We start from the raw sequence: 72089 nt of genomic DNA on the forward strand, positions 1-72089 counted from the left end.
GTAGATACGTAGGCGCGTTTCCTCATCAGCGAATTTTTCGCAGAAAAATGACTTAACTTTGGAGACATCATTAATAAAAATATAATTTTTATGGCCGTTGAATAATGAATGTTTTTTAGTAGGTCCAGTGCTCGTTTAAACTCAACGGTTTGTACAATGCCCACTATTGGTCCAATTCGACCAATCCTGTCGCGACACGAGTCGGCGATGACGTTTTACCGTGTTATACGAACACGATCGCAATTTTTTCGCCGTGTTATATGAACCCGTGTTATAAGGGAATCTACTGTATTTATTGTTCATTGTATAAAAAATGTTTATGATCAATTTATTGTATTATTAATTATTCAAGTGTATTAGCAAAAGGGAAATATTTCCCTGTTACAGGGGGTGATACATAGAAATGAAATTAATTATCAATTTTAGTTTACGAAGGTATTATATTAATAAAAAACGATCATAATTTAAGAAAACCGTACAGTCATTTTGCCTTATATCTTATAGACATGAATATAAGTAAAAGATTCGGTATTAGGACATTGAAGTTTTATAATAGTTTTTATTTACTATTAATAACATTTATTTAATTTTTTAAAATTGTTTTCGTGATTCTAACAAAGTAATTATACATTTTATATAGATCTTTTTTATTGAGAAAGTTTAAGTTTATTTTGAGTTCAAGAGGTGAACTACAGTTAGCCTACGTATTCGTATATTGTTCACGCAAAGTTGTAAGTTCTTGACAATTTTTTAGAAGGTGGAATGCTGAGAAGTCTTCAGATTGACATAAGCAACAATGGGTATTTGAAAAATTTATGTAGGTATTATTAACAAAGAGAGAGTATTTGTTAAGGCGTAGCTGGATTATTAGTCGTTTCACGTTCAAATCATTTGGTTGCCACATGTATGGCTGGGAAGATGGAATTTCGAATAAGTTGGTGTACCAGGGATGATAATTACTATGGTTTAAAGAGAGTTGATCTTTATTTATAGATTGAGATATGGCAGAGTTTAATAGAAGAGTATAACGGTATTTCCAGTCCTGAATGATATCTTTAAATAATAGTTCTGATATGCTAAATGAATTCAGAATTTTACATAATTTGTATTGTCATAACTGCTTGTAATTTACGTTTTTGCTTTGCTTGACTATTTCTAGATATAGAAAAGTTATATTATTGTCACTTTTGAATTTGAGTTTATAGTAAAATTTAATTATGCGTTTTAACAGCAAAGGAAAGGACCAGATACGATTTGTTTCATGTTGGAGAGCATAACCGGGAATTGTTCTTTCTAAATGAAATAATTTACGTAGAAAATAGATATGAAAGGTCTCAAATTTATATAAGTAATCCAGACTCCAGATAGAGCTTGCATAATAAATGATTGGGTTAATTATAGAATTGTAAAGTTCCCTGTGAATATTTAAATTAGAGGTTTTCAGGGTTGAGCATAGAAATAAAAGGTTGTCGATAGTCTGCTTTACTTTGATGTTAATTCTTGAGATTTGAGCTTTGAAGGTTACGTTCCAATCAAAGACGACACCCAGATAGTTTACTTCATTAACTGTTTATAGTAGAGTATTGTCATAGTATATTTTAGTTTCTTTTTCAGATATTTTGCTATTATTGCGAAAAATAATAATGTTGGTTTTAGTCGGATTTATTACTAAATTAATTGATTTAAAATAAAGATTTAGCTGGTTAATTTTTCTTTGTAATGAAATTTTGGTGGGTGCTAGTATTGCTAGATCATCTGCGAATAATATGTAGTGAAAGATTCTGTTGTTTATTTCAATGTCATCGGTTGAATTATGGAAAAGTTTATCAATGCCGAGCAGATAGAAGTTTAATAAATATGGCGAAAGAGGATCACCTTGAAGAACACCTCGGGAAAGAGTTAATGAGGGAGAAAGAGTCTTGCCTTGTTTGATCTTTATGTTATAATTTGAGAGCTTTTTTATAGTAGTTGAGATTGTAGAGTAGTAGAGAAGAGTAGTTGAGAGCACCGAAGGCTTTTGAGTTATTTACTAGTAGTGGGATATAGATTGAATCAAAAGCTTTTTGTATATCGATGAAAGCAGCATATACTTTTCTATGTTTTTTTAGTAGATGAAGTTGTATTATCATTAGTAATATGAATATTGCTGATTCAGTTCCTTTATTTTTAGTAAAAGCATATTGAAATTTGGCTTCCAGATCAGTATTTTTAGTCCATTGTTGAAATTTTTTTGCCAGTATTGAGGTGAAGCATTTTCTTAAAGTTGATAGTAATGCTATTGGTCTGTAATTACTAGGGAAAAGCTGATCATCCTTTTTATGGATCGTGGTAAGGATAACTGAATTCCAAGAGTTTGGGTAAGAGGTGGCTTTGTACTGTACATGGTGTTAAAGAGATTTATTCTGCAGGATTATCAGGTTTGATGCATCCATTTTTAGAAATTTGTAGGATCTTCATTATTTCCTGCGGTTGAGTTACTTTTTGTTTTCTGTATTGCTTCATTCAGTTCATTCAATGGTAAAATCGGAGTGTAAGTATTATAAGCATCAGTGTTTATTATTGGTAGTAAATTTGAATGAATTTTTGGGAATTTTTGATAGAAATTTTTCGAAGTATCGAAGTCTATGATTGGTGATTTTTCAGTTAGGTTTGATTTAAAACGGAATCTTATTGTAGACCAGAATAATTTACTGTCTTACTGTTCTTTACTAAGTTTGATTCGAATTTCCTGAAGTAGTTTTTTTTTTGTTTTTTTTTTTTGAGTAAGTTGTAATTATCAAAGTTAATATCATTAGAGTTGTCTGAAAATTTTTAGTTTAGATTGCTTTTCCATTTCCATTTTATGACAATCAAAATCATTCCAGATTTGTCCGAATCTATTATGAAAGTTTCTTTTTTCATTATTATTGTATATATAATCATTCGTTATATTTGTCATTAATTTATAAATTTCTTCACTATTGTTTTCTGTTATTATTGGAATGTCAATAAATCGATTTTCAAATTCTGTTGAATATCTTGAGGTTTTGTACTTTATTCTTTGACTTTTGATTGATAAGTTGTCTGATTTCTCTAGGCGAAAATAGTAAAAAATTTTGCTATTGTAGATAGGTGATCAGAGATGTCAAAAGTAGTTGTGGTGAAGTCCAGACAGCAATACAGTGGTAAGTCTGAGCAGATTGTATAATCAATATTGGATTTTCCGGCATATGTTAAACAGATGTATTCTGCAGGAATATCAGGTTTGATGCATCCATTTATTATATACATTTTAAGATCCTTCATTATTTCTATTAGTTTTTTACCCAGTCTATTAAGCTGTTTGTCTTTCGACTGACGAGTATTTCGTATTAAAGAATTAGGTCCATCATATCTTGAGTCCAATGTTTCACCAATTCTTGAATTAAAGTCTCCTAGTATAATAGAGTATGGAGTCGTACGTTGCCAAATATCAATTAGTTTGGAGGTTTCATTTATATTTGTTAAATCATCAAGAGGGATGCAAACGAGCATTAAGGCCATTAATTTATTAGTTATATTTGTAAGAATAAGTTTGCAGATTGAAATAAGAAGCAAGATGTAGTTGTCGGATATTTTTGTTTGTATTATTTTACAAAAATCGTTTTTTATTAATATAAAGAGACCACCGCTCGGACGACCTGGACCTTTGGTTTATGTGCCATTACTGTTTCAATTGTAAATTTATAAAAGAAATTTGACTTATAAGTAAGTCAGTTCAAAAGTTATCCAAGTTTCTGTTATAGCGAAGATATCGGGTTCATGCTTGGAGTAAAAAGAGTTGATTAGTGGAATTTTAATTTTAAGCCCTTGGCTATTCAAGTTGACAATAGTAAATAATTGGTTGTTCAAGTAAGTTTTATTGTATTGAATTTTACTTTGCTTCTTAGTATATCAGCTTGTTGTATTTGTTAATCTAGAAGACGGAAGAGAGGCATCCACATGGACTAATTTCTCAGTATTTAGACTGTAAGTTAATTTTTCACGTTCAATTATTATAGTGTCATTATGTAGTTTGACCAAGGTATTATGTTTGCGTAATTCGTCTAAGTCTTGAATTTTTTGTTAAGCCCATTGATATTTGCATATTCTTTCATTCTTCTAGAAAATTCTGTTGTTTCTTCGGTATAAAGATAGAAAAGATGCGATCACGAATATAATTATTGCCAAGAGTTAGTCTTATAGTTGAGTTTGGTGATTTAGTTAATTGGACTATTTCCAGAATGTCTTCTTCAGCTATATTTTGCAAGTTTAATGAGGTAGTGATGAAATTATGAATTTCTAGTCTAGAAATAGTTTTAGAATTGGAATAATTATATATAATTATATTATTGTGGTGATGATCATTAATTAAAGAGTCCATTCTAAATTGAATACAGTCCTTTTCTGCTTGTAATTTGTCGACCTGTTGTTTTAGGTTATTTATTTGTTTTTCCATTTTTTTTTCTGCTGTTCTTTAGTTTCACGGATGTTTTCATGTATAAGGTCAAGATCTTTTATAATAATCATTTAGCTAAAAAGTTTATCGTTAGAAGTGTTAATCAAGTTGGAGATTTTGTTCCATAGGACTGTTGTAGAGGTGTCTGGTGGATTGTCCGGATTATTAAGTAAAGTAGAAACGAAGTTAGCACTCATAGTCTTTCAGGTGAGTCAACTAAGTTGTGACAAATTCAGGTTAGGATTCTCGTCCTCTGTAAAGTCTTCGTGAGAGTTTTTTTCCGAAGTTAAGTTAAAATTCGTTATTAGCCTGCAGTTCGACGAGATTGGTTGATTTCTTTTGGCTTCCGGTTTAGAACGATTCTCCCCGCTTTGGTGGCGAACGTTGCATTTTTACTGATATTATTATTACCTCTAGTGATATTAGTTAAAATAAATATAAATTTTTTGAACAATTTGAGTTAGTCAGAAGCAATCAACACTTAAACTTTATCAAATAACGAGGTGCTTAGAAAAATCACCAGCAGCCTTGACTGTTGAAACACGCCCCCCATTGACATGGAAATATCTTCTTTCAAATTTTGAAAATTCCTTACAATAATTTTAATCCAATCATATTAAATTTAAATCGTTCAAAATTATGTAAATATAAAAGTAATGTTTAATTAAACATAACGGAGATACCTTCTTGTGAGTAGTCAAACTTCTGCTCTTAAATCAGTGCAACAGAAAGTGTCAAAACGAGCCAAAACAGCAACTGATCACAGATAGGTTCTAGTTGTAATGAAACTAACTTTAATGGAGTTCGCGATATAAGGGAGAACGAAACATTACTATCAACTTCAACACTAAATCTATAATTAATTAACTACTTAATAAGAACTAGTAAGATAGTTTACTCATTTCTCATCATTTGTACAAGGTTATAACAAAAATATACGACTACGTTAAACCGGTAACGTAACTTTAGGACGAGGGAAACTAGGCTAAGCAAGTTATCCTCAAACATCTTGTAAACAATTGTATATATAGAAATAAATCTAATAATAATTTATTAGAAAGTTAAAATTTAATTGAAATTTTTTTTTTGTTCATAATTGACTTGATTATGTCTCTCCAACATGAAATATTCTAATAAGTGTTTTGTGACTTCATAATTTTCAACTTCCTTATGTCATGTATTGCACAGCTATTGTCATCTCCACCCACATAAAAGTATGACGTAATAAACATTAGTAAAATTTGCACGTAGACCAAAAAAAGTGCATATGCGTTTCAATCTATAAATTTTGGTCTATATTACTGACGCTTTTAATATACATAAGACATATTTTAGGCATTTTTACCTGCATATGTATTTACATATATTGTGATTTTAAACGCGTATAAATCCGGTTCTTAGTTATAACAAATGCTGAAACTGCACTATGGTGCATTTCGCACAAATCTACACGATGAATCCTGTTTGTAAACACTTTCTCCAGTGTTTCAGTCAGTATAGCTTTAATACAGTTTTGAGTGTTGGCCTGCAGCTATTGAATCGTAAAAGTAAACAGACACTTTTCTATAGAGTTGTGTTACTTTCTGAACACCCTATTTTCTTGCACAGTAGTTATTTTGAATAATATCAACAAATACATCCTGTTATTAATATGTGTTAGCTTTTAGTTTAAATTCGAAGATTATGTCAATTTGTTCTTTATTTTAATAAAAGTTTTTTTATTTTTAAATAACCTGACCGACATTTTCCGAATTTAGCAAATTCAAAACAAGAATATTGTCTATTGAAGAAAATGTAAATTTCAAATTTTAAATAATATGAAAGTACAGTACATTCCATGTAAAGTAGATAAAAAATATTGTATAATGTAAAAAGTCATTTTGAAAATTTACATTTTTGTTTATTTATTAATGAAATTACACTAATTGTAACTTATAAAATTAGTCATTGGCCAATTCATTCTTATGTCAAGAAGAGTAATTAAATAAATTATTTCTGATAATTTGAGGAACAATTAAAAAAATATATCTAATCTCAGTCCACTGTCATTCTATACCATTTGTGTGTGTATTTGTGTGTTTAAATACAATAAAGCAAAATAAAATAAAAAAATAGATCTCGATTTATGTAATCTAAAACATAAAATTTTATAAAGTAAAACAATAATATAATAAATTTAAGTAGCTTTACTATGTATTTAAATATAATTATCCATTTATAAATTAAACATATCATTGAACTATGAGAAAATGAAAATATTGGCACTTCTTAACTCTATGTATGCTAATACAATTTTATGATGTATTTTATTTATTTATTATTTTTTTTTTATTGTTTACAATGGAAAAATAGAAAAGATTTTCTCATATTTTGTTGAGAAAATTCTAAAAGACTTTAAGAGAAATATTTATTTCGAGATGTTTTAAACGAGATTGTTTTGATTATGTTACTGGAGTAGCATTTGTGTATGAATGTGTGTCTATGACTAATGATTAATTTTAAAAACAATATAATAAAAACTGGAAACAAGAATTAGGGTTTGTTTAAATATGTTTCATAATTTTCCGTTATTCACGAAAGTTTGTTAGATGCCGGGCAACACTGCCTATCATTGCGAAGAATAAAGTGATCTTTGATAAGTTGTACTTGCATTAAGAGGACGGAAATCAAAATCAAATCTGTATGTAGTATGTTTACACTGACTTAGGAAAATAACAAAATAATGCTTTGTGACTTATAAAATAGTCATAAACTGTCAGCCAGAATATTGACAAACTAACTAATTGAAAAATTAATATATTCATATATATATTAATCAATAATTTCTTGCAGCTTACTTGAATTGACGTCGCCGATGTTTAAATTTCAAATTTCATTCATTTTTATGATAAATTTATAAATAAATTTAAATTTACTTCATCAAATATAATCGATTAATCTCTTAATATAAATTCTTTAAAATATATAAAATTCTGGTTTTTTGACACAGTTTACTTTTTTAATAAATTTTATTCGTGATTTCTATCAATAAATTTGGATAGAAGAGTTTTAAAATTGTTAATTAAATAATAAATTATTAGTTTCTTTAATTATTCTTAAACATCTCAACTCATAAGCTAATTAGTAATAGGCATTTAACATATAACATAGGTCAACGAAAGATGAAAAGTATGACAAATGTTTAATCTGACAGATCAAAACTGCGGAGCAGAAAGAGTATCTCAGCATTACAGATCTTGTTTCACTGTATCGAAAATGGGAGAGATATAATAAACCTTGACAGGGGTTTCCTGTTGATATTTCTCCCAAGTTTAATTGTTCACCTTTCCCGGATGGTCGAACAATAACATGTGACAGGAAGAGCTACTTATTGAATTGTAAACAATGTAATTTCTGTTCGAATCATTACTACTATATAAAAGGTTCAGAAACCTGCAAAAGTTGAATGGCACTCGATAAAGTCAATCAACTTTAATTAAAGTGAATTTCCAGAAAAGATATAAATACGTGTATATATACGAGTAAAATTAAATTTTCAAATAAAATATAGTACAAAAAATTGCAATAAAATTATACTTTATTTTAATTTTTTTAAGAGAACAGTAAAGATGCAGTAATTTATGTTCTTGAGAATATAATTACTAGTTACATCTGAAAGTTACAAGTGTTTTTTATTTTTATTTTTATTGCTTTAATTTTTAAACAATTTATTGTTAAACTTCTTTAACGTCACGGTGGTTCTGTTTTCACGAGTCGTTTCTCACACATCCTTACTTAAAGTCGTTTATTAAATGCCGTCTTTCTGGGGATCTTGCTGGCTAACATCAAAAGAACCGGCATTTTTGATGGGAAATACTTGTCTGGTCATAAGGCGTGAAAAAGGTCAGTGATACAGGTTGTCGCACGTTTTTTCCCCTCCTTCTACTCGTCGAGAGGAAACGAATTCGCCCTTTAAAATCAAGATTTGTATACGATTCTAATATCATTACAGAATTTATTATTGATATGTTAATTATCTCATGTGTTCTATCCTTTCCTTTAGAAACCACTAAAAGATGAATCCGTAATTAGCATTACTAATTAAAAATCATATTATGATTCTAACTTATTCATAAAATTAAGTCACAGAAATTACTTATATTAAAAATAAATTATGAGCATGAAAGAAGAGTCAGCGCACAAATATTATAATTAATAAATAATACAGTAATTTCGTAGGTGGCGCTTCGAATATCTTTGTGGAGTCGTGTCTTATAATTCTACTAGTAGCGACATCTGAAAAAAGTTCGCAGCGACACCTAAAAAATTCCAATTGACTGAATAAGTTGAGAAAGTAATCAAATAGCTTTCATACGAATATTTCTAATAGATAACTGCAACTTTATCTAAAAATTTTGAAATGTTTTCTTGCAAGTGATTTGTACACCGAAGTTGAAGAGCTAATCCTTACGCTAATCAATATTTTCATCCTTATTATTATTATTTTTTAATCCTGACGTTTATCTACGTGCAAAGTAACTTATTATATTAATTATTTTATTTTGTATCATTTCCGTTGGACGAACATAATTTCTTATTAATAACAAAGAATCATGAAGTATGAATGAAATGCGACACAAAAACTTTTTATACTTGAATACTAGATAAATTAGAAAAGCGTTTCATTCTTCTGAATGGTCGCTTTAGTTTTCATTCTTAATAATTTTTCACATAAATACAAAGAACAATATTTGAAAATTTAAGGATTTATATATGTTGTCGTATTCGTCAATAGATGGCGATAGATGTCGATAATCATTAATTTCATATTCAATAACGTGATTTACATCTTAATAATCTAATTATTGTTTATTTTAAACATTATTTAAACATTTTATACTGTTTTTTCAGATTTATTATTATTGTTAACGGATATAATTTGCATAAAAATAATATAACTTAGAACTATAAATTTCTTCCGTTAATTTTAAAATATGACTTGGCTTCAGGCAAAACCCTTTTTTTTAACAGCAATTTTTGTTTTGTCTTCCGTTAAGTTTAACTAATTGGAAATTTAATACAGTCAACTTATGTATATAAATATGAATAGATTCTATTTAAAGAGTTATTACTGTTTTAAAATTCTTTAACGTTTACATTAAAATGTAATTCGAGAAGTTTTAAAAATTTTTCTCAGTTTATTCGAATTTAGCCGTAAATACTTGGCTTGGTTTGGAGTTATAGAAAAAAAATTCAGTATATTAATAGGGTTTTCTGCATTTTATCATAATGGGGCGGTAATCTCTTGTGTTTTGTGACATCACTATTGATATATTTAAAATAAATAATTATTCTTATATCTTATTTTCAAATTATATTCGAAAATATAATTAAAATGTAAAGTTTTAATAATAATTCGCCGCGCTTTAATTAAAATGTATTGTAATAAGACAACAAATATTTATTTCTTCTTTCGTGACATAAGCTTATGTTAATTTAGATTATTTGGAACGGAAGGAGATTATTTAAAAAATGAATGCCCTTTGGATGTTTACTGGTACACACACTAATAACAAAATATAGAAATTTTTTATATAGACTTCTGCCCTGTAGGCACGAAGGATTCTTAAATAGAGTCACAACTTAAAAATTATAAGTGTTAGATATCTTTATACTACAGAAAATAATCTTTATAGTTATTCATATAACATACTCATTTATCATAATATAATCATAAATATCTTATGAATGTCTTTTGTATTTTTTTAACAAGGTTTACTCAAATTTTGACTTACAATTAATCTATAATAATAGTAAAACACTAAGCTCTAAAGAAGTCTTTGAGTGTCTGATTATGATCAGAATTGATTAAATTTATCAAGAAAAATTATTACTAAATAAGAATAAACGTACACAATATATTTAAGTTTATTGATTTTTGAAGTTAAGAATTTAAAATTATGTATATTTTAATAAAATAGTTCTAACATAGATCGTATTATTCGAAAATGTATAGAACGTTAAAATAAACAAATATAAGTTATAAATATAAGATGTATTTTATGTTAAATTTTTGTGATAATATTTAACAATGGGGACTCAAACCGGCTATGGTATGATCCTGTCTGCGTGTTAGAAATAAGTTTACCTTCTGTTTCGTATCTAGGCTACTCCCTATTTATTCTCTACTGGTTTATACATCTTGTCGTTCTTTAAAGTACGATCTAATTCGCCAAATACCAAGTAACATGAATCAAAAATATGATACGTAAATTCTGTTGATATTTTCGAAAATAAATTAATATAATAGTTTGAAAATATATCTTACTCTTGCTAGAGATTAGCCTACTTTTTTCTACTCTTGCTGTAAAGCATTACATGATTCAGTAACATTTAGCGAATAGGCCTGTATATGTACTGTATATAGTTAAGTGGATGTTATCTGTAATAGTTTACAATTATGAATGCAATCTACACAATATTCTGATTAAAGTATTAAGCTTAAATCCAGTAATTCACCCTAACTTGGCCTACATATGTGTCATTTCCGTTATAATTCGAAAATATAAAGCGTTATAGATCTTTTACTTATCGTTTCTCTCTTCGTGTAGCGGCCTTACAAATGCATTCATAAGTATGACATTCAATCAAAGCTAACTAAAAATCATTATTAATAAACACAAAGTACGGAACAAAATTAACGAAGTGTGAAGTGTGGGCGTATTGTTTTATACTTTGTAGAATCGGAAATTTGAATATTTAATGAAATTACTGTGCAAATTAAAATTGACGTAACATCTTTTTAAAAATAGAATATTTTCAGTTGAATGATATTAAATTTTTATTAGCTAAACACAGAATACTTTCTAATGTATTTAGCTTATAAAAAGTTTAATAACTTTATGGATTCTCTGTATAATATAATTAAATAGTAACTGTGGAAATAATATAACTGTTGATATTATGCTGTACCAAGTTAGTGCCACATCACACATTCATTTTTATGTATTACTTTCTATTGATATATTGGTGCAATTGTAAGTGTTAAGTTGAAAAGATCGAGATTGATGTCATTTAATAAATTGTTCTGAATAAGTTATAAGGTTCACATGATCTAAAAAACTGACATTGCAGATTACTTAGGTCATAAAATTCATTCGTTTTTTGAATAATATGACCTAAGTAATCTACAGCAATTTCTCAGTTCATGTGAACTATAAAATTTTTATTCATACAGAATTATTGATATGTGACATCGATCATCATTCGCGTAGGATTATCGTAGCATAATCGTAGGAAAAATACATATATTTATATAAAATTATTTACTTTACTATTCATTATCAACAAAGTAACAATTCAAATAAAAAACTTTGGATTCGAGTTTTGTATCACGAATGCTGTTCTTTATCCTCTTGGGCAAAAATTATCTCAATTCGTAATATTAAATCAGTAGACTAAGACAATTTTTTCTTGTTTTTTTTTGTAATGTCACGAATGATATCAACTAAATTTCTCATTTTTTGTAAAATATTGCACACAAAAAAAGCAAAATAATTTTAAAAAACTTTTATTACTGTTGAAACTACAAAAAATATTCATACTTAGACAAACTTGAAGGAAAAAGTATTAAAGTACCATTTTAAATAAAGAAAATTTGGCATATTTACATCAAATGACAGCAAAGAAAAAAAAAATATATATATATAATAATAATAATAATCGCGTATCTATTTACAAAAACAGTAAATGACTTTTACACAGCAAAACATTTTTGAATGCGATCAAAACATAAACATGAATTTCCGAAAAATTAAATAAATTTATAAGCATATGTTGTATGCCTTACATGAGCTCAAAATTTGTCAAATTTACAGTTATTAACACTAATTTTTTATAATATTTTTTGGAAATATTATTACAGATATAAAGTACCGAACCTTTTATTTTGAACATTAGAATTGAGTTTCGCATTGAAAGGTTCGTGAGTAAAAATTAACTTTCGATTTTCCGTGCCTCTGCTTATATCATTTTGTAACAAATTAAATTTGTTGCATTTTTCTACTTGTTTGTCGGTCTCCCAAAATAAATTGGTTAACGATTTTGGTCTTGGTAATTTCCTAGCTGTATTCTGATTGTTCGTCTCCACTCCTCCTCCTCCTCCTCCTGATGATGCTTGACCGCCGGAATTACTCGATTCTAAAGTACTAAAATCTAAAGCTAAATTGTTCAGCGATTTATAACGTATATTAAACAATGGAGAAGTAGTTAAAGATTTATTATTATTATTTTTATAAGTTTTATTTGACCTAGATTGTTTCTGAAAAAGGAAATCTTTTGCGGATCCCTTGTTATGCTTGGATAAACGCGATTTCTGTTGAAATCTGTGTTGAGCTATGTTTTTATTATTGATCGTTTTGTTATTTTGGTATTTCTGAACATAAATTTTACCTATGCTGTTTGATCTAAATGGATTTTTAACTATATCTTGATCACTTTTTCTTCTTATTTTCTCATAAATATGCTCCTGTTTGCCATCTTCGATGCTAGCTTTGTTGATAATGCTTACGGTTATTTTTTGGGTAGAAATTGTGCTATCACTAGTTGACACTTTCCTAGCCGGAATGGTTTCTATTGGAGGTGGTTCGGGTTTATCTGGTACATCCGATGTAGAATTGACTACTGTCGTGAATTCTTCGTCAGGATATTCGTTTTTTATCTTATCTGGAAGGGGACAAAACCCTCGAATGTAATCATATATTTGATCAATCTCCACATAGCGCTGATCTTCGGAATCTAATCCCTCTCTGTTATATAAAATTCCTGGGGATGAGGAACGTCTTTCTGTATTTGTAGGCTTGTTAGTACCTTCAGGATCCGATATGCTACGTTGAATGTAGTGATTATTGTAATGGTTATTTTTGTGCTTTCTATAATATACATATGGATTTGAAGATTTCTCTTTTCGAGAATCTTTACTCGATGGCACATCGAACAACTGAATCCTATCAGACAGTTCGTTAATAATTCTTTCGCATTTTTCAACTAGGCTTGTGTATTCTGGAAGTTTTACTAATCCCTCAACATTTTTGGGTGCTTGAACTTTCAAGTGAGCTGAAGGAGGAAGAGTGATAGCAATCTGTTCTTTCATAAGGGGTAACGCGACAATAGTTTCTTCTTCAAATAGGGAATAAAGACGCATTTCAGGTAGAAAATGCGAAGTATTTCTTAAACCAACGGGTGGTTTGCCGCTCACAAGCCTCACCATAATAGGGAACCTTTTAGAAATTAACGTTTTGACACTATGTACGCCGGATATATTTTCTTCGCCAGCAATTGGACTAAATTTACCTCTTTGATCCACACTTAAATATATAGTTTCGCCTCTAGAAGTGAAACACCTTAAATATCTACCAGAAGCTTTTCCTCTAGGAGATGCTACAACTTCACTGACAAGAACTAATGTCTCTCCAACTTGTATTGTTTTCATTTTGTCTGTAACAGCTTCAGGATCATCAGTTTTGCATACAAAAGCCTTTATACTCTCGCGAACTAAACATATCTCCGGAAACTTCTTGACTAATTCGGAAACGGTGTCGATGCACCGAACACAACGTCCGTCTTCGGATAGGATTTCAAACCACCCCTCGTATGTGTCGGGTATTGCTAATTTTGGTCCGTGCGTTACAGGTTTTCTTCCATCTTTAAACTTAACGCACTGGGCGGCTATTTTTAGTCTTTTTCCTGCTGATGCTAACAATACTACATTATTTAGAGACGGAGATGGTAGACTCGGTACTCCTAGATTCTGATATTGTCCCTTGATAATTTTGGCAACTTGGGGTAGACGAAATTTTTGAGTGAACTCTTTGAGATAATATCCTTCGTCTCCCCATCTAACTGCTGATAAATAGGTACTAGAATCACTCGTAGACATGGCACTCCAATATTCTCTCCGATCAGAAACAATCCATTTGTTAGGCTAAAAAATAAATAAATAAAAATTATTAGATTTTGTGAAAAACTAAAATACAATTTATAAACAATAATTAATAGAAAAATAACAGTATAAAACATATATTCGAATAATTTATAAAATCGTTAAAGAATGATTAATTTATTTCCTGCATACAATTCGAACCCAGGTTTTTTATACTCGTACTGATTGCACCATGATTAACATAACTTTTTCAAATGTATACAGGTATCTGTTAATTAACTATCTATACTATAGAAAATTTCTTAAGCAAGCAGTAAAAACATATAATAAAAACAAGGAGAGAGTGGATGTGTGTGCGTAACTTTAGATTATTACAAATTTTGTGGGCAAAATATTTTTATTTTCTTTCTGAAATATTTGGATATTTATATTTTCAAATACTTTAGATTATAAATAATAATAATAATAATAATAATAATGACAATAATAATAATATAATAAATAATAATCACTTCTTTGTTATATTTTTTATGCAAATTAACGGGAAAAAGAATTGAAAACGCATTGTTACATTTGAACTGGATTCAAAACGAACAAATTAATGATTAGTAAGTTTCTTCATCCAAGAATAACTATTTCCTGTTTAATCTATTGACGTATTGCTGCCAGAGAATCAAGTTCTAGCATTCAACTTCGAGCGTACAAGGATGACAAGTTAAAAACAAGACCAACCACTTCGGAAACTTCATGCCTCTAGCTGTGTCAGTTCGAAGAGTTTACTCAAAGGACAAAGGATCCCATGTATATTATACTCACCAAATATTGAATAATTTCAATACATATAGTCACTTAAAGCTACACTATCAACAGGTACTTTCACTGCCCTACCGAATTAAAAACATTTAAAAAAATAATTTTGAAAACTAAAATCAAGAAAATCCATTAAAGATCAGCTTTGAGAATCTAAAAATTAATGTAAATTAAATTAATTTTAAGTATGAAAAAAGCAAATTATTTGGGTCTAGTGATGAATAAACACACACAAAAAAAATATTCTTTGAAATAATTTTAGCTTAAAATGTAGTGTCTCCTATCTATATGAGGTAGGACAGGTGCAAAAAAATGAGATCCTCTTTTGTGATAAAATAACCTCAATTCTTGTTTTAGCAAACAGCTATGTATAAGGTTTGCAGGACACGCTTGCAGCAACGTTGATACTATTTAAAAAAATTAAAATGGGTAGAATTAATAAACAACTTATTTACCAACGAATTAAAGTAAACAAAAAGTAAAGCAGTCAATTAATTTTAAAGATCCCATTTTTATTTATGAAATTTAAACTAAAAATATCGAGTTTGAAGTTGGATGCAATTCAAAAAAGAGTAAGGTAAATAAAAGAGGTAAATAAAAGAGGAGTTAAGGTAAATAAAAGAGCAAAAACATTAGGAAGCTTATTAGACAAATTAATTTTTATTCTAAGAATTAAAATAAATGATATAAAAGCAGTCACTTTTATATAAATAATTCTAATTAAATTAAGAAAATGAATGCAAAAGTTGAATTTTTTTTTTTAAATTTAAACTTATTAAACTAATATAATACTTTATATTTTATTTCTATTTATTAACTTGCTTATTTTACTTTTTAAATTTAATTTATACCTTTTTTTTCGTATTTTTGAATCAAAACCAATATAAAATTTGATTTTTGTTCATTTTAATTAAAAGTATTCAGTCATTTTTTTAAAAATTTTACATAATATAAAAAGGGAAACTAATTTGACTTTTTAAAATTTAAATGTTAAATTTAAACATCCACAACGTTTCTCATCGCTTGTAAAAATAAGTTTAAATATAATTTTAGCAGCTGATTACAAGTAAAAAAAGACTCCCTGCTGATATTATATTAATTTCCCAGAAGAGTCTTTTGTTCGGCACAGGAAACAGTATATCGGGCTTGTTTGAACACTCGACAGAACAAAGAAGAGAAAAGCAATCTTTTCTGTTCATGCAGAAATCGAACAGAAGAAAATGATTTCGTATGGTTCCACTTCAGTTAAATGATTTTTAATTTTGCAACAAAATGGACACAGTTTGCATTCGGAAGTTACAATAGGTTAGTAAAGCAACAATATATTTTCCTATTTTCTTTTTTAATTTTTAAAAAACCGAACAAAGACAATTTAAAAAAAAACAAATAAAAAATGAGAGGACAATAGTCTCGAAGCTTCAACATATGTCTCCATGTCTAATGACCGATGTGGTGTGTCCAACTGATATTATATCGAGGGTCGTTGGCATTCATTAGAATTACAAACAAGTCTCTCCGTAATTACCATTCATTGAATCAACGATTGGTATCCTCTAGTTTAGAATTCATTTGGATCAAATCGTGTCTACTCGTATAATACATTTCTGTATCTGTTAACGTTATTAAGTGTCGTTAAAAGTGAACAAAATGAAGTGTTTCGCGACTTTTATATCTATTTTTAAAGCAAAAAAATAAAAAAAAAAGAAACATAAATTCACAGCTCCGACGTTCGACAACGAAGTACTCAATACCTAGTCTAGAGGCCCAGTGATGGGATTTGGCCGCTTATACAAAAAAAGGGTCGTAAAATGACTACGCGTAAGCATAACTCGGTAGAAGGCCACTTCTCATAATAATTCTAGCAGCTACTCGGAACCGTTCAAGGCTTCATTTCTCACCTGTTTTCTATTCACCTTGAAAGAAAAAATCTATCTACAAATACTTCTTACATCATTTCTTATAAAATCAAATATGCTTAATTACCTTACAATGCCAAAATTATTTAGTTAGATTTGTTTTGCTTTAAGACTTACAGGCAAAGTTTTGTGCTAAGTTAAAACTTTAAGACGTTTTTCTAGACCGAATAAATTGCCATATAAAATTAAATTTGTTGCTGAAAATCGCTTTAAAAATTTTCAGTTAAAATAGTTTGTGTCATATGTATTATTTTTCATAGTTCATTCCCATGCATCTACTTTTATGCGCTATGCACAGATTATATTCTTATTTATTAAACAATGTTATACTTTATGCATTTCAAAACTGCTGACATATTCATATTTTATCCAACTTTTTATAATTTCTTAAATAATTATTTCGACTATAGGCCTATAATTTCTGTACTCAATTAGGTAATCTCTTTCTTGTGGTCCCATATTTTATTTTAGAAGATTAAAAAAAAAACTGAATTATTTATTATAACTTAAAAAATATTTCAAAATAAAAAAATGATATATGATTATGAAATGCTAAAAAGCATAAATGCACGTGATCCATAACAATTTGAGGTAAATTACAGGAACATCATTTATCTAAATTCAAAACCATTACGCGAAAATATCATTCGCAATATCTTCGCGAAATAGTCCAAGTTTATAGCGCAATATTTAATAAATTACGTTTTATAACGTAATATTTATACATTTTAATGAATCAAAAATATATAGAGATATAGATAATTCATTAATCTTTTGAAACGTAACTTGCGCTCAACTTATTTTCGCGCACGATAACGCTTCGATATTACCGAGTTATTCGTAAAATTAGAAAAAATTGGGCAAACATAACTTATTATATAGTTCATTGTAAGAGAATAAGCATTTAAAATAGTATGAAAAAAAGACGAGAGTCGATATCCTGTTAATGGCAAGTTATACAGATGTACTTCAGAATCGATAACGAAAATGCCAAACTTCTTTAAGCTGTAAATAAATATCTATCGTAAAAGAAACAAGAAAAGAAGTTAATGAAAGCTACGTCATTAAAGTGTAACATCCCCAAACGAACAGAACTTTTTGTTTTTTTTTTTCTTCTTTCAAAGTTTTTAACCAATGGCAATGGGTGGTATCTAAGGTAATTGACTACTCGTAATACCAGTTTCTATCTAGCACGATTTCGGTACAGATAGGCGCGTACAAAATATTTCTTTATTTCTTCCATTAGGTATTCACAAATTTCAAAATATGTCAAAAATATTAATAAGAAATATACCGTATATTTTGACCTTATTTCCTCCGGTTAGACGAGTTCGAGTCGTTTTATAAATAAACGATCGACGATTGTACTTTGATCGATGCTCGTTGCTCGTAAAGAAGTAAGCTTTTATTGTTTAAATGAATAAGGAGAATAAAATATTGTGAGAAAATATTGTTTTACATAAATTTATTTTCAGGTTATTACGTATTGAAGCTACTAGGATGAAAGTTTATTTATTACTTTATTTTTCCCCTTATTTCTGCGTGATTTGAAATAAAAACAAAAAAAAAAAAACCTTTCTTTTACTAAACATATTAATTTAGTAAAGAGATTTTGTTCAAAATTTAGTCTTAATGTTTTTAATTTAGGGTTTTAACTTCATAAACTTATAAAATCAAGGTGCTACTGAAATTCTAACTCTGAGTCTTTCTCTATTCAAATTCAAAATAAATTTTCTATCGGGAATTTATTCTATTCCTTTATTTTCTTTTTTTTGGTATAGTTTCTATTGAAGAGCATCCAAAAAATTGGGGTAAATCTTATTGATTCTTTAGTAACCTACAATGTGCCCGAAAAAGCTTTGTTTAGGTCAACATTAATCGACTATTGTTACTTAATACGAAAAGGAAAGTAATTGAAAATAAATGAAATTAAAATATAAAAAATAAATTTAACTAGATTTTTTATATTTATCTGTAATAATATATCACATTTTATTATTAAATTTATTTTTTTTGTCAAGCAGTGTATTAATTTTTCTAATACACTGCTTGACAAAAAAAATATTTTTCGGTACGGAAATTTCAATAAATAGCCAAAATTTTAATTATAATGTTGAGCAAAAATGTTCTAATATAATTTAGATCTATATAAATGCAGAAAAAGAACTTCAATGGCTATCACCTTCAAAATATTAGGGGTGTTACAGGTCCTTTCATTAAGATTCGTATTTTTATATTAAATATGTCGAATGAACAAAAATAAGTATAATTTATTAATAATTCTAACTTATTATTTTTTTTTTATATAAATTTAGAAAGGTCACAACCATTTCCAATGAATTTTTCGACCATCCACATTATGTCATCTTAATACAATAGTGTTGTATAGGACAGAGGTTCCAAAACTATTGAAATCTGTAGATCCATATATTTATTTATTTATGCGTGCATATGTTTATGCATCAGTATATAAGTTTGAAAACTGGGTTTTCTGAAAATAAAATTAAAAGTTTTGTCTGTGAAACAATTCAATTTTATTCAATATATTTCCAGGAAAATAAACGCATATTACTAGATGCTTTCTAAACGCTTTGTAGATTCTCTTGGAACTGATCAACGGACTCTCAGGGGTCCTCTGGTCCCAGTTGGAGAACGCTTGTATAGAGAGATTATTGTTTGAATTTCTAATAAAGATCCTTGTCAATAGCAAGATTAAATATGTAATAATTTGTCATTTTTTATTTCGGCATGATGTATACAGAATGCTCTGATAAAACTTATCGATTATTTAATCATATTAAAATTTTATATATATATATATATATATTTTTTTTTTTGATAGCAGTTAAATTATATCTTCGTGTCAGAATGCGACATTTTTCTATGCTGAGGTCAGAGAATTTATTTGGATGATTAAATTTTTACAGATAAATAATAATTTTTTAATATAAAATTGATATTTTTCAATGATATGATTAAGAAAATTTCTTAATAATTCTAATTATCCATTTTCCATAATTCTTTATATCTTTCAATGTGAATTTTAAATATTTTTTAGTGATTTAACTTAATTTCTGGTTTTTTTTACAATCTTTTGAAATAACGTTTTCGATCAATACATTCCTACAAGAAAAATTAATAATAAAATTATATGCTCGTTTATGCATAAGGTTAAGATTTATTGTGGTTTAGTTAAGAGAGAAACTAGATATTTAGCATATCGAGAGAAATGCTCCATAGCCTAATTGTAGGGACCGCATTATCGGTATGGGTCACGATGTGGGATGAGACTACTAAAGCTGCTATGTGGGAAGGAGCCGAGCACGAACGCCATTACAAACATCACGGGCTTTAAAACTAAAATGGGAGTCGGGTCGCGACCTCGGCTTTCAGATTCGTATCTCCTCTAGTAACGTCCTCTATTGCTTTACCGTCTTTACAGCCTAACCTATTAATAGGTGTACGATTTACACTGCTGTTGGGTCGGTCACGATTTTTCATCGACTTTCTGTTAAATTAGCCGGGACGAGTCATTATCTAATGCACGCGCCTCCGAGGAATAAAACACCTACAACCAATAGTAAGACATCTATCTCCTATAATTTCCGGAATTGTAGGTTCCAGACTAGGTTTTAAATTATGTAATTCGATATTTAATACATTTTCCCTAACTTCTTTAACAGGAATTTTAACAGCTTATTCGATTTCTAGAGTATAGTTTTACTTAGAATGCCAGGCATTAGATTTAAAGTATGGTAACGATATTATTCTCGACCCACACGCCATTTTTAAAACATTAAAGAACGGATCTGGGAACTTACTTTGGATATTTAATGTGTCAACGAATTAATTTAGTAACTCCACCCCGTTTTTAATCGTTCCACTTCCTTATTCAAAACCTGTTCGATATGGCCAATATCTTCTTATAACTTTTTATAATAATAGAACTTTTATTTATAGTTTCAATATACATCCCTCCAAGGACGTAAACATTTGCACCCGTTTTAGCGATCCATATTGCTTACAAGTGCATGAAGTATGAAGAAAAAATGCCATACAGATTATTTATTATTGATGAAATTGATTTAGATTCGAGAAATACAAACAAAAAATGTGGAATTAAACAAAAAATTCAAATGATTGCATTAAAATCTGTGCCATGTGTACAGTTTAATTGCGTATTGTTAATCCGTATAATAAAGTTCACTGCACTTATTGATATGTAGGGAGAGTAACAGTGAGTTGATGAATTATAATAATTTTTATATATTATATTGAACATAAAAATTAATTTTATCACTCTCTTAATATTGCATTAATTATAACAAGATAGAATCGCACTAAAACTAATTAAATTACGATTCAGAGTCTTCAAAATATATATTTGAATCATAAACTCAACATTTAAAAAAAATAAAAACGAGAATCATAAAACAACAAATAAAAGAATAGATTCTACGATAACTTATTGAGAAATTACACAAATTATTATTATTTATTGTAAATATCTTTCATATATTTGAATTTATCAGTAATAAACATATTTTACTAGAATAGTCAGTAAAAAGTTGTTTAATTAACACTTGGTAAAAGTTGTTCCTTACAACTATTCTGTAAAAAATCTCAATTAATTAACTTTTTAAAAATACTTTATCATTTTAGAATTAAAATAACAATTACAATATTTTAGAAAGAAAGAATAACGAATAAAATTTACATAACTTTAATGTAATGGTCAGTGATTCAATTTTTTTTTATAAGTTTGCTTCTCTGAAAAAATTAATAATTTCCTCTAGGTCAGTATTATATTAACTATATGAATCAGTAAACTCGTCCTCTGATCTTTGTACATTTTTTCCTTCAATTTTTAGAAAAACATTCCATAAGATAGACTATACTCCTTTAACGCACCAATGAAACCACAAAATCTATGTAACTCATAATGTGATGACCTCCACCGTCAAACGCCAGAATGACCTCTTTATCGCTCTGCTAAACAGGAGAAAGTATCAAAAAGTGTATACATCGCTCGAATAATTATCAGTGAGAGAAATTGCAACCATATTCCTTTTTTATCATTTTCCTTTCGTTTGCTGATTATACATATTGCGTTTTTTCCCCCTTTACTTTTATATATATTTTTTGATAATTTAATTACTTTGTTAGTGCAATAAAACTTTAAAAGATAATAATAAATAAACTGTAAGTGATTTTAATTCTCATAAATTGGGAATAGTGAATAAATTTAGCCTTAGCGATCCTTTAGAAATATAGAGAGCAACAAAGAAAATTATACTAAAATCTATTTTTCCCATTTTAATAATAGGGATGATTATGAGTAATACTATTATACAAATTTTATCAGATTTTATGCTCGATTTATTGTTAGAATTAATGAAAATTTCGACTTTGCACGCTTTCAATAGAATTGACCCATGCTTGGCTCGAAAATATGCCATAAAACACAATAGTGTTACATAAGCGCTTCGTTCTCTATCGACATGGTTATTAGGTTGCAATTATCAGATGTATCGAATTTTTCAATACAATTTAGTCACGTTAGCTTCCTGGAATGAATTAAGATGAAAAATAGACATAAGAAATAATCGGTTTTAATTTAGTCGATAATAAAGGTATGAAATATGCTTATGGAGCATGAAATGAATTATTTGCATATAAATGCGCATTTCAAATTTTATTATAGTACATTGTGAAATTTTTTCCCGTTTTTTTTTTTTTTTTTTTTTTGTACAACCGATAGGAAAAAGCTGTGATTGACACCACAAATTGAATAGCTCTGAGCCAAGCTATCTAACTCTTAAAATTAAGAAAAAGAACTTGAGTTAATGATACTCATTAATAGATAATAGACAAAACTATTTGTTTAAATATAAGATACGTCTATACAATATAAACGATAAGTGCTTTGGATAACGTTACTATCATTCATGTATACTACTTGTTGCAATGCTTTCCTGTAACTATATTTCTCAGTTAAAATAAACTATGAGTTCAAATACGATATTAAACAACTTGCAAGTTATGTTTATGTGTGGGAATTAAAGCTTAATTTCAGTTTTAAAGTTGAGTAAAAGACACTAAATTTGATGTTTTCTTGTTTTTAAAAATGAATACTGTGCTTAAAAGTTAACCTAGGACCTTAAATATAACTACCTGTATCTATATTTCACGAATAGTTAATTTAACAGAAAAAAAACATTAATATTTACTTTACATAAATAAAAATAATATATTTTTTGAAGATTTTAATTTCACAACTTAAAACTTACGCATCATTTTCCCCTTCATCAGCCATTTTTACATAAAATATATTTAAAATTGCTTTACTTTTTAAAAAAGTTTGATTAATATGTTTTAAAGTCAATCTTGAGATTTCTGACAAAGAAATAAAATCCACTTATGTAGATCAGTAAACGTTAAAGGTATTGAATTATAATTACGGCCGTAATATCAAATTCCATATATTCAATTGAAAAAAATAAAAATAAACCAGTCGAAAGTCATCTTTAACTAATTTACATAGCTTTAATATAAGAATCTATGCGAATGAGAAAGTTTCTTTGTGAAAAACGAGAACATTTTATAGATGCCCGAGGGATATCATTCTTTTCACCAATGCCAGATCCAGCTAAACGAGAATGTTGAATCTCGTTCGTATCTTTGAATTTAAGCTTATTCTGTGCATTGAATGCGAAACTAATTTTGAATTTTCTAAAATTATATGATTAGAATTTTCAAGATCTAATTCTAAAAACATTCTATTTATTACTAGAGAGTTCCAAGAAAATATTTTCATCCATATTTCATACTGGCATTATCCTCGTGCAAAAAATTAATTGCACTTTCTATATACTTATTTTTTGCATTGATAATTGTATAAATATATATTTAAACGTCTTAATTATGATAAAGTATTGTATCAAGAGATATCACCTGATATTTTGATGGGTCAGAAAATTAATGGTATATAAAAAAGAAGAGTAACACATTAATAGGTTATTGAAGCCATTAAATGGAGAGAGAAGGGAAAATGGAATGGCCAATTCTATCAGTAACTTTACCGAGAAGATGGGTGTATTTAAATGGTGACGTGACCTATTTACGAGAGAGAATTTTACGTCCTACAAAAACTGGACGACATATACTAGACAGGAAACGCCTGGGTTTGACTTCCCGTCACGTGTTTTACCGACGTAAAAGTCTCGTCAGATCGAATCTGTTAGAATAGTGTCCTTCGTGTTGTGTCCTTCTCGTTCTGTTTGTCTGTTATTTGGGTCGGAAAAGAGTCGATTGTGCTCGACTTCAATCCATCAGTTATTCTTTAAGAGAGGAGGAGCAGGTTTCATACTATTAATCTACTTCGAAACTAACGAAAGCCTAACAACAAAATTCGATTTCTTCTATCAAAAGAAGAGTTTCTAAATTTATAAAATAGAGGTCAACGGTAGAGAAAGCAGGAAAAGGAACCGTAGAAAACCAGTCTACGTTCTAGAAGTTCCCCAAACCCGCCATCCTGAATCCAAACGAGAAATGTCTGCTCAAAACTTACGAAAGAGAAAATTTAAAATGATATATTAAAATATATAATTAAAGATGCAAAATTTTTAAATTTTCACTTCGAGTTTATTTTACGGCAATAATCACCATAACGTCAAGGAAAACGTCATCTCCCAATTTTTTTTTTTTTTTTTAAATCTCCAGAAATAATTCCACATATCCAACTTGATCTACCAAGCGTGTTTCCCCGAGGCCCAAACGGGCTGCAGGCGAAACATTGCTTAGAAATGGAACAAGAAAATTTTTGTCTGCTTATTTTTATTCCTTTTTATATAGAATCAAGTTGGCTAAAAGCGTACCGACCGTTAATATGTCTGCTTGTTTAGCAGCTCACCTCCGCAGGAAACAGGTGAACAATTTATATCTAGCGAAGGGAGCAAGGACTACAATATAGAGACTAAAATATTCATATCGAGACAAAAAAATGGTTGCGAAATTAATGTAAAATATATCATAAAATTCAGTGTAAGTGATGTATGATAAAGCCCGAAAAATTCATTGTATTCGAAAAAGTTTTGAAAAATTAATGCTGGAAAAGAAAGAACAAAGAATAAATCGGACTAGAATTTAACATAAATCACCTTTAAAAAAGTATTATAAAGAGGCGATTTATAAAAAAGGAACAAAAGTGAGCACGAATTAAGTTTAAATTGTAAATCTAACAAAAATTAAGATAAAAATATAACAAATTTATATAAATACTCTATAAATTAGATATGACAAAGTAACCAACTAAAAAATTAATTTAAACGTTTAATATATTGTAAATCAAGGAACAAAAACTCCTAAAAATAATAATTAAAAAAATTTAAAAGAAGCAATAACTAAAAACAGAAGCAAAAATCAAGACCGTGTAAAGAAGTTTAAATAAACGAAAAATAAATTTATAAAGTATATGTTATACAAACCGAAATAAGTGAAAGCTTTATTCAAAGTAAAATATATGGATAAAGCGAACAGCTGCTACATACAACAAATGAGAAAAATCCTGGATTACCTATACAAACGGCATTTCACATCTGTCGTATGACTCGACAGTCGGATACAATTATGAAAAAAAAGGTCCCGGTATCGAGGGGGAAGGATTTATGATGGGAGACTTACTTGAATGAGTGGTTAATCCCGAAAGGAGTCAGTCACACAAAGCTCTTCCCGTCTGTGGTGGTGCCAGAAAAGCGGTCGTCCGCTCTCCACCACGTCTAAACAACGACTGACTGCCCGACAGGGAAATCGGAGGTCGCTACCCTTATCCTACTCCCTCCGCGTGTCATCTCTAATACCGGAATAGCTTGTTTCTGCGGATGCGAACAACCAGATTATTTCGTTGCCTTTTCCACTTGCACTTTTTATCTTACAACTATTTAAATACCCGCTTTCTATAGTAACGGGAATACTTACTTTCTTTATCCCCTTCCACCGACTCGAATTCTTTAACTTATCTTGTCTAAGAAGCTCTAAAACTTAGCTTTCTGCATTATATGATAAAATATTTTTGTTCTCATCTATTTATCTATAATTATATAAGTTTAAAATTGTTTTTGTAAGACTTAAACTCTTTGGAATCCGGTCGACCGAGACTTTCTAGTCTGCCGGCCAAACCGAATTCATTTGGCGCCATCTGCCGATTTGAAATGGTATTACTAAATTTGCATTTTTAATCAAAAATACATTAGTAAGTAAACTTAATTCAATAGGTGACGGGACGATTTAGATGCCGAATGGTAGATAATGTCGCGCATCTACACCTATATACAGTATACAGATCGACTCAATAAAATTATTAAAGGCCAAATAAATGAATCAGTTCTAGACATATAAAAGCTGCTGAAAGAATTTTGAAAATGTTTTTATTGTCATTATGTTTTGAATATTTTAATATAAAGACTAATTCCATCGGTAATAAAGTCAAATGTCATGAGAAATGTCTCAAAACTTTCGTGAAATTCTTAAATATATACATGTTTTACATAGACCTACATATGTACTAAGTTCATAATCATTATTTATATTAATATCACTTATATTCATTTTTATTTAAATTTAATTATAACAATGTATGAATATTACAATAAAAATTTTAATATTTTTACCAAAAATGAAATAAATTTTTTAAAATATAGGTTATTTTAACAAATAATAAGTAAATATTTTTGATTACTTTGTATAAAGAGCACTTTTATTGTGTACGATCTTTCGAACAGATATAATCAATTTAATGAAAATAAATAAATAAATAACTATCCGTTCCATAAAAATATTATTATTTCATACAAAAACTATGAAAATAAATTAGTTCCGGATTAATATTGCGCTTCGCATTTCTATCATTGTATCTATATTGCATAAACATAATTTTATAAGCAATTTTATATATATGCATGTTAAGAAGGATCAAAAATTTTAAACTTACAAAGTTTATCTTTTTGTATGGAATTTATGTCTTTTCGTTATTATTTATTAAACATATCGTTAATCCAAGATTATAACAAATACATTCTTCGCGTCATTCATATATTCAAGTAAGACTATGCAGAAGAGGAACCGAGTCAGAAGTATTTTGAAGTTAGGAGGGTTAGTTTATTGAATTTGATTTTTCCGAGTCGCGACCTATGAACTTATCCTCCTCTACGTTATAAAACAGGATTAATCCGATGGGCACGGCTCCGTGTTTCCATCCACCCCCGGGGTCGTCATCCGTTTTCTTTGACCCCGAGTAACACGTCCTTGAACGATGGACTAACCACCAAATGTCTCTTTTAGCAGTCGGCCGCCTGTGCCCGCTTGGATCGGGAAATAGCCAATTTCTATATAAAAATACATATATAATAAACCTATTAAAACATGTATCGATAACATTAAAAAAAGATACACTTCCGGAAATGCATTTATATGTCATAGCCGGATGCGAAAATAATGATTAACAATTTTCTCCCCGTGAATTCTTTTGCCATTGACACCCGGTTCCGGACACCAAATCGAAAGTTCGTCAAACTTTTCAGAAAAAGTCAATAGACCGAATAGGATTCTGAATATTTTTCGAAAAGATGAAAATTAAACAGGCGCCATTCGTTTAAAAATGCGATTTCTTTCCATAGAAAACATCGTTTCGCCTCACGAAATCTATTAGGGTCGTTAAGGACGGTGAGAGTTTTTTACTTTTATACTTTTTATCTCCTGGATGTAGGTTAATCTTCCTTTAAACATAGATTTATACATTTAAAAAAATGCTTCCTGTATGCCAAAAATTCATAAGAATCAATAGCTCAATTTACATAAATACAACTTGAATTAAAATTTCGCGAATTTCTTAAACATAAATTTTCCTTAACACTATTCAGGATAGTACTAAGTTAAGTAAATAAGAAAAAAATCTTAACTAATCTTCAATTATTAAGATTAACTTCCAAAATGTAATGCTTTTTGTAGCATAGTGATTGCCTATCGAATTGTATTTCTCTTAAATCTTTTTTAAAATTTTAGTTATTAGATAACCCAATAATTTAAAAATATAAAAGATTAAACCTAAAATGATGCAGTAAAACATCTAATTTTCGACCTCGTCCAAACTGAACAATAAAGGGAACAACCATTACCGTACGTCTTAATGGAGCGTTTATCTGGCAAATTCTTTCGATAATCCTAGGAGTTCGATGGAAAAACACTACCGTATTACACCGAGCGTCACGCGAAATTAGTCACGAGCCGAGAGATTCTGACCCCTCCACCCGATCGAGGGTCAATGGCAACCATTTCGGAACGAAACATTGTCTCTATCGACGAGAAAATGACGCCATCATGACTAAGCCATGGCACGAAAGATGTCGTGCAGTGAAATCAGATTCAGGCGCATTGAAGCTAACATAGCTTCGAGCTATATTTAAAGTGATTGTCTATCGAATTTACTTTCATTTTTCGTTGATATTTTAAATTTTTTATCGTATAATAATATAATAAATAAAAAAAATCGTACTTCTTAGATTTTAAAACTTTGTGTTTGAATAATTACTTTTATTTTAATGTAAAAAATAATCTAAAATTTATATTATCTTTGTAATATATAGACGTAATATATGCCGGCCGGATGTCTTAGGCCAGGGATGGCGAACCTATGGCACGCGTGCCTAAAGTGGCACGTCGGGAGAAATCATCTGGCACGTAACGTATCATACGGTTTTGGTTTATCACCTGTTTTTTTTTATCATCCTTTAGGTTTAAGACTTGATCAACCTTACTCAATCAACTTTTTTACATTTATTCTAATTAAAGCATATTCACTTCATTTCTTTGAATATCGTTATTCGAAGTCTAAAACTTTGGCAATCATAAACTTTTTTAAAGATAAGTATGGTTCCTATATAGCACGAGGATTCAAACTTTTCGCCAATCTTGGCCTAGGCAGTAAGGCGTCAACATATCGTTGGATCCGGATTTAAATCCCTGGCAGGTCAGAAAACACCAGGAATTTTCTGGAGTCCCGTATATGTAAGGCCCCGTCCCTCACCACCCAGTCGCCCCTTTGTCGATTTAGCCGAATATACGATGGGCTTAAAAAAATCTCTCTTAGTTCCCACAGGGCACAGAGTTATATTAGTATATATGTAACGGAATACAGTACTGTAGTATCTTCTTAAATATACGATGCATCATATATCCTTGATTTTGTGTGGATTTATTTTTTTGTTTTTTTATTTTTAACCTTTATAAGATTTTATTTAAGCAAATTATTATCATGGAAAAATTTCAATAAAATTGTTTTTATTTATTTTCATATATTTTAACATAATAATGTTAAAAATTATTTTCTAGAGATACGTTGTTTTAAAAAATGGAAAACAATAATGAATTCTAGATTATAGTCATTCAATACATGGAATTATAATAAATAAAACAATTCACGTGCATTTGAGACTATATTCTTTTCATTAAAAGAAATTCATTGCATGATATGTACTTCAAGTCACGCTATAAACTATTCATTACTCTATCCATATCGAACCATATATTTTATACCCCAATAATGTTATATATAAATTATCCCGAACGTATTCTACATAAAGACGGATATGTCTCTCGAATGCAAAACAGAAAAATCCTGCTCTAAAAAACCTTGATAAGAAACTAGCAACCTCTTAATAATGTTATGAATGAATATTTTTCGAGTATCTCTCCATTTCTTTTTAGTTCCTGCGACACATTCAAACAAACGTAAGCATATATAATTTAAGTGGGTCAAAACCATTATGCCAGACACTTGGCCCACATACCTGGCAAGATAACGTGTGAAATACAGTGTTTAAGTTCTCATAATAGGTAATCTTTATCGAAAATTTTTCATTTCTACAAAGTAATGTCACAGTCGAATCTTTCACGTATCCAGTTGATACTACTTTTTATAAAATTAATGATCTTAAACGATTTAGATCGAATATATATAGAATAAGCGAATGAAACTGGCCCCAGAAGAGACATTTATAGATGAGAAATATTTTTAAAAAGTTCATTTTTTACGACTTTCCAAGAAAAATAAGAATACGATCGTCGAATAGGTCAATAAAAACTTACGTAATACTAAGTTTAAAGCAAATAAAATGATATATAAAAGAGGAAAAGTGAACGACCCATACCTTCCCCGTAGGTGGCACGTTAAACTGTATATTAAGTTTTATGACTTCCTAACAATATACTTAATAATGTCGTCGCAGCTATACACTTCAATAACACCCAGGATTTCACACGGCCGGAGACAAATAGATGAAGTAAAAAATAAATAAACAAATAAATAAAAAATTGAATGAATGCCGTGACGCCAACAAACCGTGAAATTTTGATCAATAGACGACAATAAGCGATCCTATTGTTTTCGCTTTTTAAGTGACTTACGCCAATGGTCAAAATGTCTTAATGAACATTTTATAATTTACCATTAAAAATTAATTATCTTATTTTTAGAAAATGCTTATTAAATGGCTCGATGATTACGTAACCAATGGGAAAATGACAATTTCAATAGTAATTAAATTGAAAACTGTATTCATAATTTAGTCACGAATTATTTTTACTTTCTTTAACGCTTGTTTCGTGCTTAGCATAATTAACTTTGTAAATTTTAATTTATTTTGATTGATTAAATAAATAATAATGCTCTTTTTTATGAGTTTCATTCACAAATATTTTGTTTTTTTGCTACTAAAGTTAGGCATTTTTGCTAGTTATTTCGACGATAAAAGACGATATTAATTTTGACATAATTTTATTTTTTAAATTTATTGTTAAGTTAGGTTTATATAGTCTATAAATAGATTCTAGTATGTTAAATATATAGTACTTCTTGGAACCGTCTATCATATTATTGAGATATGTTAAGCAATAAAACATTTTTACTACTGAAATTTTACAAAATATTCGAAATGCATTAATAATGTTAGGTTTATTTAGCAAAGGAAAAACTAAATAAATAAATTTGAAACGTTATTGTATTTTAAAACGTAAAACTCTATTCTTTCGGACTTTAAATACATTTTGTATTTTACATGCTGGAACATAAGATATAGATTAAAATGTTCTTGTATGTGAATAACAAATGTGTATTATAGCACATCGCATCACATCGCAAATGGTGTATCAATCCGAAAAGAAATATGTTGAATCGCCCATTAGCAAACAGTTTAATTATTTCAAATTATTGAAATAATAGAATCTTTTTATTTAATTAAAGATGTGTTTTTAAAAAGTTTATCCATAAAAAGTTATTTGAAGTGTTAAACGACGATCAATGCGACGTCATAACACATAAAAAGAATTTTCTATAATACTAAAGTTCATTTATCGTGGAAAGTAAAATTCATCAGAAATTGATACACAATGAAAATGAATGTAGCTTAAAAGGGAGAAAAATCACGTTTATTAGTGAAGGCAAACACAGGATCGTCTACAACATTCATTAATAGTAAACATAAGTTTTGTAATTACTAAATAGGCTAATAATAGTTAATTTTTTCTCCTTTGACGTTGAAAAAACTTATGTGAAAGCATACATTATTATTCAATTAGTTCTTGAAACAGTTTTAAAATTTTCGTTTTGAGTAATTATCGAGGTATTCAACGAGCATGTTTAGACAGAAGCAATAGTGGATGCAAAAATCTTCGGAGGGGAAACAATACTTGCATTTATCCCTTACAAAATTTTTTACTACTTGAGGTAACCGGCTTTTTTCGGGCAAAACTTCAGAAGGGGAATGCAGCTGCTCCCTAAATTCGACCTTAGACGGAGATAGTAGCGAAACTAGAACCGATCTTACAAAGACCGAATTAGAACATGCAAACCTACATTCAGCTGTACCACTGTGAATGAAAAGTAAACTGTTATATAAGTGTATATGCAATATCTAAGTTCGTTTGACATATTCAAATTCTTTTTATTTATTTATTTTATTATTTTTTCGTTTATTTATTTACAAAGCTGAAGGAAGCCCGGTTATACTAACGGCTACGCTATTGAACAGCTAAATTAGAAAAGCAAGGTTCCGAATTATTTTTTCGTTTCTGAATGGTTTACATTTTATTTCACAAGCCCTGCAATTTAGCCTTATAATTCTGGGAATTATCAATGATTTTCCGATTATATTACTTTTCAACACTAATTCATCATATTGTGTAGATTAAGATAAAATTAAATTCTAATAGAATTGCCAAATTAAATTTTCCTTAATGAAGTTGACATATTTTAATGGAAAAAATAAATAATAAAATATAACAAAGAACAATGATAGAGAACAGGCATCATTCAATTGATCGATTTAATATTTTCTGTAATTCCGATGATTACGTGCTCTAACTCATTGGTCAACGATGTTTATACCACAAATAAAAAATAATTTACTATTAATTAATTTTGATATTCTGATTCAATCAGAAAAAAGAGAAATTCTTGAATACTCCACACGAGTAAATACTCCCTGAAAAATATGCTACATTTAAGAGTAAAATATGCATTATTTACATGTATAACGACAGAAATTTTTCGAATAAGCTTTGGTATTAAAACAAATTAATACAAAAGTTCATGCAAGATGCTATACAATAAGTGGAATGTAGATTAAATTATTTTATATAGAAAATTCTATCAAAGCATTATGTCTATCTCGAAAATATTTTAAAATTTTATTTAAAAACCAATATTTTCATAATTTGAAAAACCTATTGAATGAATTGTTCTTTCAGGTAGGTCGTAGATTAGGAAGCCAGCACCTTGCGAATTTGGCCCAGCTTTAAATATATAATTTAAATTATACATTTAAAGCAAAAAACCCCCTTCTCTTCTATTTTTACATAAGTATGAAAGTATTCATACAGAAAACAAACCTATTTTATAACCAATTTTCCAATAAGAGTTTCAATCACAATAACTTATACCTTTGGGACCTGCTAATTCTGATAACGTTAAATAAGTGATAATAATAAGTTATTAGTGATTACAATGAGCAGAATCTACTGTATTAGGTATTGTACTGTACATTCAGAAAGTCTGACAAATGCATATCTATTATTCTAAGATTATAACAATTTATATTGTGTTAGAAGATTATAATGGGCACTACGAAAAGATGGATATTTTCACTCTTATGGACGGCTAAATTGAGGGGTTCAGTGGAAAGTGACATAGATGCAGAGTTGTCAGAAAGACTCAAATTGAAGTAGTGCTCCTCAGTTTTTCCTGCAACGTTAACCAATAGTTTAAAAAATGAACAATAATGTCACGAATAACCTATAAAAAAAATCCAGCAACAAGTTGCTTAACTTTTTTGGCAACATCTAAAACTTTATGTGACGCCATCTGTTATGATACTTTATTTAAAAACTTTTTATATTTTTTATTATTTTAAAATGACAATAAACTTAATTTTTAGGGCAAGGGTGTGTTTTATAAAAAATTTATAGATGCTAATGAATAAAGTCCTCATTAAGTCCGTCCCTATTCGAGACATGACACACGACCCTCTTCTATTTTCCCACCCCTCGACTTTTAACCACCAAAATTTAATAGCATCAAGTTTCCTAATATACAAATCTCCCTGCAATATTTCAGAAATTTTCGACAAAAAGCACGGGAGTTATTAAGCTTTAAAGGGGGTGAACAAAATTGTGCCTCCCCCACACACACTAACATTCTTACATAAAGGAAACATCCCCATTGTTTTGCGTTTCTCGACGAGTCCAAAAGTTTAAAAATCTTGGGGGGGGTCATATTTTGATCGATCTCCATACTTTTCCTATGTTATATTAATATATAACACAGCCGGGAAAGTAAAACTAAACGATGATTCATATTTGGAGTTGTACGAGAACTTTACATGGCGTCGCTATCTGACTAATTCTTTGGAGCCATCTATTAATTATGTGTAAAGTTTAGGGGGAGGTTTAAAAGGGATTTGAAAAAGTCTATCATTGGAAGGGAGGTATTGTCGATGTGGACATTTTTGCGATATTAGTGGCATACGAATTCGTTCTTATAAGCCTACTTACAAGTCACTTGAATACACTATCGGTTAGAAAATATTTGCAGAACTTTTTAAAGCTGCTATTCAGGGTCCATGAACTGTTGTACTGTATATGTAATCAAAGGAGAGGGAGTTTGCCGAAAGCACATTATTGTACACAACAAGGAGGCAGGGGGTCAAAAGTGGCTCAAAAACTCTACACGCAATTGATGGATAAACCCTTTATGAAAGAAATTTGAAACATTTCTTTATATATATTATAGAACGATTATTAACTCAAACTGTGATATGACAATTTGCTTTTGTATTAAACTAATATAAAAAACATGTGAGATGCAAAAATGTGATGTCTTCGTTATTAATAGTTTATTTGATATTAAATTTTTAAACTTCAAAACGATATAAAATGCTTTATATATCGGAATAACTCTGGATCATCAATATAATGCAGTTATATATATATGTTTTTTTTTTAATGTATTATTTTTATATCTTTTAATAAATATATTTTATATGTATTTTTATATATCTTTCCGTCGTATATGTTTTTTATGTAGCGTGTTATAGCTTTGTTTGTTTTTTGTTTTGGTGTATTTTTAATCCTTTATTTGTGCTAGTCGTGTAATGGGGATGGAAATAAACTGCCTGACGGCATTTCCAAACTTTAATGTAAAATAAATATTATTAATATGTTTTTTTTTTATGTTTGCACTAAAGAAATTCGAATTTAAACCTGTACGCCTAATAAACAAGTACCGTTGCAATATTATTGCGTACACAAAAGACAATATCTGTCGTGGTATATAGAAGGGTCGTTGAGAGGGGAAGCTGGGAATTTTTCTCCGGATCCGGAGAAAATATAGGAGTTCGTGGTGGTTCTTACCCCTATAAAATTAATGTTATTTCTACTAACAGAAAATTAGAAAATAGTTTATTTTCTGATTTTCATTAATAAAAAAACATTTTATGTATTTCATTTGTTCAAAAAAAAGGGCAAAAGAAGGGAAAAAGAGGCTCGTTCTATCTCGGATCACATACACTCTCGACAGCTCTGAATATAAGTAGATTAATTCAAATGAAATGAGATAATGATTTTCGGCATCAATTGTCAGAAGAAAACGTAAATCTATAGATTTACTTCTTTTTACTTTATTTATAATTAGGACTCGAATTTATATGTTTTTCCAGTTGATGTAGGCTGTAGGAAATTCAAACTTCGATACTTGCTTCCCCGTCGAAGCTGAGTATTTTAATTTTATGCAACATAATTTTTTTATTTTTCATTATTTCTGGTATGTCAACTGCATTAGACAGGTAGTTATTAACAGTCGGACAGATTTTAAAAGTTAGCCTAATCTCAAACTCTAATTGCTAATTTACGTATTCCTTTACATTTGAATTTTTTACAGTTTAATGATTATTGTGAATACATTTACTCAGACTTAGGTTTATTCAGAATATTTTTATACCTAATAAATTTAAATATAGCAGTTGTAATATTTCTTGTATAGCACACACTGCAGATAGTTTTATTCGATGCCTTGCTGATTCGGATATAAAACCGAAAAATTCCTGTTTGTGTACGTTGCGATTATAAACAAAATAATTACCAAAGGAAACTTTTACTATAGATGAAAAAATAATTTTCTGTCAACTGTACCAAAAAAAAAAAAAAAAAAAAACATTCCTACAGTAGTACTAAAATTTATCTATCAAAAAATGTATAAATTATATAATTTATTAATAAAAACTAATAATCTGATGATTTCTTGACTCGCCCATTTATTATTAAAATCTTTTATGTATTTATTTAAACAAACAAATTTTTAATAAAAATATAGAATAATGCGAGATTTTTTCAGAATTAGAAAGTGTTAGCAGTATTGTTTTTTTTAAATATGTATTATTTTTATTCTGCCAAAATAATTTATTTATAGGATATAGCAACAGTCTCAAGTGTTTTTTTGTGAGAACCTTTTTAAAAAATAACGAACAAAACAAAAAAATGTATTCTCATTAGAATGAGAAACAAAATACGGAATGTACAGTAACCTTACTCCGAATATAAGAATCACTGCCAAGTACAAATTTATATCTTTTTCTGAAACGTATATCGAGCTTTCTTCTACATATTTTAAAACTTTTATAAGATTTACATAGGTTTTTGTAACATATAAATCCGAAACATATATTTATAACAAAGCGTAAACTGTAAAAATCGGCTTTAATAAATCGGCTTTAAATAATCGGCTTTAAAACATAAATAATAAGTTCCAGTATTTATTTTAGGAAGAAAATATTTCATATTTAGGAAATAAATAGGTTATTAATGTTTTAAATAATCTAAAATGACAATAGTCTATCTTCAAATATCATTCGAAAAACCAAATATGCGTAATAAAAATAGATATAGGCCTATCATGTAAAATTATTTAACTTTAATTTTCGTGTTAACATTTAATTATAAGACAAAATTTCGATAATTAAAATCATATTATATCATATAATATCAATAATAAGCGATTTATGGTATAATCTATATTTATACATACAAATATGTTTTTACAAAGAACACGTCTTATCCCCGAGATATCAGAATAGAAAAAAGCCTGAAGAACTAAAATGCAGATTAGCGAATTCTTTTCCAGCTGGCCCATCAGTGGCCGAGTGGATAAAAGCATTGAATACTGGTAGTTAGTCACTGATTCGAGTCAGATCAATTGGCTGGTTGTGGAGTTTTCCAAGCTTTCTTCACTTGTCCAATAAGTATGGTCCAGCTTCCAAAAATTAAAGTCCTCCCTGAAGATATTTCCCTTAGCAGATCGCCCATGTGTTGCGTTGTCTTCTTCCTTCGATCCAATCCTTCCAGGTGCTTTCCGTGATACAGATATCGTTGATATGAAGGCAAACATACTGAACATATGTTCAATATTATATGTATACAGTCATATATTACAATATTACTGTAACTTACGACTTCAAATGTTGATTTGAATGACACATGAGTAAGATTTGTAGCCTATATCTATCGTTCTTCAGTTGTAATAAAGCATTAAACGTGGTAGGTAAGTTTTGAGGCGGTCAGTCTAAAGCTCTAAACTCATAATAAAACACTACCTCTTATTAAATTTCACTCCTTTTTAAGGCTAGTCATATCAATTTCTGTAACTGATATTTGTAAGCGTATATTTGCGTTAATAAGCAATAAGTTTGAAAAATGAATTTGAACAGTTCTCGAATTTGATCATTAATTTTAATGAAATTCGTTAATCGGATATCCTTTATAGTTATTTAAAAAATGTTATATTTACATTAAACTATAAGTAAATAGATTTTAAAATATTAAAATGATAAAATTTTTTATATTTTTTGAATTTAGGATTAGTAGAAATGTTTCTTGTCTTTGTATAACTGGTTGTTAATAGGACGATGCACCCAGGTCTAGGTTTGAGATCCGTTATAAAGTCATTTTCCCATTTCGCACGTACGTCCCTTTCGGCACTACTTGACATCACTTCCTGGAAGAGAAAGTTAACCTTATGTTGTTCTATACTTAACTTTATAGCTTGTTTATCCTATCGCTTTCTTTACAATTAAATTTTACTTTTAAATACTATCTGTAGCGTCTTAATATTTCTATACACAGTAAAATCTCGCTAATTTGGACTCCACTAATTCGGAATTTGTGATAATTCGGTCTATTACTATTTTGTATTGTGTATTCTTTCTTTTTAATAATGAATTTGTCAATTCTAATCTAGGCTTTAACAAGATGCGTCAAGATATGATCAAGGAACAGTTAGAAAAGGAAACGAAGACAAAACTTAGCGTTTTTTTAAAGCTAAAATTACTAAATGTTAATTATGACAACAACAATAGTACTACTTTTGCACTGTAAAAGTTTATTAAACGATTGTATTTGTTCATTTAAAGTGCATAATAAAATAACAATTTGTGATACGTTGTGAGTTAAAATTTCTAATCACTTTGATTTACGTGTATTCAGCCATAAGTTCATTATTTATTTATTTTTACAAAGTTAAGTGGCCAGCTAATACTTCCAACAACATAGCGACAAAAAGACTACACAATACAATACAATAAAAAGACAACATACAAAAATTATGTTAAACATTTAAGCAATAAAAGTATATAATACAAATATAAGTAAAAATTCAGAGCGATAAAACTATAAAATCACTTTTTTAAATAACATAATATAAATTAAGTAACATAAATAACAATATATTAATAATAAATATTTCTTTTACAGTATATAAAATTACTTTACGGAGTAACTTAATTAAATTTGACGAAAGTCCAGATTAAATCGTTTTTCAATCAGGAGGTTTGCATGAATCACTCACTATATTGAAAAAAGTAGCATTGAGACACACAAATTAGTCTCGAGCGTTGGATATGAAGATAGCAAGTGTTTCTAGTAATTCTAGATGTTGTACAAAGAAGTACTGTGCATCAAAATACATTGAAATATTTTAAAAATGAGATCCTATCAAAATATGTTAAACCATCGTAAAAACTAATTTATATATAGCCATTACACATTGTGTCATCGCCCTAATGCAGCATAATTCTATGTATTAAATCATAACTTAAAGAAAGATTAGTTTGTACTCATGAAAATTTCCAGGATAACTCTGCAATATTTTCTGTCGTAGCAATTTAAGAAAATTGCTTATTCTAAAATAGATTGCAAGAAGAATCTTGAAAATTTAGAATGTCAAATGTTCAAATAATGATATAAATTAAAATAACCAGAAAAAAGATGTTATAATATTAAATCGCTTGCCCGTTGAACGAATTCCGAAATTGAGTCGAAATGTTATTTTTAAACATCAGAATGTTATAAATAAATAATATTATTTTAAATTGTGATGCACGTATATAGATTTTAAAATAAAGTGAGTGAGATATTAAGTGGTTGGATCCTTCTTTCAAACAATTTGGAATCCTTTTCAGAGGTAAGTTTTGTATATATATTTGAAAATTCTATTTAGCGACATCATTCGTCAGCCTCTGTGAAATTAGTACTAAATGGAAAATGCTACCACTCCCACCATGCGACATGCCCACTCTGCGATTGACAGGAAGAGAAATCTACAATTATCAAAACAGGAATGGTCATCCTCTAGCGGAAGATTGAAGAAACTGTTCAATTAATCTTTAAAAATATATAATTAAAAATGATTATAAAGTTGTTTAAAATTTATAATTTTAATAAATAAAAATATGCATTTTGTATGAAGTAATTAATTTTTGGTTAGTTATATATTTGTATTTTTTTTTTTTTTTTTCGAACTCGCCTCTTTGCGGGCCATTTTAATAGGCCCAAGTTTTTTGCAAATCTACACGTTTGAAGACCCCCGAACCCAAAAAAATGTCAATAAAAGAGGATCAATTCGCGTGCGTGTGTGTTGGCGTCTAATTTGTTTAATTTCTTTATTCTCTGTTCGGAGATATTAAACAATATCTGAGAATGGGTAAAGTTTAAGAAATGAAATTTGGTATGGTAGCTTGTGAATAAAAGGGCATTAACGCTCTTAAATTTCGGTTCTTAATTAAGGGTCGACAGGATGGAGACGTAGAAAGGGTCATGTGTAATATCTCCAGTGCAGTAGAACTTAATGAATATTTTACTCGTTATTAGCGTTCACAAATTTTTTAAATAAAACTTGTCTCTGCCCTCAAAATTAAGCTTTTTGTCGTTTTATAAAAGTACAGTATAGTTATCCCGTTAAGATGTTCTCGCCTGCGATATTAGAATGTGTATGGGGCACGATTTAGTTCAACCACCTTGAAGCTTAATAACTCCTGTGCTAAACCATCAGACTCCGATTTAAAAACCACAGAAGTGATTAGGATTCAAACAGGGTGAACAAAATCGCGCCCCACACACACAGTCTAACATTCATACATACAGAAAAAAGATCGAATCTTTTGCATATCTCGACATTTCGAGGTGTCCTGAGTCCAAAAATCTATAAATTTGGAAAGGGTCATTTTTTGACCGATCGCTACACTTTCTCATTGTCATATACAGTATAACAACTGAGAAAGTAAAAATTATTGAATACATATTTATATATTGACTGTGTCATTACTTAGAGGAGTCTTTTAGCTGTGAAATTAAAAAGTTTCTACGTTCTATCTTTATTAGAACTATTTATTGGATATTTTATTCTGAGGTCAAATGATGACATCAGAATTTCCGGTCGGAGACGGAGTCGGTAGATTTTTACACGACTCCACAGCCTGGATGCGAAACTTTAGAAAATGCTTTCTCACTGGATTAAATTCAAATTTGGGAAAAGACATTAAATTATTTTCAGAAAGCTGAACGAGTAAAAAGATTTTCTTCTGTACTTCTGGTCTCTATCCTATTCTAAGGCGGTATCAGCCAGGGCTGTAATAGAACGAACAGGTGGTGTAAGATCTGTAGGATTGTAAGTTGATGGAATAAGGAAACGAATCACAGGGACGATCTTCCAATGGTTGTGCCTCCGTGAAAAATTTTATGGAAAATCTTACCTCTAATCAACCATTAGCCACGTGAAGAAAACCAGAAAAAATGTAGAATCTGTACTCGACGTAACGGAGACAGATCTACCGTCCATGAAAAATTTCTGAGGATCCAGAGTCGGGCGAAAATCCATGTTCCCAGTAGGCTGAGGCCTTTTCTACCTCAGTAATCGTTCTTTAATCAATACTACACACCAGACAGATAGAACAATTTTAAAATAAAAATAATTACTTTTTAAAATCTTTAAATAATTAAATTTTAAGTTTTTAAAATTTCCCATCATCCTCTTCATTTACGTGTAACAAAGAAACTCAACAATTGGTCTTTCATTGTTTTGCTCTTGTATGTTAAGAGTACGCTTTTGATTAATCGAGAATGTTTTGCGATTTTCCTGAATTTTATTCCATGATCGATCCCTATGGGTAAGATATTTCTCACATTATTATTTATTTCCATAGGAATTGATGAAGTGGTTCTCTTAAGAAACTTTTCGGATATAATTAATCAACTAAAAGCTAATTAATAATAATTATCATAAACCCAACACATCTTATTACTGAGAAAGTTCATTTACTCTGCTAAACAAACGTTTTCAACCCATTCTGTGGGCCATCATCAAGTTAAAGACGTTCGAATCTACAGCGTTTCGAACAACCAGTTCAAATTCAAATTATATTAGAACTTAAGTAATACAATGAAACTGAATTTCGTAAACCAAACATAACGAAAAATAAAGTAGAATAAATAAAAATAAGCTAAAATAAAATACAAAATACGTTAAATAAACATCCACATAATGTATAAACCTACAGTATTCTAAATTTTTTATTGAGCCTGTTGAATGTACAGTACTTTCCTACGAGTTCTTTCTGATTATATACTTCCAGGCAGACGGTAAAATGATTGCATCTTTATAGTTTAAACACTTTTCTGTTAAGCCAGATCTGTATATCTCACATTTCTCAGTTGTTGATGCCAGCGCTGGTGAGTGTACGGGTGCAATGATTCTGGTTTCCTCCCATTTAACCACGGATCCATCTGTCTGCGCCACTTTTGATAACGCAGTTGTGTACCGACTTTTTGCTACTTCATATTTATGCTCTTTAACCCTTTTTTAAGATTTCTAGTTGTGACTCCTATATACTCCTTGTCTATGCCCAAAAGGTCGTTCTTGTATGGTATTGCGTATACTCCTGGCTGTTCGCTCTCTTTAACCTTACCCTTGTCATTTCTAAGTAACGTATATAAGGTGGGAGCGCTTTTGTATATAATATCAATGTTTTTGTAGTTCGCAATTTCTTTCATAACAGAGGATAGATGTTTATTATACGTGAACTTCGTGATATTGCTGTTTCCATCATGATTTTTCTTGTTCTTTCTAGGGTCCTTGTATGAGGCAAAGGCGTTCTACAGTTCTTGCTCCAAATCCCAACCCTTTAGCTACTTCCTTAATTCTATTTAGCTCTTCCATTGTATCTAGTACGTTCGAGCAATATAGAAAGGCTCTTCTAATTAGAGCTTTAAAGGCTGAGAGCTTATACGTCACAGGATCATTAGGCGTCTTTGGTATATATATATATATTGGGTCGTGTGTGGGCTTGATATACACTTTTGTATTAAGTGATCCGTTCCTAAATACAATATTAATGTCTAGGAAATGTAATTCGTTGTTGGTAATCTGTTCTAAGTTCAGTTTTAAACCGTGCTCGTTGGAATTCATTTCATTTAAGAACTGGTGTATTTTTGTGCCGTTCCTCCATAAGATGAACACATCATCAACATATCTCTTGTATAAGATTATGTCTTGACGAAAGTTAATGAGTGTAATCCGTTTCATATTTCTTAAAACTAATTCTCAGAGCAAACCCGACATTGGGCTGCCCGTTGGGACTCCTTTTAACTGTTTATACACTTTACCTTCGAAACCGAAAAATGATTGAAAGCATACAAGGTCTGCTATCATCTCGAGGTCATTTCGATATGCTGATGCAGTTGGATGCAAATCACATAACACGTCCATTAGTGCGTCAAAACGTGAAGACAGTTTTATTGATGGGTACATGCTCTCGAAGTCCATAACCGATCCAACTTCGTTATCCATTAACGATAACTCTTGTATATCATTTACTAATCTAAGTGGGTTTTTTTGTAACAAATTGGTAATCCTCAATTATCTCCGCCAAATACCTTTGCATACGTTTCTCCAGTTCGTACGTGGGTCCTCTACATTTTTCTATTACAGGCCTAATTTCTTTGTCGTTTTTATGACGTAGCAAAAAGTCGGTACACAACCGCGTTATCAAAAGTGGCGCAGACAGATAGATCCGTGGTTAAATGGGAGGAAACCAGAATCATTGCACCCGTACACTCACCGGCGCTGGCATCAACAACTGAGAAATGTGAGATATACAGATCTGGCTTAACAGAAAAGTGTTTAATCTATAAAGATGCAATCATTTTACCGTCTGCCTGGAAGTATATAATCAGAAAGAACTCGTAGGAAAGTACTGTACATTCAACAGGCTCAATAAAAAATTTAGAATACTATAGGTTTATACATTATGTGGATGTTTATTTAACGTATTTTGTATTTTATTTTAGCTTATTTTTATTTATTCTACTTTATTTTTCGTTATGTTTGGTTTACGAAATTCAGTTTCATTGTATTACTTAAGTTCTAATATAATTTGAATTTGAACTGGTTGATCGAAACGCTGTAGATTCGAATGTCTTTAACTTGATGATGGCCCATAGAATGGGTTGAAAACATTTGTTTAGCAGAGTAAATGAACTTTCTCAGTAATAAGGTGTGTTGGTTTTATGATATTCAAGAATCTGAGTGTGAATAGGAGAATAATAATTATCTTCATTAAATATAAAGATTTCCACCTTCGAGTTTATCTGGAGGCAGTTTTCAATCAGTTTTAAACTTAAATCTTTATAAATATTTGCAATAATTAGCAAACCGGCATACGCACGACGGCCATTTTGATTTAATGAATCCTGATCAATTGTGGAATAATATAAAATTCGTTAGAGAAATCAAGTTTGGTTAAATATCAAATTTTGCCACACGACCTACAGTATTTATAAATACAATAGAGAAAGGGCTATAGGGTTGGATTTGTACATAAACTCAACAGATTACAGTTCAGATTCTTGGACTAAATAGATTCAAAGTGTAGCGTATATGCGAAAGGACAAATGACACTTTCAATTAATTTAAGAATGAATATACATAGATACAAAAATAACAGAAATGGGTTTACATTTGTTAAGTCCTTCAGCATTGATTTATAAAAGGCCCCTTTATTACTCAATTAATAAATTCAATAAACGTCGGGGTCTAAGCAATTTAAATACAATCCTGCGTGTATCTGAAAAGTCATGATTCACTCAAAAAATCCTTTTTTTTTTTTTATTTTCTGTGAAAAATATTGGTGTTATTAGATAATGTAAAATGTTTCTCTTTTCATACTTAGGAGGAACTTGGTCGAAATTGCCGGAATCCATGGATTAAAGAATCATAAGAATGTGGTTCGTAGTGATTTCAAACTGAAAAAACAAAGAATCCTCTCAACCTGTTTACGAAGATACCAAAAATTATATAATATCAGGTTATACAGAAGACTTTAAGAAGGTCTCAACTGTCTACGAGATGATGTTCACTCCTCTTCATAGGTATGTTTTTGCATGCACAGATAAACTTTGATTTAGCGATACCTTTTATTTACCTCTGAAATTTGCACTAAACCGAGTATGGCGTTAAAACGAAATAACCTAAACGATAACAAACATACTAGTCTGTAAACATATTTGAAATTGAATTTGAAAATCACATAATTTGCTGATAACAATGCAGTTTGCAATGCAAAACAGTTTTAATAAATTTAAGAATATTCACATACTTTACTCATACAAACATGCAAAATGGGCCTGGCTTATTGTGGGACTAAACTGATTTATTGTTTGATCTGTATTTGGCAATGCAACACCTGGGAGAAGAAAGAGAAAGGCATTCTGTGGTAAATTTGGACTGCCCGTCGGCGAGGCGCGAACTATAAGCTTTTAGTGGGTTTATCCACTGTCATTAGTGTGCCCGGAATTAAACTATAGCGTAGCAATATTTGATCCTTTTTCTTTTATCAAATTAAAAATGTGATACTCGGAATTTGTATTGTGAATTTTCTCTTTTCATATTTAGAGAGAAATTGGTTGAATGTGTTGGCGTGCATCGATTAAACAATCGGAAGAACACGGTTCTTCTCAGTGACATCGAACTAACAAGTCTTGGAGAATGCAATCAACCCGCAGAAACTACAGGTTGCTTTTCAGATAAAGATGACGCCGTAGAATTTTTATTTCGCCGAATAAATAGCGACGAATCCGTAGAAATACCACTTGATTCATCAGATGATGATCATTCCACAGAATTTACTTCTGGGATTTCTACTTACAACAAAATTAATATGGAATCTCGTGGCAGCAATGTGTTAAGAAAAAGAGAAGCCCGGGATGAAATTAAGAGAAGAGATTAGAAATTCTAATAGAAAATACAAGCCTTAGAAGATCTCAAATTGTTGCTGTTCTTTGGTGCATTTATGCATTAAAAGCATAAAATATTATTATGAATGTAGTTTTCTAACAAAAATTAGTGCCAGTTAAAAAATTATAGGACAATGAATGTTTGAGTGTTCCTTACACATTTACCAATGAAGATGATCTGTATTTAGCATCCAAGCTTGTATATCCGATTTCCCTCGTTTATTTTACGAATTCTTTGTCATTAAAATAAGTTAAAGAAAATAAAATTATTTTATTTTTTACAAGAATTCAAATATCACGTTAATCAGATTTCCCAAGTTTTAACGAGTAAAATTGAGATCGGGAAATTCGAATATGGCTTCAGCGTCAAGATTTCTGACAATATAACTATTTCTAGCAATATTTATAAATAATATACAGTTACAAAATATGAAATAGAGGAGAAATTTGATTGGAATGTCGATTGTAAATTCGTAAATTACGTTTTAACTGATTTAAAGATTTACACTCTTGCATGTTACAAATATTTTTTGACAGAGACATAGATTTTAAATACCCATCATGAATAATTTTACCTTTATGTTGACAAATGAAACTGATAATGAATATTATCCTTTATGGTATGATGAACTATGACGATTTTGCCAATTTTTATTTATTTTCTGAATCATTATCTCCACAGATTAATCAGAGAATAAATAGAAATTATTGTAATAAAATTTTGTCATCTTAGTCTTTCATGGAATGAGATTATTAGATAAAATATCTCATGAAATATCTACCTTTCTTCTACGGATATTAGGCTATTAAAGCTAATTGTTATGAATGCGTTTGTTAGACGTCAGAATTAAAGAATTTTCAGTTAAATTTTTTATTTCTTTTAAATTTGTATAGAAATATTGAAATAAAACACACACATATACAGAATGAGTCAAAATTCCCTTGCACCCGTTTCATTCGAAAAGTACTAAAGATTATATTAATTTTGTTAATGTAGTTACATAGTAAATCATGTATTGAGAATCGGATGGGACTTTTGTTGACCTTAAAAATCACTTTCAAAATCAACAAAAATCCCATCCAATTCTCAATACATGACTTACTATGTAACTACATTAACAAAATTAATATAATCTTTAGTACTTTTCGAATGAAACGGTGGCAAAGGAAATTTTGACTCATTCTGTATATATGTGTTTTATTTCATTATTGCACAACAACAGCAACATTATTGTAACAACATTCTTAAATAATTATTATACAGTCTACATTCCAGTGATTACATGAATAAATAAAATAAAAATTTTTAAAAATGCATAAGTCTTTACACGAAATAAAATTGTAAGAAGAATTCTAACTTATAAATTAAGAGTTCTTACCTGGATCTTCACATAATCATAAGTATTCTACAGATTTTTTTTATTTTGAATATTCATTATGACTAGGAAATTTTGGATATTCGCAGAAAAGAATAAGACAAACGGATAAAGTTTGCTCTGAAATTATTCATAAAATATTTGGTAATTAAGTGCTTACACAAGATCTTTCATGTCTTACTGATGGATCCTGTTGCGACGCTCTATCTTCTCGTATTTATCATATCTTACACACAAAAAAATGGAGCTAAATTAATTCTTTATACTTTTAAAAATAAAAATTGAAAGCATACCCTGAATAATTCGAACATCCTTGTATGTATAGAAACAACAATATGCCATCTTCATAATGAATTGTTATTGCCATTTTTCTGCTAAATCACAGCTGTAGGTCCATAAAAAAAAGAAATATAATATTAAATGAATTAGACAGAGAAAAACAAGTTTTATAATAATAAGAGATGAATAAATAATACAAATGATTTATCTGTCTAGCCATATTGTGGATATGTTACTCTAATTTTCAATTAGCATAATCATAATACATCAGAAATGTTATTGCACTACTAAATTTTAAATTAGATTTAAGCATTAAATTTTTTTTTAGCATTTTAAAAATTATAACTTCTTTGGCATGTTTAAAAATTGTTCTAATAGATAATAAACAATATTGCGTGAAAATAAAGAGTATTTTGATAAAATTCTAGTGTTTATAATCTTCTCCACTTAAACTAGTAATAGAAATTTACTTGCATACTTAAATTATTAATGTAAATACTTAGAAAAAAGCCGTAGAATGAGAGGTTATTCGTAAATAAAGTTAACGGTTTGTATTTAAAAAATATTAAATATGAAATTAAAAAATTAAAAATAGGGTGAAAATCACCTAGGCCGAAAAATTGAATTGGTTATAAATATCCAAAACAGTTACAAAAATAAACGATAGTTATTTCAACAATATTCTTAAATAATTATTAACAACTAAGCAATAAAAAATTTCAAAAAGTGCGCTAGTCTTTACACAAAATACATTTGGAATGTATCTATTAGTTACGTGTCGCCATCTGTTAGCTAGTAATTAGACTAATCTCGAGTAAAAATTGTTATTTGCCATCTATAATTGTGTTCTCTGTTTTAATACTTTTATTTAATTTATTCGCATGTATGATCGAAAGCTTTATATTTCAGCGAACAAGGACTTAGAGAAAGTTTCTACTATAACATACAGATTAATACTAAAACGACTTTCAATAACTTTAAATGGAATTTAAGATACAAAACGTTTGGAATTAGTTAAAAATCTTGTATATAAATAATGCTTAAATTTAAAAGTAAGCTTTCCTGTTATTCCAGGTATCATTATAACTTTTGAGCTAAAGTTACTTTTTGTTTTAGTCGAGGATATTTTATTTCCTTGTCTAAAATTATAATTTATTAAACATTTTCATTAAAGCCCTACTGTAGTATGCGTGACGTTGCGTTACCTCTAAGTTTATTTATATCAATTAAACTTAATTAAACTGATATTGATTAGTAATTACACTTTTATAGCTAAATAATAGAGAAGTAGAATCAAGGTAGGGTGGCCGAGCGGTCTAAGGCGCTGGTTTAAGGCACCAGTCTCTTCGGAGGCGTGGGTTCGAATCCCACCCCTGCCAATTATTTTTCTTGCCGTTTCTTTTGGTGCCTTATCGTTAAATTGAAATTTCATCGTACAAAAAGTTTAAAGCAGAAAAGTTATGTTTTTATCACATACAAATATTTAGCTGTACGTAACTCCATCTGTCGACTCGCCGCGAAGTTATAATCACACATTTTTTACCAGAAAATTATTTGTTCTCTTTATAAACTTTAAAAACATGGTATAAAATAACTATTTACGTTGGAATTATTAACGCAATTTCATGAATTTTTATTTTCAAATTAAACTTGGCATTTAACACAGAAAAATTTAATGTTGTATTTAAATTATCCTGCTGTTTCACTAATTTAAAGTGTTTGAATAAAAATAGTTTTTTAGAGGGGAGAAATGGGCAGTGAAAAGAAAGTGTTGACAATATTACCGGAGAAAATTAAAATTTCGAAAACTAGAATAGTTTATGCTCTACCGGATGTCAACGTTCAACTTTCAAAATCCTGTATTGTATATTGAAAAAGGATACAGTCTAACTCTAGTTGCGAGTTGATAGCTTTATTATTGCCCAAGTCCGAAGTCTCTTTTGGTATCTTAGTTTAGGAACGTCATGTATGTTAACCCGTTTACCCTCACTGATATGCTAAATGTTGACAAAATATTTCACTGTCTTTTCATTCCCTTATGATTACTTTCTTCCGAGCCTACTTCTTTTAGAATTGGCTGGATGTAGACTCGGCTATTCCCGGTTCTCAATTTTCTCTTATTTTCAATTCAGTTTATAAAATCTCGTTATTCTTTTTAATTCTTTCTACCTAAGAACGCTAAAACGCTTTTTTTACATACACATAATAGGTTCGGCCTAATGGAGCAGTCTGGTGATGAGAGTCAAGATTCAGCATCTATCAATGAAAATTTTTTAGGAGAACCGAAACTGTGACTTTCCAGAGAAGTAGGTGGTGCCTTTACTGAGAATAAGCCATTGAAAACGATCAAGGCAAAACTTTTCTAATTATACGAAAATTCTTTGTATGAATTGAATAGCTTGACTCAAATTTGAAATTATGTAAAGAGGAGTTTTACCCGCAAAGCGAATCTCAAGATTTTTCATAATGAAATTGATGCATTCGATCTGACTATGAAAAATTGCCAGTACTCTATTTGAATTGGAATTCGAACCCAGACTCTATTGATATCTGATCATCTAAAGTTTCCATACTAAACGCGTTTTAAAAAATTTTAAATCATTAAAAGATTCAGAGATTACTATTAGGATAGGTTAAATAACAAGCTTTCATCTGTGCCTAATGGTAAAATCGAATCAAATTTTTGTTGTTACCATATTTCATCAATTAAATTAAATTACTTTTTAAAAATAAGCCCCCACAGATTTATTTTTAAAACGTATGTATCCCCGGATTTTTGAGACCAAGGATTATTAACTTGCAACAGAAGACAAGTAGATAAAAATTGATATTAATCTTAATTACTTGTACATTTTCCAAACTATAAAAATCATTTATTGACTGTATTCATGAGTTTCGGCTACATTTGAAATAATTGGTTTTCATAGTTAACCCGATTCAGCGTCTTACAATTTGGTTGTTACTGTCATTCGTGTTTATTTCGATGTCATTGTAGAAATCAAGATCTTGATTATCATCTTCTGGTTCAAACTCATCATCTCTTTTTGAAAGATACAGTGCGTTTGAACCAGGGTTTTGCTAATTCTCCTTCGGCTAATAAGCTCTCGACTTATGAACTTGATCGCAACTTTTCCAAATTATAAATATTCGACAATATTTAGAATTTCATTTCAAAAATTGTTTCCGTGAACCTTAAATAGAAAGTGCTATAATGCTATTCGACTCTAGACAATTTGGAGAGATAGAATTTTAAACTCTTTACCTGTCACTCTAAACCAGGTGTCACCAAACTTTTTTCACAGCGGGCCAGATAACAGAGAATAACGATCGCGGGCCGTATAACCATTTTGTTCAGTACAGCACACTGAATACACAATAAATAAAGACAATCAGCATATTTATTTATCAATACTCAAACACGATCGTCACAGCAAGCTGGCAATCTCTTCCGTTAGAAACTTCGTTGCAGGTATTTACACAAAAAGCGCTTTGATAACCAAAGTCGCAAAATATTGCCGAATTTTTTATTTCACTGATTTATCTAAAAATTATATTACTGTCAGATGCAAAAATCAGATTGGACCCATTTCGGCTCTTTTACTTACACTTACCGGTATTTTAATTTTTTTTATTTTTATATAGGTTAGTAAGTTTATCTACAACCTATGATATTTCCGTATAAATGATTATATTTTAGCTCGTTTGCGGCAATGGGCCGTAGTTTGGTGACCCCTGCTCTAAACTATTAATACATTAGCAGAACTTTTCTTTGATTAAACCAATCAAAGAAAAGTTCAATCAAAGAAATATGGTATATTTCTTATAATAATTTTTAAGTTTGAACTATTAGACTGTCTAATAAACTATATATTAATAGTCTATTAGATTGTGTTAAATTATATTTATATAAATATAATTTAATATACAATTTAATTAAAATTCTGCTGAAAGTTGAATTCATTTTCAGGCCACTAGGTGGTATCGAGTCTCTTGTTTATGTTTTTGAATGTCAGTTTGCGCCGGAAGGAAATAGAATTAAACGTTTCGTACTTTTAAGTTTATAAGTAGGTTCGTCTTTGGTTTTAATAATGTCAGATCTTGGCGACGAACATCGTTTGTTTCTCCAAGGCTTCATGTGGAAAAAAATTTGTAGAGCAGGAGAAGTTATGAAATTATATAAAGATTGTCTGAGAAGGGCACAAAGTACGACTTTTAAATTTGCTATATAAATATTTTATCGTGTATTTTCTATGTCCCATTTTCGTTAATGTTACCTATGGTAGCGAACAAGGCGGCTCGTCTCTGAAACAGTGGGGACGCACGTTCTAACCTAACCTAACATATTCTAATAAATTACCATAATTATTGCCAACCAAATTATTAGAGTAGGTTAGGTTAGGTAAGAACGTGCGACCCCACTGTTTCAGAGACGAGCCACCATGTTTGCTACCATAGGTAACATTAACCCTTACTTGTAATAATAATGTCTGTATGTATACATACCAACAAACGCATAAAGTTTTTGTTGACGCTAGTTTACATGCTTGCATACAAACAGTAGAGATTACTTTTAAGTGATTTGTGTTTAAGTTATAATTAGGCTCAAAGATCAAAAATGCCCAATGAACAGAAAAGACAATCGAAACACATTGTGGCTTTATAGAAACAGCCATTGGCATAGCCAAGGTTTTGTTATGGGGGGCCTAGTAGAGGCTGTAATTTTCTGGGGAGGGGCACCAGGTTAACTGGGGGGGGCTGTGCCCACCCATGCCCCTTTCTGGCTACGCCCATGGAAACAGCCACAAGAAATTTTGTGTCCTGACTTCATCATGCTATTTAGATGCTGTAAAGAACCAAAAAGCATCATGCTCTTTAGATGCCTGGCTTTATAAAGACTGAATCAGAACACACTGCATATGTTTCTGAATTCAACACTCACATCACTGATGAGTTCTCCATTGAGTCTCTTTGTTAAACGATCTCACGTCACATTTTGTAGAAAAAAAGGAATGTTTGCGTTGAGAGAGGACACTTTTTGTGATGGCCAACTTAAGTAAGAAAGTGATTGTTGTGGCTGCTTTGGTAAATAACTCAAGTAACTCACTTAAACATTGTCCAAATAAACTTTTTTATTCAAATGAACCTGTATTATTTTCTTCTATACTGGATCTTTCTTCAATAATTTGAATTTTTTGAATATCTATATCATTAGGAAGATGTAGAGGGCCAAATATCAGTTCTAATCAAATTTTGGATGAATTCATGGCAGTAGTTTGTCTCTGAAAAAAAGCTTAATATTTCAATATTGACCAAATTATCTAACATAATCGTGCAATCTCATGTTTTACCATACACAGATCATTCACTAACTTGTCTGCTATTATGGTGTCCACAGCGATAGTGAATCAATAGTTTCTATAAGTGAAATTTACGTTTCGTGGAAGTCACTTATAGAAACTATCGATTCACTCTCACTGTTTTGTTGAATATTCAGTCTTTCAGGTCATTTGGCTCAATGCTGATGTCGTGGGCTTCAACGGACAACTCAATGGTCCATTTAAAAATGTTTTCTCATTGTTGAACCAATCATTGAATATAAAAACATACCCATTGCTGCAGGAACAATGTGAGACATTTTTATCACACACATACGACAATCTGCCATCTTATCCTCGCTAAGGGAGAAGAGCGGATCCAATTCAGAGTCACCTCAGTCATTTGTCAGTGTTGATCTGATGTCACAACAGCAACATGTCTGGGCTTTATTAGTTTGGCACCAAAGAAGGCCTACTTGAGTGGGTATGTGATTCCAATGAGTTTATAACTATTGACAACAACTTCATTGACATACATCATGTGCCCTCAAGCTCACTATCTCTAGCCAGTCTCAAATATAGTCTGGAAGTAAGCAGAAGTTTGTAATCTGCAATTGTGAGAGTACTGCATCAATAGAAAGTGCAAATGTTGTTTGAAAGATATCAACTGTAATTCTAAGTGTTGTAACCATTCCTGCAAAAATAATTGAGCTTGGCTGTTGTTCTTGATTATTTTGCAAATTCAGTCATAATTCTGAATTATTACAGAATAAACAGGAAATGACCATAATGCATCATGCTATTTTGATAATGCTGGAACATGTCATTTTTTTAAACATTCCGACACAAATTTTACAAACTCATATTTTTTACAATGACAGAATGCATTGTGACTCTTTGCAAGCAGCCAGGACATAAAATTTCTCATTGTGGCTGTTTCTGTAAAGCCACAGTATATCTGATTATTTTTTTGCTCATTGAACATTCCTGGTCTTTTAGCTTAACATATATGCCAGGGGTGGGCAAGCAAGAGTTCAGTGGGAGCCAGAATGCAGGTTTTGCAAAATGCATGGAAGCTGCAGTTCTGTACTGTCGTTGCGGATAGTATGGTAAGATTTTATTATATAATATAAAACAAATATTGAATTATTTAATAAACATATTTTCACAGAATTATAAAAATAATAATAAAAAACAGAAATTAACACTTTCAGCAAGAGCTTGCATGTAACTCAAAAAGAGCCACATGTGGCTCTCGTAGAGCCACATTTGCCCATGTCTGATATATGCGTTAAGCTCAAAGACTAAAACGTGTTACTTAGCAATTTCAATGTTTATTTTACATTCATATTGAATATTTCCTCTTTGGTAATTATGTCTTTTATGTATTTTCTGTTATTCTAATCACATTAAACTTGTTAAATATTAAATTGTGTAGAATATAATTAAATTTTTAATATTAAATATCATAAAACTTTTAAATTTATAGTTGCTTAATATTTTAATTTCTTGTATTTTTTTTATTCTAAATAGAAAATTGTGATGCATCAGAATTAAGTCTGTTTGTCAACAAAATCAACTCCCATATACGACCCATGCATATGGAAATTCGTAAAGGAATAGAAGAAGATACTGGTATAAACTGTTATGCATTAGTAAATATGACAAACAGTTCTCTTTCATGTTTAAGTTCTGATTATTCTATCAGTGAATTAGAATTTTTCAAAAAGATAGTAAGATATTGTTTTTGTTTAATCTATTTAAAATTTTAATTTTGTAATAATTCTACATGTATTAATTTCATGAAATTTTCTGTAGGTTGAAATGATCGTTTTATCTGATGATGGGGTTGCTTCGTCAGTATCATTGTTAAATTTAACTGATGACATGGTTGATCATAAGATTTCCAAAAAAGAAGCAGAAGATTTAATTGAAAGATTAGTTGCTGATAAATTTCTTTCTAAGGTATTATTTATTTAAACTACTAATTTTGAACTATAGACTCTAGTATACCTTTTAAACACAGCCGTTTATTGCTAATATTCGAACGTTTTCGGTTATTTTTAATAACCTTTCTCAACAAACCTTTTTAATAACCTTTCTCAACCTTTGACAAGGGCGATCACGCACTGCAGCAGGCTGCAAGATAGAAACGAGGAGTTGAAATATATTAACATGTTAGCTAAGCTCATTCGGGGTGAACAGCAAGGCTTTCTCTAACCTCAAACCGCCTAACAACAAAGAGCCAAATAGAAGAAAAGCAGACGAGTGTACAATCATGGAATACAGAGCACAACTAAATAATGTATACAAAAGAATAGGAGTGGCCACTAACAAAAAAATAGTGTACAAAAGGAACCCGACAATATATCAACTGCTAAGAGCCGACAAAGACGTACTGAACCTACACCCCATTCCAGGGGTGTACAAAATCCCGGTAATAGATAACAGACGACAAAACGAATTATACTATGTGGGAGCAACAGGAAGATCCCTTAAAGAAAGACTTACCGAGCACCAAAGAGACATAAGACTCGAACATCCTAACACCGCCCTGGCAACGTATATTCTGGCAGACCAACAAGAAGTAAAGGCAGATTGGGATAAAGCAAAGCTCATACAAAAAGTTTACAGCAAAAAACATCTAAAGTATGCGGAAGCATGGAATATCTTCAAAACCAGCTACAAAGGACAGGCTATTAACTTTAGGGAAGCCAGCAAGATCTCATCGGCATGGAGAAACAGCGTGGTGTAGCGCAGGAAAGGTAGCGCCAGATAAGAAAACCGGCAACAGCAGATTTATATACGAACGCGATATTCATTATAACAGGCAAGGAAATTGCTTATGGGTGTTATACTAATATAATACGTATAACAACGGACAAGCTGAGGAATCAGTTAAGGATATATTTTTATAATTGTTTGGTTTGTAAACCTCCCGTTAGGAGATCGAGAATAGAACCATTTCAAAAGCTCGTTTTCGATTGGCGACGTGTTCAAATTTTTATGACCGCATTCGAATGTAACTGTTCTTGAGAAAGGTTATTAAAAATAACCGAAAACGTTCGAATATTAGCAATAAACGGCTGTGTTTAAAAGGTATACTAGAGTCTATAGTGCAAATCTACGCAGTCTTTGAAGAGTATATAGTTTTACTAATTTTGATTTTGAAACAAAACAGCATTTTTTATTTATTTAAAATATTTTTAATAACTTCATTATAAGTTAGCTGAAATTAATTATTCTAACTTACAAAATAAAATAAAAATTGTTGACATAATAATTTTAATTTACATTTGATATATTTTCATTTTTTCTAATAATAACATTAATCTGTATCCATATTAACAACAAATATGACAATTTAAAATCAATGTAAGCAACATTACTCTATTTGCATCTGCCATTTTAAATTTATACAGTGACCTCTATATCTATAGTTCATTGAAATTTCCAATAAAATTTAGTAATAGCAACAGAATATTGCATGTAAAATAATAAAGTAATGAATAAAAATAAATTACAGTAATCATACTTTATCTTATGAGATATAAAAAGGTTGTCAAATTTAATTCAAGTCCTAACAGTAGTTAATTGAATTACCATTAAGACTTGAATTTAATTTGACAACCTTTTTAATATCTCATAAGGCATAAAGGCATAAAAAATATAATGAAATTGATTTGCATTAAATTTTTGAAATTTTATAAATAAAACGGGTGGCAAACCTATAACACGTGTGTCGAAAGTGGCATGTAACATTTCATATGATTTCTGTTTATAACCTGTCTTTTTTAATCATCCTTTCAGTTTATCAACTGATTATCCTTTTTTTTTCAATCAGCATTTTTACATTTATTCTAATTAAAGCATATTTGTTTAATTTCTTTAAATATTGTTATTCAAAGTCTAAAACTTTGGCATGCATAAACATCTTTAGAGTTAAGTATGCATACTATATGGCATAAGGTTCACCATAACTGAAATAGAATAATAAGCATAAACACTAAAAATAAATACAATAATTAACAGACAAAATTACTTAATAGTTTTACATAAGAAATGAAGTTGAATTCAGTTAAATGATACAGATGAATATCATTTATAGGAAAGTTCAAGTTAAATTATCTCAGAAATGTTATTCAATAAATATATTGTAAAATATTGCCATGTTTCAAAGCATTACAATCTTATATGCAATAATATGCTACTGTGTCAAATAATAGAGAATGAGTTATTGGGCTGCAATTTGAAAAAATTATATACCTATAAATTCCTACTGTCTTTCCTTAATCTTGAGAATGGAGTTAGGTAGATGAAAGATGGGAGTAGACATGGAAACTATGGGGGCAGAAGGCCTGATTAACTATATATCAACTTTTGATGCAAACCAGAAGTCATGTTATTTCAATTCAAAATTTTTTCCTGAAAGGTGTTAGATAGATGACTGTCACGACTCTAAGGTGAAAGGAAGAGTATGTTGTACAGGGGCAAGCCACTACTAATTTGCAGTGGAGAGAACATATTTTAAATTAAATAAATTAAAAATATGATTAAAAATTGCAGCTTAGCATTGTGATGTTGTTACAATAAATAATTGCTCATTAAATTTTGTTTATTTTTAGTATTTTTTCAGTATATATTTTATTTGTGAACTGAATTGCTTACATTTAAATTATAGATAGCTAACAAAAGTTTTTAATTTAAATAATACAACTTTTAAGTTATTTTTATTATCAGATTTCTGATGAATCTCAATTCAAGAAAATTATTATAACAAAATATGTTTGATTTTATTTGGAAAATATTATAAAATACATATTGGTGATACATAAGAATATTTTATGCACAGTTTTATTAGTTTTTAAAATTAAAAAAAAAATTCATGAAACATTTTCATTGTATAGAAAATCAGTTTTCCTTATTAATAAAGATATAAGAATATTTTTATTTGAATATTCTAGTCAATTAAAAAACATGTATATGTTACAGTCAAAACTCATTTTTAGTTAGAATGCATTTTAACTAGTTGAAACTGGTTTATACTGGATGTCTTTGTTAAAACCCGTTTTGTCTAGTTAAAACTAGTTTTAACTCAAATTCATTTTTGACTAGCAGTAAATTCTAGTTTTAACTAGACAAAACAGTTTTTTAACAAAGACATCCAGTATAAACTAGTTTCAACTAGTTAAAATGCATCCTAACAAGCATCGTAACTAGTCTTTTATGCATCTGGTGCAAGCTTCTGTAACTATGCCCCAAAACTACAATATAAAACTTGGTCCAGGTCATTTCTATGCCCTCCCAGGTTCTGCACCCTGTGCCTGGACACTGCTGGCACTGCCCTAGTTACAGCACTGATCCTAACTAAAAACTGGTTTTGACTGCAACATATAGAGTGATATAGAGTAAGATGGTAAGTGGGGGAAGATGCCTACTTTTTGATATTTTCATACGGTGATGTCAGATATTGTCATGTGTTTGTATGATGAATCGTTGGGCCAATATTGAGTGCAGAAAGCTGTAGTTTGCTACCGTTATCTCATTTTCTGCATCTGAGAAGAATAAAAGCAAGATAAGAACAAAGTTTTTGTTGTGAAATGGTTCTAGAATCATTTTAAAACTAAAAGTTAAAATAGAATTTATTAAAAATTGCAAAAAACAATTAATGTGTGATGTAGTTAAGGCTACCGCTGATTCTGATCAAACATGCTAGAACACGTGACTCCACTAGGTATCTTACCCCGACAAATAGGAAAGATGCCACATTTTTCTTGGGGTAACATGCCTATTTTTTGTTAATTGAATTCCAATATGCCTATTTTTAGTAAATTTTTGTTTTCTCGTTTTATTGCAGGATATGCATAGAAATTATATAAGAGCTTTTCAAAAAGATTTTTGGACTGAAGAAAGCTTTCAGCTAGCTATAGAGCACGTTAGAACAAGCGGAAACTTCATAATACTTATACTGTGCTGTTATACTTACTATGAAGTACTTTGTACTACATATGCAATAAATTAAATTTGGTTAAGATATTTGGAAATTAATTTTATGCAATTATATTTGTTATCTTACCCTAATGGCATTTGGCATCTCACCCGGATACTTAGGGTGAGATGCCTAAAATGCCAGACAGTAAAAAAATCGTCATTGCAAACACAATATACAATTATTTTTCATATACTCCAAAGTTTTATTTGAATAACATGCTCAAGAATATGATACTTTTGTTAGAGGTCTCCAAAACCCAAATTATCATTATAATTTCTTTCATAAGCAAAATGTTAGGCATCTTCCCCTGAATCCCTACACATAACTTATTGATTTCCCCCAAACATATTTATGTAGCTAAAATTAGTTTTAACTAATGTTAAAAGTTAAAACTAGTTTTATCTAAAATCAAAACATGTACAGCAGTAAATTAACTAGACAAAACGGGTTTTGTCTAGTTAAAAATAGAATTTACTGCTAGTCAAAAATGAATTTGTGTTAAAACTAGTCTGAACTAAACAAAATGGGTTTTAACAAAGACGTCCGGTATAAACTAGTTTCAACTAGTTAAAACGCGTTCTAACTAAAAATGGGTTTTTACTGTAACATTGTATATATATATATACAAACTAGTTTGACCAGATGTGAAATTTTTAGATTTCTTTGAAATACATCTACTGATTATTAATACCTGTTTGTTTAAAAACTATAACTTCACCAATGATAAATTTGATAAAAATGCATTATTTTATAATTTCTGTAATATTTTAATATATTTTTCTTAATTAAGAATATTTTTAGCAGATTTAATAACTAAATCAAATTATAATGTTTAAGATATTAAATAAAAAATTTTTTTAAATGATTTTCTTAATGATGTAGAATGATGGTATTATATCATTAAGTGTGAGAAGTATGATTGAACTGGATCCCTATTTTAGAGAAGTTTATGAAGAGAATATTAAAATTTGCTTGATGTGTAAACAAATTGTTTTACAGGTAACAGTAATACATCAACTTTTTAAAGACAATTATTTTTTTTTTTGTTGCTTATAGTAATATACATATTTTTGTAAAGGGTCAAATTTGTGCAGACTGTGATGCAAAACTTCATTCACATTGTGCTACAAGGTATTTCAGGAATAAAAATGAATTGAAGTGTTTAAATTGTGGTTCTCAGTGGCCTTACAACATATCACAAGGTAAGCAAACAATTATAGTTTTTAAAATTTTCAAATATTATGAAATAAAGAACACATCAGATTTAAAATAATTAACTATCTTATGGTGTTAAAAACTATTTATTACAGTCATTCAAAAGAAAAGTTATAAAATTTTAATGTATAATTAAAAGTATTTTTGATAATATTTACAATAGTGTTGTCAGGCATTTAAAGAAAAAATTTAGTTTCTACTTTAGATTTGGTTTTGAGTTGCACATCAAAATATAGTTTACTTCCTAAATGAAAGTTGTATTTGACAAAGGTGTGTGATGCTATGACAATACTAATTATATAGTAAAATACTTTTTTAAAAAAGTTGACTGCTTGAGAAATAATTGAATTTTATTTGTCAAATTATTTTTTGGCTATTTCAATTTTATCTAATGTGCAAATAATATCCAGAAAACAAAAGAATATGAATGTATTTCATATAAATTATATAAGAATATATTTTTGAAATGTTATTGTGAATTAATTAATTATAACTTATTTTCCTAGGAGCATCTACATCAACACAGAAATAATTTTATTTTTGTAATGATGTTTAATTCATAATGACTGAAATATGTAATATAACAACAGTTTTGTAATCAACATTGTTATATTATATAATTTTTATTCTGTAAAAATATTATTTGTTATATATGCAATAAATATAAATTTTGTACAGGTCTAAGTGAATGATTAAAAGCATTATTTATAAAATGTGTTTTTAAATTCAAAATACATTTAAATTTTATGATTAACTAATAAAATTTAATATAAGAAAATATTCTGTTTTCTTCAGAATTATCAATAAATTATTTATTTAATTTGTAATATTAAATTAAAATCTGTGTCATGAAAGAATAGTAATTAATAGAAACTTGGCCCATTTTCAGTGTTTAAGAATTTAGTTTATATAACTGATATCAGTTTTCTGATCAAATTTAATTATCATACAAAACAATGCTAATAAGATTATGCACTAATTTTTGAATCACAAAGCATTAAATCATGTCTGACGAATAGAAATTTCTGAACAAACCAGGCCAAACAAAACATTCAAAATTTTTAAAATAATTTCTTTTTAAACAAAAATGGCAAGATAACTCAAGATTTTTTTTATACACAGAGGATGAACTTTTTATGTTATGAAATAAAAATGAAAAAATTGTTAAAATAGGCAATATTATTACAGTATATGTTATTGCCTTTTAGGTATTTTAATAGCTTTTGTATTATAATGACATATTTTACTGATTGTAAAAGAGCGCTTGTATTCTGTCCACTAATTGAAGAGGTTCATAGAAAATAAGCCACCTAGATTTCAATTAGTCAGTATTGATATGTAGTCACTCTTCATTGCAATTCTTGTTCTTGTTTAACGTAAAAAAAATTGTGAAAAATAATTTCTCTAATTTTACTTTTTAGGCCAGTGTTTCCCAACGTGGAGCCCACGCCCCACAGGGTGGCAATTCGATTTTTAAGGGGGACAATTCGAAAATGGACTCATCTAGAGTTTAAGTTAACTGTATAGCTGCTGTACGCTATATTTATTGTAAATCAGTGGCGTGCCGTGACATTTGATGATAGGGAAGCTGTGTTTCTGTAAGAAGCCGACTTCCAGGGGCAATCAGTTAATTGCGCGTCAGTAATGGTCTAGGGTCCATTCGTACGTGGGTGGTGGCTGTAGAGACAAAGACGACAAGTATCTGACAAAAACCGTTTAATTTAACATAAAATAAACATACAGTATGTACAAAATAGTTTGCTTTAGGACAATCAGCCGTTCGGACGTCCTAGGCGTCGATGTGGCTCTTCGATGGTCGATCGAAGGTGGCTCCGGGACAGTGGCGTTGACGAGTCTGTAAGGCACGGGGAGACTTCGTCCGTTGGAGTCGGGGACACGGTCTAAGTCCGAAGTGGCACGGGTTACGGGTTGGCACAATAGACGAGAAATTGCGTTTTTTTTTGTTTTTTTTTTGCGCGTTGACACACAACGTTTTGGTTATTCGGAACGTTAACCGAGTGCCAGGTATCCTCGATTGTCGGAGATTGATATAATCTCCGTTCTTTCTTTAATCCATTTTGATTGGTCGTTCTCCCTCAATCACGCTTCCCGAGTGGTTGATCCCTCGTTACTAAACGTAACGAGACTCTTACCTGGAGAGCGAGAAAAGTGAAAATCGAAAATGAATTCGATTTTCCACCGATCATAGGACGACTTCCTTCCACGATTTATGGTTTCTGTCTGGCAGTTTGATATAAACAATGGGTATCCGACTACAAACGACTTTTACCTATGTTTTTTAAACGAATAAATTTTTCTGTAAATTAACCGTTTATTCGCGTCTTTCGTGACGGGTCAGACCTGTCCGGTACATAACATTGGCATAAAAGTTTTAAACAAATACTGGAAATGACAAAAATACATAAATTGTATGTATTTTTGTTCTAAAATACAAATAATACATACATAATACAAATTGATATGATACAAACAATGATAGAAAAACTTGTGTTTTAATTTTTTATAAACTAACTCTATTCGGCGATTTTTTCTGCAAAGTCATTAATACCGCGATAGGTAACAACGAGTGCAGCAGAGCCTTTAGATTCAAAGCGCAGTTCTACAAATGCCAGGCAAGGGGTGCAGCGACGTTGTTTTCTTTGTTTCCAAATTCGAAATAGGCAACAGTCTGTTCGTTCTGTCGAGTTTATGGCACAGATGCTGTTATCATGCACCAAGAACTAGCCGACAGTGATATACACATCAGGCCACGGCAGTCTCTAATGCTAATACACAAACATGTGTTTTCAGTTTAGCGACACGATCTCCTGTTTCCTACTAATTATATATTATTTTTATTTTAGTAACAAAAGTTTATTCTTCTCTACGTGAAGCACTTATTATAAATATGTATCTTCGCACTCTAATAGGAGCAAATCACAGTACGCCACGTCGACTGAATAAAAGGGTTTTCCTATGTGAAAATTCGAACCCGCCGGAACCAAAACGCTAATAATAAAATATTTTCTTGTTTGGTTCCCACGGAGAAACCATGAATCATGATGAACAACATTCGAATAAAAGGGCGACGAGAGAGGAAAGGGGGTCGGTTACATAGAGTCCGTCCGATCGACTCGAAGTCGGTTACGTAGGGTCCCTTGGCTAATGCGAGCGCGTCCCGACGTCTAACGAAAAGATACCCGAGGATATCTCAACCCCGTCACAAGACCGATTCGGAATACGAGGTATGACTCCCCAAATTCGTGTAAACTCTCCCTCCACGTATCCGAACTTCGACGACAGTAGCTCGCCCCTATTGTAACTTTCGCTTTAGTCTCAATAAATTGTTGTTGTTTTTAATTCGTTGTTAATGTCAGTTATTCGAGTATCGCCGCCGCCGCCGCTCTATCGTCGGACCCCTCAACTTCCTCCACTCGCATAACGCGTGACGCGTAACGAATCGGAACCGCCATCTAGACGTGGGCAGGTCTCACCGACCTGTTAGCCGAGAGAAAAGAAAGTGTGACTCTGTCCACCTCCCGGCACCCACATCTATAACACTCTTTCACGAGGGTGCTTGCACGTTTTTATATATACAGTATTTATAATAGGCCAAGGTTCACCTTTTTCCAGTAGTGATTTAATACTGTAGAATCTATTATATCAATGACAATACTTTAGTTAAGTGTGTGTCTTTAAACTTAAACTTCAAAATTCAAAACTGAACGCTATTCTGTGAGTTCTTTTAAGTTATAACAAATATATTTAATATATAAAAAATGGATTAAAAATGGATATTTATATAAGAAAGGTTAAATACAATGGTTATTATTTGTTTGTTTAATTATTGCGAAGTTAAATAAGAAATAAATAATGCTTCAAATATATTTTTGTGTTATAAATTTTAAATTCGATATCAAAGACTAATTCAGGGTAATAATTGTTATTCGTGTTAGAGTAAAAGAAAACTTTCTACTTACGTAACAGGTTATACTACGCAAAGCGAAGTCGTCAGCTTAAAAGCTACGTAACAGCTACACTACGTAGGTAAAGGCAAAGGAAATATGGTACAGGCAACATCTGGAGAACAAGTAATGACTAACTTCTTAACATAAATCTTAATACTGACATTTTAATAACTTCTAAATAAAGTAACATTTCACCTTTGTATGTATCGAAACTTAAGATGCACTTTGTTCATATGTTGCAATACAGTAAGTAAGAAAGTATACTTTAAATGACTTATAAAAATTTAAACCTTGTATGTATAGATTATATTTTATGATTCTCTACAAATGAAATATAATTCATTACTTTGCTACTTGAATACTATATAGTTCAACCACTCGAACACTTGCACAGTTTTCATCTTTCATTTCTATTCAGTTTAGTTTTACTAGTACATATTATCTGTACAAGTTTCAAGCTCATTAATGCCCCTCCTCATTCAACATGAAATCGCAATTTTTTAAAATCCTAAAATATTTCTACACATGTCCGCGTGACAGATAGTAGACTTACACCTCTAATCATCTCCTGCTTATCTCTGCGCGTTTCCCTTTTTCAAATAAACATTCCGCACACTCAAAGGGTAAATTTACACTCGACATACTTTTATACTGTAGTAATTTTCATTTTACCATTTAAAACTATAACACTCTTATATAGTAAATTTAAATAATTTTTTTACATAGTCCAATTTAATAATTCATACAGAAACTTTCATTGAAAAAATTTAGTTTATTAAATACCTTTTTTAAACATTAAAAAATTACAAATTTATTAATTAGTAAAGAATTAATAAAGGAACAATACGAAATAAATTTAACAAATGTTGATAAAATTCAGGATTTTATACATTATAAACAAGATGTAAACTTTGGTTTTTAAATACAAACAATAAACAAACAGAAAATAATCTTCTCTGAACAAAGACAACAAGGACAAAATCTAAACTTTGAAGTACGAACGACAATTAACGGACAGGAAATTATCTTCTCTGTCGTGACAAACAAGGAGTGGACTTTGAAGTACGAACGACAATTAACGGACAGGAAATTATCTTCTCTGTCGTGACAAACAAGGAGTGGACTTTGAAGTACGAACGACAATTAACGGACAGGAAATTATCTTCTCTGTCGTGACAAACAAGGAGTGGACTTTGAAGTACGAACGACAATTAACGGACAGGAAATTATCTTCTCTGTCGTGACAAACAAAGAGTGGACTTTGAAGTACGAACGACAATTAACGGACAGGAAATTATCTTCTCTGTCGTGACAAACAAGGAGTGGACTTTGAAGTACGAACGACAATTAACGGACAGGAAATTATCTTCTCTGTCGTGACAAACAAAGAGTGGACTTTGAAGTACGAACGACAATTAACGGACAGGAAATTATCTTCTCTGTCGTGACAAACAAGGAGTGGACTTTGAAGTACGAACGACAATTAACGGACAGGAAATTATCTTCTCTGTCGTGACAAACAAGGAGTGGACTTTGAAGTACGAACGACAATTAACGGACAGGAAATTATCTTCTCTGTCGTGACAAACAAAGAGTGGACTTTGAAGTACGAACGACAATTAACGGACAGGAAATTATCTTCTCTGTCGTGACAAACAAGGAGTGGACTTTGAAGTACGAACGACAATTAACGGACAGGAAATTATCTTCTCTGTCGTGACAAACAAAGAGTGGACTTTGAAGTACGAACGACAATTAACGGACAGGAAATTATCTTCTCTGTCGTGACAAACAAGGAGTGGACTTTGAAGTACGAACGACAATTAACGGACAGGAAATTATCTTCTCTGTCGTGACAAACAAAGAGTGGACTTTGAAGTACGAACGACAATTAACGGACAGGAAATTATCTTCTCTGTCGTGACAAACAAAGAGTGGACTTTGAAGTACGAACGACAATTAACGGACAGGAAATTATCTTCTCTGTCGTGACAAACAAGGAGTGGACTTTGAAGTACGAACGACAATTAACGGACAGGAAATTATCTTCTCTGTCGTGACAAACAAGGAGTGGACTTTGAAGTACGAACGACAATTAACGGACAGGAAATTATCTTCTCTGTCGTGACAAACAAGGAGTGGACTTTGAAGTACGAACGACAATTAACGGACAGGAAATTATCTTCTCTGTCGTGACAAACAAGGAGTGGACTTTGAAGTACGAACGACAATTAACGGACAGGAAATTATCTTCTCTGTCGTGACAAACAAGGAGTGGACTTTGAAGTACGAACGACAATTAACGGACAGGAAATTATCTTCTCTGTCGTGACAAACAAGGAGTGGACTTTGAAGTACGAACGACAATTAACGGACAGGAAATTATCTTCTCTGTCGTGACAAACAAGGAGTGGACTTTGAAGTACGAACGACAATTAACGGACAGGAAATTATCTTCTCTGTCGTGACAAACAAGGAATGGACTTTGAAGTACGAACGACAATTAACGGACAGGAAATTATCTTCTCTGTCGTGACAAACAAGGAGTGGACTTTGAAGTACGAACGACAATTAACGGACAGGAAATTATCTTCTCTGTCGTGACAAACAAGGAATGGACTTTGAAGTACGAACGACAATTAACGGACAGGAAATTATCTTCTCTGTCGTGACAAACAAGGAATGGACTTTGAAGTACGAACGACAATTAACGGACAGGAAATTATCTTCTCTGTCGTGACAAACAAGGAATGGACTTTGAAGTACGAACGACAATTAACGGACAGGAAATTATCTTCTCTGTCGTGACAAACAAGGAGTGGACTTTGAAGTACGAACGACAATTAACGGACAGGAAATTATCTTCTCTGTCGTGACAAACAAAGAGTGGACTTTGAAGTACGAACGACAATTAACGGACAGGAAATTATCTTCTCTGTCGTGACAAACAAGGAGTGGACTTTGAAGTACGAACGACAATTAACGGACAGGAAATTATCTTCTCTGTCGTGACAAACAAAGAGTGGACTTTGAAGTACGAACGACAATTAACGGACAGGAAATTATCTTCTCTGTCGTGACAAACAAGGAGTGGACTTTGAAGTACGAACGACAATTAACGGACAGGAAATTATCTTCTCTGTCGTGACAAACAAAGAGTGGACTTTGAAGTACGAACGACAATTAACGGACAGGAAATTATCTTCTCTGTCGTGACAAACAAGGAGTGGACTTTGAAGTACGAACGACAATTAACGGACAGGAAATTATCTTCTCTGTCGTGACAAACAAAGAGTGGACTTTGAAGTACGAACGACAATTAACGGACAGGAAATTATCTTCTCTGTCGTGACAAACAAGGAGTGGACTTTGAAGTACGAACGACAATTAACGGACAGGAAATTATCTTCTCTGTCGTGACAAACAAGGAGTGGACTTTGAAGTACGAACGACAATTAACGGACAGGAAATTATCTTCTCTGTCGTGACAAACAAGGAGTGGACTTTGAAGTACGAACGACAATTAACGGACAGGAAATTATCTTCTCTGTCGTGACAAACAAGGAGTGGACTTTGAAGTACGAACGACAATTAACGGACAGGAAATTATCTTCTCTGTCGTGACAAACAAGGAGTGGACTTTGAAGTACGAACGACAATTAACGGACAGGAAATTATCTTCTCTGTCGTGACAAACAAGGAGTGGACTTTGAAGTACGAACGACAATTAACGGACAGGAAATTATCTTCTCTGTCGTGACAAACAAAGAGTGGACTTTGAAGTACGAACGACAATTAACGGACAGGAAATTATCTTCTCTGTCGTGACAAACAAAGAGTGGACTTTGAAGTACGAACGACAATTAACGGACAGGAAATTATCTTCTCTGTCGTGACAAACAAAGAGTGGACTTTGAAGTACGAACGACAATTAACGGACAGGAAATTATCTTCTCTGTCGTGACAAACAAGGAGTGGACTTTGAAGTACGAACGACAATTAACGGACAGGAAATTATCTTCTCTGTCGTGACAAACAAGGAGTGGACTTTGAAGTACGAACGACAATTAACGGACAGGAAATTATCTTCTCTGTCGTGACAAACAAAGAGTGGACTTTGAAGTACGAACGACAATTAACGGACAGGAAATTATCTTCTCTGTCGTGACAAACAAGGAGTGGACTTTGAAGTACGAACGACAATTAACGGACAGGAAATTATCTTCTCTGTCGTGACAAACAAGGAGTGGACTTTGAAGTACGAACGACAATTAACGGACAGGAAATTATCTTCTCTGTCGTGACAAACAAGGAGTGGACTTTGAAGTACGAACGACAATTAACGGACAGGAAATTATCTTCTCTGTCGTGACAAACAAGGAGTGGACTTTGAAGTACGAACGACAATTAACGGACAGGAAATTATCTTCTCTGTCGTGACAAACAAGGAGTGGACTTTGAAGTACGAACGACAATTAACGGACAGGAAATTATCTTCTCTGTCGTGACAAACAAGGAGTGGACTTTGAAGTACGAACGACAATTAACGGACAGGAAATTATCTTCTCTGTCGTGACAAACAAGGAGTGGACTTTGAAGTACGAACGACAATTAACGGACAGGAAATTATCTTCTCTGTCGTGACAAACAAGGAATGGACTTTGAAGTACGAACGACAATTAACGGACAGGAAATTATCTTCTCTGTCGTGACAAACAAGGAATGGACTTTGAAGTACGAACGACAATTAACGGACAGGAAATTATCTTCTCTGTCGTGACAAACAAGGAATGGACTTTGAAGTACGAACGACAATTAACGGACAGGAAATTATCTTCTCTGTCGTGACAAACAAGGAGTGGACTTTGAAGTACGAACGACAATTAACGGACAGGAAATTATCTTCTCTGTCGTGACAAACAAAGAGTGGACTTTGAAGTACGAACGACAATTAACGGACAGGAAATTATCTTCTCTGTCGTGACAAACAAGGAGTGGACTTTGAAGTACGAACGACAATTAACGGACAGGAAATTATCTTCTCTGTCGTGACAAACAAGGAGTGGACTTTGAAGTACGAACGACAATTAACGGACAGGAAATTATCTTCTCTGTCGTGACAAACAAGGAGTGGACTTTGAAGTACGAACGACAATTAACGGACAGGAAATTATCTTCTCTGTCGTGACAAACAAGGAGTGGACTTTGAAGTACGAACGACAATTAACGGACAGGAAATTATCTTCTCTGTCGTGACAAACAAGGAGTGGACTTTGAAGTACGAACGACAATTAACGGACAGGAAATTATCTTCTCTGTCGTGACAAACAAGGAACGGACTTTGAAGTACGAACGACAATTAACGGACAGGAAATTATCTTCTCTGTCGTGACAAACAAGGAACGGACTTTGAAGTACGAACGACAATTAACGGACAGGAAATTATCTTCTCTGTCGTGACAAACAAGGAACGGACTTTGAAGTACGAACGACAATTAACGGACAGGAAATTATCTTCTCTGTCGTGACAAACAAGGAACGGACTTTGAAGTACGAACGACAATTAACGGACAGGAAATTATCTTCTCTGTCGTGACAAACAAGGAACGGACTTTGAAGTACGAACGACAATTAACGGACAGGAAATTATCTTCTCTGTCGTGACAAACAAGGAACGGACTTTGAAGTACGAACGACAATTAACGGACAGGAAATTATCTTCTCTGTCGTGACAAACAAGGAACGGACTTTGAAGTACGAACGACAATTAACGGACAGGAAATTATCTTCTCTGTCGTGACAAACAAGGAACGGACTTTGAAGTACGAACGACAATTAACGGACAGGAAATTATCTTCTCTGTCGTGACAAACAAGGAACGGACTTTGAAGTACGAACGACAATTAACGGACAGGAAATTATCTTCTCTGTCGTGACAAACAAGGAACGGACTTTGAAGTACGAACGACAATTAACGGACAGGAAATTATCTTCTCTGTCGTGACAAACAAGGAACGGACTTTGAAGTACGAACGACAATTAACGGACAGGAAATTATCTTCTCTGTCGTGACAAACAAGGAACGGACTTTGAAGTACGAACGACAATTAACGGACAGGAAATTATCTTCTCTGTCGTGACAAACAAGGAACGGACTTTGAAGTACGAACGACAATTAACGGACAGGAAATTATCTTCTCTGTCGTGACAAACAAGGAACGGACTTTGAAGTACGAACGACAATTAACGGACAGGAAATTATCTTCTCTGTCGTGACAAACAAGGAACGGACTTTGAAGTACGAACGACAATTAACGGACAGGAAATTATCTTCTCTGTCGTGACAAACAAGGAACGGACTTTGAAGTACGAACGACAATTAACGGACAGGAAATTATCTTCTCTGTCGTGACAAACAAGGAACGGACTTTGAAGTACGAACGACAATTAACGGACAGGAAATTATCTTCTCTGTCGTGACAAACAAGGAACGGACTTTGAAGTACGAACGACAATTAACGGACAGGAAATTATCTTCTCTGTCGTGACAAACAAGGAACGGACTTTGAAGTACGAACGACAATTAACGGACAGGAAATTATCTTCTCTGTCGTGACAAACAAGGAACGGACTTTGAAGTACGAACGACAATTAACGGACAGGAAATTATCTTCTCTGTCGTGACAAACAAGGAACGGACTTTGAAGTACGAACGACAATTAACGGACAGGAAATTATCTTCTCTGTCGTGACAAACAAGCAATAAATAAACAAAGAATGAACTTTTGTTTCAAATTCAAAAGATTAATAAACGAAACAGTACAAATACATTACAAATGATGAATGAATACTCATAGAATGAAATTTTTTTAGACACAAATAAAAAATAAATAAAGAAAAATTGAGTGATCACAATCATAATTGAATGATCACAACCAAGAAATCTGCACGTCTTCTGTATTTTGATACGACGGGTCTATTTGTGTGTATTCAACAATATTGAACTACAGAAGAAAATTGTGCAGATCAAATTAATCGAACGGTATTTTTTGATTGAAATTAAAGGGTAGTCGGTCCTCTTTCGAGCGAATAACGAGTAGGTAGCATTACCTTTTTAGTTCAGTAATAAATCCATAATTAGAGTAATCAGTTTAGCAATGACAAGAGCTGGACAATAGGAAACACATTGCCATGTAATGTGCTGGGGGTAGAGAAATCACTGCACTTTGACAAATCAAACTTATGTTTTAATAGATATTATGTAGCTCTTTTCGCGTTAATTATTTTATTGAAGAGCTTGGCTTTTTCGCTTTACGTCATCCCATCTTCTGTTTGTTTTAATGGGTTATTTATTAATTAATTAAGTTAAATTAAGAGAGAAACGTAACCCTTATACCGTTCGAAAAAAGCACGATTTAAAAAACACTACTCGTTAACCTTAATATATACGTTGCAGGATGGTACAGGTGATTAGAGACGAGATAAATGTCGTAACTTTTACGGATAGATTGACCAATAAGAGACAGAGATACTCAAGTATCTCGCCGTCACTCTCTCTCTCTCTCTTTTCGCAAAAACTTTATTTTTGTTCTTTACTGCAACGAGTTTTTCAATATACAAAAAACTTTTTTTAAAAAAACAAATGAAAAATAAAGAAGAGAAAAACCAAATAAAATAAGAAATGAAAAAAAGACAACGAAACAAATAGAAAATAAATCTGTTTTTTCAGTTTTAGATTTTCAAGTTTTTTTTTAATTTTCTATTTTGTAGATTTTTTTGTAGTTTTTAACTTTTATAATTTTTTTGTCCTGTGTAGTCACAAGAATTCTTATTTAAGAAGTAAAGAAAAATGAAATTGAAAATGGACAAATACGAATTAAAAATAAATTAGAAACTAATTCAAAAAATAACTATTTACAATAGACGAAAATTTCTAAAATTCGTCTGTAATCTGTAAAAATAAAATAAAAATAATTAATATTTTTATCTAAAATATTAAAATATCTCAATAATTTTTTAAATTAACATTTTTATATTCTTTAAAAATACAAATGTGTACGATTGAAACGGAGTTATATCAGCAGTGGCGTATCTACTATGAAATTAACGAAACTTATGCTTAATGTTACTAATCCCGGATGTCCACGAAGTAACTATATTTTCGGTATTCTGCAGCTTGAACTGTAACCTTTCGTTGCTGGTTTAAGAAAGACCCCATAACAGTTCGACCTGAGGAATACCGAAAATGTAAAGAGGCATTGACTATAAGCAATAAAGCAACACTGCGTAGTTGTATTTATAATGTATCAAGTTATATTACTGTTAAATCAGATTCGTATAACATAAAGTTACTAAATATTCTTTCTATACACCCATTTATGCTGTTGCTTTCGCAGTGTCGCGAGACTACAACTCCACAGGATTCTGTATTAGAAAAAAACACCGAAACACATACATAATTTAGATCAGTTAACCAACTTATTCACTAAATGTGTGCTCCTTAATTTCTTAAGACTCGGTGGTGTTTAAAATGTCATAATATGAGTTTCATTTTATAACATATTTTATGAAGCTGTCTTTTATGCAAAACTTTAAACTTTTTTTTAAAAACTTAGTTTACTCGCTTGTATGTACAAACACGCAGACAACCAGACGTGTAGATATATACAGAAACATACAAGT

At 30.6% G+C, this 72089-nt stretch overlaps 2 protein-coding genes, 1 long non-coding RNA gene and 1 other non-coding gene across 7 annotated transcripts; 3 read left to right on the plus strand and 1 right to left on the minus strand.

Moving 5' to 3' along the window:
• Positions 1 to 11988: 11988 nt before the first annotated feature.
• LOC136976877 (uncharacterized) lies at positions 11989 to 28338 on the minus strand. 3 transcript variants are annotated; one of them, XM_067272246.1, is made up of 3 exons: positions 26078 to 26096; positions 25784 to 25974; positions 11989 to 14417 (listed from the first exon to the last, which is right to left on the minus strand). In XM_067272246.1, the coding sequence occupies exon 3, from the start codon at positions 14370 to 14372 to the stop codon at positions 12354 to 12356; it is 2019 nt and encodes a 672-aa protein (XP_067128347.1). In that variant the 5' UTR covers positions 14373 to 14417; positions 25784 to 25974; positions 26078 to 26096; the 3' UTR covers positions 11989 to 12353. The 3 variants fall into 3 exon arrangements, with proteins under 3 accessions (XP_067128347.1, XP_067128349.1, XP_067128348.1); XM_067272248.1 differs by lacking the exons at positions 25784 to 25974; positions 26078 to 26096 and adding an exon at positions 28278 to 28338; XM_067272247.1 differs by lacking the exons at positions 25784 to 25974; positions 26078 to 26096 and adding an exon at positions 14947 to 15291.
• LOC136976878 (uncharacterized) lies at positions 14767 to 21360 on the plus strand. Of its 2 annotated transcripts, none has more exons than XR_010880995.1 (3): positions 14767 to 15245; positions 16293 to 16490; positions 21062 to 21360. It is a non-coding gene; the product is annotated as an uncharacterized lncRNA (long non-coding RNA). The 2 variants fall into 2 exon arrangements; XR_010880994.1 differs by having other exon boundaries at positions 16315 to 16490.
• Positions 28339 to 48214: 19876 nt separating the features above from the next.
• Positions 48215 to 48296, plus strand: TRNAL-AAG (transfer RNA leucine (anticodon AAG)). The gene has a single exon. It is a non-coding gene; the product is annotated as a tRNA-Leu (tRNA).
• Positions 48297 to 50909: 2613 nt separating this feature from the next.
• Nse1 (Non-SMC element 1) lies at positions 50910 to 60123 on the plus strand. Its single transcript, XM_067272265.1, has 6 exons — positions 50910 to 51120; positions 53766 to 53965; positions 54051 to 54197; positions 59107 to 59223; positions 59303 to 59426; positions 59946 to 60123. Exons 1-6 carry the CDS (start codon positions 51006 to 51008, stop codon positions 59969 to 59971), a joined length of 729 nt encoding a protein of 242 aa, XP_067128366.1. The 5' UTR covers positions 50910 to 51005; the 3' UTR covers positions 59972 to 60123.
• The last annotated feature ends 11966 nt before the right edge of the window (positions 60124 to 72089 follow it).

This window comes from Centruroides vittatus, unplaced genomic scaffold, assembly GCF_030686945.1.
Source record: "Centruroides vittatus isolate TY-2023 unplaced genomic scaffold, ASM3068694v2 contig_426, whole genome shotgun sequence".
In the NCBI taxonomy this organism is placed as follows: domain Eukaryota; kingdom Metazoa; phylum Arthropoda; class Arachnida; order Scorpiones; family Buthidae; genus Centruroides; species Centruroides vittatus.

Excerpts from the sequence above, each read along its gene's own strand:
- LOC136976877 (XM_067272248.1), bottom strand. The coding sequence starts at position 14,372 with ATGTCTACGAGTGATTCTAGTACCTATTTATCAGCAGTTAGATGGGGA.
- Nse1 (XM_067272265.1), top strand. The coding sequence starts at position 51,006 with ATGTCAGATCTTGGCGACGAACATCGTTTGTTTCTCCAAGGCTTCATG. Across the intron at positions 51,121-53,765 it reads TTGTCTGAGAAGGGCACAAA|AAAATTGTGATGCATCAGAA; the intron begins GTACGACTTTTA and ends TATTCTAAATAG. Across the intron at positions 53,966-54,050 it reads TAGAATTTTTCAAAAAGATA|GTTGAAATGATCGTTTTATC; the intron begins GTAAGATATTGT and ends AATTTTCTGTAG.